Source organism: Crinia signifera, chromosome 6, assembly GCF_055691185.1.
Source record: "Crinia signifera chromosome 6, ASM5569118v1, whole genome shotgun sequence".
Lineage (NCBI taxonomy): Eukaryota > Metazoa > Chordata > Amphibia > Anura > Myobatrachidae > Crinia > Crinia signifera.
Genome location: NC_139222.1, coordinates 170,199,198 through 170,271,286, shown reverse-complemented (window position 1 = coordinate 170,271,286; position 72,089 = coordinate 170,199,198). Strand labels below are relative to the sequence as shown.

Sequence of the window (72,089 nt, the reverse complement as noted above, 5' to 3'; positions counted from 1 at the left end):
ATGGTGTTTTAACGTGTACTGTATATCCTGCATCTCGCCAGTAGATGGTGCCACATACCTGTATAAAGCAACCAATACTACAGAGGCAAATTATTACTAGGTCTTACAAATCCTGTCAATCAGACTGCAACATAGTAAAGAATTTGTATCTCTACTGCCAATTGATATTAGATAAAAAACACGAATAAGTTGCAATATACTGCTCCGGCTACATGCAAAAATTCTGGATCCACATTAAGTGGGAATTGAATAAATATTGTCTAGAAAATTTATATCTACATGCAGTAATCTGAAGCAAGGGGTATATCCCTATAAAAACATAATTAAGTGACCCTGCATATATGTCTTAAAGATTGATCACCACTACTATAAATGGAAAATATACCACATCTTAACTGATTACCACAAATATAAGTGGGATTTCACACCCCAAAAAAATACACATTGGGCTATCCTAGAAACGACTTTCTGGGGACTCCCGTAACCTACCCCTAAAATTTCACTGGATTCCATCTGTGGGGAATACACCCCTAATTAAACAGACTCTTCATTCCTCATACGAGATTCTATATAGAGGCTCCTATAGAGAATATATCTCTTAAATCTCCACGAAATTACACTCGTGAGAAACCTGTGGAGAATATATCCCAGGACATAAATACCGTATATATAAATGAACCAATACTGATGCTACCTTGAAAATCCTATTGGGGAATCTACCCCTAATTCTCGTATACTACATCTGAGGGGTTCCATTAGGGGAATTCGCCCCACAATACCTATATAGCCTTTCAATGTGGAACACACATTAGATACCCTCACCAACGATATATGGGGAATCCACCCCTAATTTGTTATTAACGTGGCTCAGGGACCCGTATGGGGAATTTACCCCTAATTCCAATACACCCCTAATTAAACAGACTCTTCATCCCTCATACGAGATTTTATATAGAGGCTCCTATAGAGAATATATCTCTTAAATCTCCACGAAATTACACTCGTGAGAAACCTGTGGAGAATATATCCCAGGACATAAATACCGTATATATAAATGAACCAATACTGATGCTACCTTGAAAATCCTATTGGGGAATCTACCCCTAATTCTCGTATACTACATCTGAGGGGTTCCATTAGGGGAATTCGCCCCACAATACCTATATAGCCTTTCAATGTGTAACACACATTAGATACCCTCACCAACGAGATATGGGGAATCCACCCCTAATTTGTTATTAACGTGGCTCAGGGACCCGTATGGGGAATTTACCCCTAATTCCAATCAGTTGTACCTAAAATATACAGATATCCCTCAGATTTACTTTTGAGAGTAAACCTATCTACATGAGTAGAACAATATCAGATACCTCAACCACTTGAAAAAATTCAAGTGGAGAATCTATCTTGAACTCTGACAAATTGTATCTGGAGATCATTTGTGGGGAATTTACCCCTAATGAATAACCATATAAACACACACTAGGTATTTCGACCTTCATAGTGTGTGGGGAATTAAAACAACCATATTGAGGGAATTTTTACATATAAAATACCATCTATATGTATGAATGTACACTGTAGCATTGTGATACTTGGTGTCTAGGAAAGCTCAAACGAAGAAGCAAATAAAAAAGCACAAGTGGTAAATCAATCTTTATTAATACAGATCCATCGACATAGACTCAAAAATAGATACAAGGACCCAATGGGGAATTTACCCCAACTCAGAACAGAATACTAAACACCAGCAGTCGTATCTACCTACACTTTTAAATCCTTTCAATCACAATTTTCTATCTTATGTAACGCTGTATGTTAATTAATGTGAAAAAAAATATGTTGTTCTTAACCTCTTATTTCGCTACATGTGGTTGTCCCCTTATCCATCCAGGTCTTAATAAAGATAAAAGGAGCCACCACATTTTTAGAAGTAAAAATTTTTGAAAAGGAATTAACTCAAAAAACTTTTTTTGATTATCTATAAGGAGTGCATCCATACAAACACTTTTTCTCTTTCCTGTTCAAGTTTCTAACAAGCGCAGAATTTTGGGCTGTGTACGGTGTACCTGTGTAACGTGTAAATTTTTGATCCCTGGTGCGGTATTTAATCACCCCCATTCAGGGAAACCTATCAACATCAGACATACTTTAAGTTGTAATTCTAAATTTGTGATTTACCAAATCATTTGTCCGTGCGGGAAATCCTATATCGGTAAAACAGAACGCGCGTTCAAGGAACGCATGAGCGCACATCGCTCTGCCATAAAGGCAGCGTTAGTGACTGGGACCAGTCCTCAACCAGTAGCCCGTCATTTTACTATGATGGGACACAGTCTACTGAGTTTAAAATACCGTATGATAGACCACATTGAGGAATCCATCAGAGGTGGTAACAGGGGATTACGGTTGTTACAGAGAGAGAGCAAATGGATAATGTGGTTGGATACATTATCCCCGCGGGGTTTAAATGAATCATCCGGGCTGGGGTGTCTTTCATAATGTTTCAGTTTGAACTTACCGTACTATTCATTAAGATATCTATAATATTGTCAGGGAACATTACCAGCGTTTTTGATATTTTCTTGATATTTTGTTGCGTAATACAGATCCGTCTCTATCAATTAGTATGGTCTTTACTGTGAGTCTTTGTTGTAAGCTTTATATTTGTCTATGTATTGTGCATGTATATTGTCTGATTATATGTTTCATGTCGCACTGTCAGCACTTTAGATATTATTATATGATGTTTCTATAACGGAACTTTATAATCACCATGACTACCGTTGTACACAAATGTTGCCGCAGCGCGGCTGCAGTGAGTGACGTCACTGGTGAGCGTCAGTGAGTCCCGGCGTCCACGCCGTTGATGAGACGCGTTCTTTGGTATTTAAGGTCAGTAGTTTGTGTGATTCACTAGCCTGAGGAAAATACACTTTGTATTGAAACGTTGCTGTTTGTTGCTGTGACCGATTAAAGCACTATTTTATTCAAGGCTGAAGTGCTGCTTATACCCAAGAATTGTCTATATAGCTGGTGTACAGCTGCAAGCGGGCACCCGCCGAGGATTCTATAAAGTGGAGCTGCCGGACCCCCCACTCTACCTATATATATATATATACTCACGTCACTGGCATAATAGACGACACGTAGTCATAATTCTTAATCAACGTTTCGGTAATTTATTATACCGTCTTCAGGATATGACATACAGTAAATACACTCACCTTATATAACATGAACACCCCGTGCAAAACACCACGCTGGAAGCCGCGCGCCACACTCGCCGTCAGAACCAGAGGGCGGGGGGAGCGTGCGGAACGCCAGGACGCACAGCGGCGTCTCCTAGCAACCAGCCACCAAGACGTACGGAGCCGAGGGACGCCATCCGGTATCCACAGCAACCGTCAGTCAATACATACAAATACATAACATTATTATACACGGAGAGACATATAAGTACAAAAGATACAAAAAATTGAAAAAAGTACAATATCAAAAGTACAATAATAACATAGCAATGTAGTTAAAAAACAACAAATACTCGTACTTCCAGGAGAAAAAGAAGATTAGAATAATGTATAGTCATACAAAAATTCTATTAAATGCAGAGTCAAGGTGATCATTTATAAGAAACAGGATAGTGATAAATATTCATTCAGCCCTTTGGGGCTGATGGTATTAAGGTGGTGAATCCAGTAACTTTCACGTTTAAGCAGAGCTAAATTACGATCCCCCCCTCGTCTAAGCGGGGCTACCCAATCAATCATCCTGTACTTTAAGCTAGACAATGAATGTTTGAAAAGCGCAAAATGTCTAGCGACAGGTTGTTCGCTGACACCACTCACAGATGTAGAAATGATACCTCCTGTACACGATGTATCTGTGTCGTGTACAGGAGGTATCATTTCTACATCTGTGTTCACTAAATTGACTGACAGAAACACGTTCCTCCATAAGTCAAGTTGTCATCCTGATAAACTTAAATTGGGGTTACCCTATTCACAGATGGTGCGCATTTGTCGCATTAACAGTGACCCGTCTGTATCATGCGCCCAAATTGATCTATTGATTGACAAATTTTGCATAAGGGGCTACGACAGATCGTCCCTATTAAAAAACAAAACAAAAGCTTTGGCATTATCCAGAGTTGATCTGCTAAAACAACATCCCAAAAAATCTTTGGTTAATAAATTACCGTTTGTTTCTAAATTTAATTGTCAATCTGAACAAATTACTAGTATCATTAAAAAATCTTGTCCGATGATACAGACGGATAAAGCATTGGGGTTACAGAATCATGCCATTATGCCCTGTTTTAAGAGAAACAGTAATTTACGCGATTTGCTAGTTAAAGCTGATGTAACAGGGATGGGTAAAGAACCCGTCAAATCCTTTTTGAGAAAGAAGTTGGGGTGCATTAAATGCCAATGCGCCACCTGCAAATTTATGATCGGGGGTGATGTATTTGCCCACCCACATACTGGAAAAACTTACCACATCAAGTACTCCTTAGACTGTAATTCCACATACACTGTCTATCAGATCTTGTGCCCATGCGGCTTATCCTACATTGGCAAGACGCAATGTAGGTTTAAGGATCGTATGGCTGCACACAGATCTGCGATTAAAGCTGCGATACTGAGTGGTGTCAGCGAACAACCTGTCGCTAGACATTTTGCGCTTTTCAAACATTCATTGTCTAGCTTAAAGTACAGGATGATTGATTGGGTAGCCCCGCTTAGACGAGGGGGGGATCGTAATTTAGCTCTGCTTAAACGTAAAAGTTACTGGATTCACCACCTTAATACCATCAGCCCCAAAGGGCTGAATGAATATTTATCACTATCCTGTTTCTTATAAATGATCACCTTGACTCTGCATTTAATAGAATTTTTGTATGACTATACATTATTCTAATCTTCTTTTTCTCCTGGAAGTACGAGTATTTGTTGTTTTTTAACTACATTGCTATGTTATTATTGTACTTTTGATATTGTACTTTTTTCAATTTTTTGTATCTTTTGTACTTATACAGTATGTCTCTCCGTGTATAATAATGTTATGTATTTGTATGTATTGACTGACGGTTGCTGTGGATACCGGATGGCGTCCCTCGGCTCCGTACGTCTTGGTGGCTGGTTGCTAGGAGACGCCGCTGTGCGTCCTGGCGTTCCGCACGCTCCCCCCGCCCTCTGGTTCTGACGGCGAGTGTGGCGCGCGGCTTCCAGCGTGGTGTTTTGCACGGGGTGTTCATGTTATATAAGGTGAGTGTATTTACTGTATGTCATATCCTGAAGACGGTATAATAAATTACCGAAACGTTGATTAAGAATTATGACTACGTGTCGTCTATTATGCCAGTGACGTGAGTGCCACATCTACCCAAGTATGCTGTATTGAACCTTCCCTCGCCAGGTTGGTTTATTGGAGGCACCCGCCCAAGTATTTCTGGTTATTAGAGTGCCGGACTACTACCACTTATATATATATATATACCGGGGCTTTGTAGTAATGCAAATAGGATATTTTAATCCATCATAAATAAATACATACTGTAATACAAGTCAGGTCGACATTTCGGCCACAGAACGTGGCCTTAATCATGACCACAGCAGACAAACAGTCCAGCTTCAAGTCTCCAGAAGATTAGAGCTGACCACCGGAGGCCACCAAACAGTCAAATGCCAAACACAAACAGAACAGAACACAAAACAGACCTGGAGCATAATAATGGTTCCTAACAGTTGTAAGATGGAGCCCCTTGTGTTGATCTTTACACTAAGACCAATATAGCCTTAAATTGTTTTTTTCAAAGCATATCAAAATAAGTCCATAAATTTAAAAAGTTTATTAAAAAGTCTCTTATTTCAAACAATGGTAGCAGTTATTCCAGATTGTGATGAAATGGTACTTGTTTCCTAGCACGGCCACAATCGCGGCCATCGGGGGTAATTTTTAGTGGCCTGCGACGCGACCGACGCGATGCCCCCGATTTTTCCATTGAAATGCATTGAAAACAGTGAAAATCACGTCGGTCGGGTCGTATGCGGCCAAAAATGCTTAAATGGTCCACCCGCGATGGCCGCGATTTCCCCATAGGGAACAATGTTAAATGCCTCAATTTACCCGCGATGACCGCGATTTCCCATAGGAAACAATGTTAAATGGGTCAATTTACCCAAATCATCATAGGGAAGAATGGTAAATGGGCCAGAAACCCCCAAAAACCCCCCTGACCAGTGAAATGTCCCCCCAAAAGTAGTTTATGCCACCCCGCGATCAACGTGAACCCGAAGCGTGACGAGCGCAGCGAGCCCGCGAGGGGCGGCGGTACGCATCCTCCGACCTTTTCATACCCCCACTATGCACGTCGGCGTGGAGTTGAGAATAGAATAGAGTGGCGAGCGCAGCGAGCCACCGAGCCCGAAGCGTGGCGAGCGCAGCGAGCCCGCGAGGGGAAGCGGATACCTTCACAGGTAAACGCGTCCCTTCGCGGGCTTCACAGGTGTCCGCGTCGCCATGGACACCTGGGAAGCCCGCGAGGGGATGCGTATAACTGTGAAGGTATCCGCGTCCCCTCGCGGGGCTCGCTGCGCTCGCCACGCTTCGGGCTCGGTGGCTCGCTGCGCTCGCCACACTATTCTATTCTCAACTCCACGCCGACGTGGATAGTGGGGGTATGAAAAGGTCGGAGGACGCGTACCGCCGCCCCTCGCGGGCTCGCTACGCTCGCCACGCTTCGGGTTCACGTTGATCGCGGGGTGGCGTATAGTACTTTTGGGGGGACATTTTAATGTTATGGGGTGTTTTTGGGCCATTTAACATTGTTCCCTATGATAATTTGGGTAAATTGATCCATTTCACATTGTTTCCTATGGGAAATCGTGGTCATCGCGGGTAAATTGAGACATTTAACATTGTTCTCTATGGGGAAATCGCGTCTGGCCCATCGCACCCGATTTTTTAGTGCCTGCGATGCCCGCGATGGCCCCGATTTTACCCCCGATGACCGCGATCATGATCGTTGTGGCCGTGCTAGGAAACAAGTACCGATGAAATTAATTGGATAATTTCAGAAACTTGGAAACATAGCAAAATGAGAAAATTCAACACGTTTCGTCCCTTCCTGGGACTTCATCAGGGGTTTGCGAATAACAAGAATTACTTCAGACAACTTTTCATAAGCAGGTATTCGTAACAAGCTGGTTATTGGGTCCATGAATATTTGAAGTACCTGAGGCACGGAGTGGAGCTCAAATTGATTCTCCTCAGGGAAAGTGTGAGAAATATCTATATTCTTCTCCTATATATTGGTTGAATAGACCAACTTGATGTGAAAATAATCTCCTTATCGGCAGTATTGCTTGTAATGTTTCATTTGGATGGTAAATTAGTAAATGAGACCTCTCCATAAATTGCTATACCCTTGTTAGGTTAAAAATAGTAATGACCGCTTCATGTGGTCTATTGTAGACTAACTTTTTAGCTAAAAAAAATATATATTTTAAATACATGCCGACCACAGGGTGGCCCTAGATAGAAGGGGGCCCAGGTGCACTGACCCCCCCCCCCCCTCCCCCCGCTTAGTCCGGCCCTAATTTAGCTATTGGTTTAAATTTAATATACACAATCCATACAATCCAACATGACCAATTCCAGGAGGGACAAAATCTGTCTTCCTGTACTACTGTCTTAATACGATCACCTGTGTTTATACTCATTTTTTATAAATTAAATAGTTCAACACAGGTGATGCTAATTTATTCTGGTTCACTCGCAAATTCACTCTCTAACGGACAAAATCATGTGCACTGCAGGTGGGGCAGATGTAACATGTGCATATATAGAGTTAGAATTTGTTGGGGTTTGTACTGAAGGTACTTGTTTAGTTTCACGGCAGCAGCATGGCCGCGCTACTTCCGGGTTGTGCTCACCACACTCTCTAAAAGAAACTCCATGCCAATGTGGATAGTTCATACCCCCACTATCCACGTTGGCATGGAGTTGATTTTAGATAGTGTAGCGAGCCACCGAGCCTGCAGCGTGGGCGAGCACAGCGAGCCCCACAAGGGGACACAGATTTGGAAGTAGCGGGCGACCATGCTGCCACCGTGAAACTAAACAAGAACCGTACTGATATTGCAGTGTACAAATAAAGCAGCCAGTATTTACACTACACAGAAACAATATAACACCCATATATATCTCTCTCCGCACATTTTACATCAGCCCCACCTGCAGTGCATATTGTTATGTCCATTAGAGAGTGAATTTGCCTTTGCGGGTGAACCAGAATAACCCCCAAAGAGCATTTTGTCCCTCCTGAAACTCTTTGTGTTTGGAGGAATGATGGGGGTGATTACAGCAACTACTGTTAATGAATTTTACTCAAAACTGGATACATTTTTGGCCACGACGGGAGTCCTGTAGATATGACTTAATCCAGTCAGTAGTTACAAGTTAGGTAGGTTGAACTCGATGGACTAACATCTTTTTTCAGCCTTAATTACTATGTTACTATGTTATTACGAATGCACAATCCCCCAGGCCCCCTGGGACCCTGCGTATGCATCCTGAAAGGGGGCAGAGTCTAGCAGGAAGTGGCAAAGTCTCTCAGCATCCCCGGTCATATCACTATTGGGACGCACCCAGGACGTTCTGCGGTGCTCTACTGCCCCCAGGCTCCCCCTTCACTACTGTGAATATATGATGCCATGTACACAGCATGCTCTGCTATGCTGGGAAGTGGTTTGTGCTTAGCGCACCACCACCCACCTACCGCAAAACACTGTGGCAAGTGGGTGGGAGAGTTCCAAACAGAACTGTCCTGCTAAATGTGGTACAGTTGGGAAGTATGGGTACAGGTGTGACTGATTAAACATTCTTAAATATTCTCCTCAAAGTACCCAGTAATGCTACACAACACATAGCTTAGCAACTACATGTTGGGTTTAGCAAATAATTTGATTAATATTTTGACTATATTAATGCATATAGGGGCATACATAAGGGGCAATTTCAGCCCCATTCCTAAGTAATCTGACTAGATCACTTAGAAATGTAGAGCGGATCACTCAATGTGTATGGCCCCCAGCGACGGCAATGCGTGATTCTGATGAGCGATGTGTGTTGAACCATCTGTGCTGAGCAATCTGTGCTGTGCGATCTGAGCAATGCTAGGTCGCTCAGCACAAAGCTCCCATTGCCCCGTGTTTACAGGACTTATGAAGGGAATAATGTGTCTGCATTGTAATTATTTGCCATATTTTGTTTATTAAATATATTCATTTTTTCACTCTAATAATATCATTTCCCACATGCTAAGTTTTCACCTACACTGGGCACCACAATAAGTGTTATAATTACATTAGTTACATTATTACTTTAATAAGATGCTAAGATAAAATGGATTTGTCTATAATGCATTTGCACGTTCATTAAGCAATGTTCCGGAACTACATATATCACATTTGGTCCCACAGCATGTTCATTTAACAGCATGTTTTGTGTTAATTTGATACATTTATTTAATGGCAAACAATAATAGATTGTAAGATCCACTGGGGCAGGGACTGATGTGAATGGTCAATTATTCCCTGTAAAGCGCTGCGGAATCTGTGTGCGCTATATAAGAAACTTCTAATAAATAATAAATAAATAAACAATCATTTTGGAGGTATACTATGTGCTCTGTCCTGATTCAGGCCCGCAAGCAGTCCCTATTCAGTCACAAATGACTGATTGTTTTGGGATTGTGCAGGGGCTACAGTGCACATATTCTGTAGTTACTGTGACCCCAGTCACAGTGCCCTCGACACTGTAGCATGATTGACATTACTTAAAATGGAGACCCCTCTGGTGGCATTTGCATACGCACACCGATCTGCTGCACCAAAGAGGCAGCACCAATCCCTCTTGCATGCACCCCTGAATCAGGACTTCTATACTCAGAGCTGGCCCTAGGCATAAGCAACATAGGCAATTACCTAGGGGCATCCCAAGACTAGGGCAGGCAGAGTAATGAGGCACCTGGACACTAGCTTTGGGCTATTTCACTGTGCCGCACACAGTAGTTTACAGTGGTGGGGATGGCCAGTGGTGGGGAAGCCATCCCTTCCAGTGGTGGAATACGGCTGCAACCGGGCCGTGGCCGTCCCATGTGAATGGACACAATTGTGTCCATTATTAACTACGTTTTCGCCGTGCAGGATTTTGCTGTACGGCAGGAGCTGGAGCGTGTGAAATAGCCCTTTAGCTGCCACAATTCCTAGCTGAGCAGAGCACCGATCGGGTATCATCCTCAGCTCAGCACACAGCTATGGGGGAGCTGACTTTGGGCTTCATGTGAGAGCTAGCGGGAGGAAGTCAAAAGTGGTCAGGGCTATAAACGGCCGATAAAGGGGTGGGGCTATAGATGCCCTAGAGATGTGGGCGGAGCTCTTGTCCAGCAGCAGCCACTGAGTGGGAGACATGGTGAGCACTATTGCTGCACAGTGACTGACAGGAGGAGCATTGGAGGCAGTGACAATTGTAAGACAAGTTTTTGCACATTGAGAGATGTTTGTGAGAGTGAATAACAATGGGAAGGGGGGGGGGGGGCAGCAGTGTACAGGGCAGAAACCCTTTATCCCTCTATCCCTGACTGTGACTTCCTCTGACAACTTAATTTTCCCTTTTCATCTCATTACTGACCATAGCTCCCTCCGACTTTCTTATCTTCCTTATCCACCTAATCCCTGACTATCACTCCCTCTGACATGATCTTGCCTTCACTCCCTCTGACAACGCTATCCTCCCTGTTCACCACCTGACTGTGCTGACCACTCTGATAACTGCATCTTACCTAAACCCCCCCTTCCTAATTATGACTTCCTCTGACAACCTTATATTGCCAATAAGCCCACCCATCCCTGATTATGCCTCCCTCCAACAACCTTCATCTTTCCTATATACCCCATCCAGTTCCCTGACCATGGCTCCCTCTGACAATCTTATTTCGGTACTTCCTCATTTTTGCAGCCACCGCTTACGCCAGCTACGTTAGCCGCTACATGAATAGCGATTGTCCCCGTGCGGGCTCGCTTTGCTCGCCATGCTTCGGGCTCGGTGGCTTGCTCCGCTTCGCTTGTCAAACCTTTAGTAAAGGAAGTAGATGGTGGCGTGGACACAGTAGGGTGGCGTGGACCCCGTAAATAACCCTTGCAGCTCGCCTTACGTTACGTAAGTTTGGTAGCGTTATCGGTGACTGCAAAGATGAGGAAGTAGTCTAATTTCCTATAAACCAGGGCCTAAACTAGGTTTTTGTCACCCGGAGCAAGGCAGCAATTTGGTTCCATATGTTGCACTACATCATAACACTACATCCCCACTAGACACCACTACACTACATCTGCACTACACTAAATGCCGCCATACACCCCTACACTACACTAAATACCCTATATGCTATATTATATTACTACACTACATACCCTATACGATGTATTGCAGCAGTGGATGGGCTGCTGATTCCTCGCTTGTGATGTATCACATTCGACCTCCGATTCAGGTCAGATGCGCACAGGACCATGCACATTCCACGCTCCTCTTTGTAATGTTTCCTTCTGTTCCTCCCTCACTCTCTTACCCCTCTCTTCCTCATCTAATACCGCTTTTGTCAATCCCAGGCCCACAATTTATGATGGCAGCCCTGGTTCTTTATGAGGGGTGTTGTAGAATTTCTATTGGTGTGGGGTGATAGGTGTTGCTGGCTGCTGAGAGAGGGGTGCTGGATCATAGGTACAATTAGCAGCAGTGCTAGGGTGCACCAGGCAAAATGTTGCCTAGGGCATCAAATTGGCTAGGGCCCACTCTGTCTATACTAAATTAATCCCATAGTGCCACAGTGTTGTATGTTTGCAGATAGACTGTAATCTTAATATTTCTTCTGATATATACATATATTAAATGTTTATATACCTATTGTGCATGTTATATGTGTGTGTAGTGGGATATTATAAGTGATGGCAGAGGCTAGTGTGAATGACAGGGTCTCCTTCAAGTCTCCAAAACAGCTGTGACCAGTCAAGGCATGAACTCTGAAGGTGTCCTGTGGTACAATATGTGGCTTTAATACATTATCAGATCCTTTCAGCCCTGTGAGGTGGGGCTTCCATGTATGGTCTCATTGAGATCTACAGAAATTAAAGGGCAGGCATATACGGTGAAACCTGTCATGCTCCTCATATCATTCCTTTACAATACTTGCGGTGTGCCAGAGTGCATTCTGCTGAAAGAGGCCGCTGTCATTATGGATTAATATTGCTATAAGGCGGTGACTAGTCTGCATAAATATTTAGGTAGGTGGTACATATCAAAGTAAAAACCATATGAGTGCTAGGACCCAAGATTTCCAAACATCACACTGCCCCCATTGGCTTGCCATCGTCCCATTGTATATTATGGTGTCATCTCCCTAGGTAAATTATTAACATGCAACTGGCCATCCATAAGATGTAGAATAAATTCTTCAGACCAGGCCATCTTCGTCCATTACTACCTGGTCCAGGACAGCAGTCAGCAAGGACACTCTCACCATGCTGTGACTATGCAACCTGCAGTGCTCTGTGTGTTCTGACACATTTCTATTATAGGAAACAGAGATTAAGCTTGGCACTGGATCCTTTCCCTAGCAGTCATCAGTCAAGAGTGAAAGATATGGAAAAAGATATTAGTTGCCACCTGCGCTCACTTGGAAATACAGCTAGAAAATACACCAAATAGGGCTACCAACCCCTAGTACAGATACACGTAACAATTTACAGAGGTGGATCTTCACAGCGCTTTTCACAGGGTAGAAGGTTCTAATCCAGGTGTTCACCAACACGTGGGACAGAAGAAAAAAAGATTTTTCAGTTAGCACATAAACTAAAAAATTCTGATTCAGTAGGGTGAAAACAACCACCGCCACTCACCTAGATTAACTAGGAGATGTTCACATCAAGGTATCTTTAAATGCCTATACACCAAGCCAATGGAAAGACACTCACCGAGGGAACAGTCCCTATGTTCATCAAAAGGTTTCTTTATTTAAAAATTCGGCAAACAAAGGGCCCCACACTTCCACGGCTGTATATCTGTCCTCTCACCCGGAATAAGAGGTGGCAGCGACACAGATCAACCCAAAGATGGCACAGGGGTTAGATGGAAATGTAAAGGTCCAGATAAAAAGTCCTTTAAACACCAACGCGTTTCGAACATTAATGTTCTTCTTAATGTACTGCACCCTGAGGAAGAACATTAATGTTCGAAATGCGTTGTTGTTTAAAGGACTTTTTATCTGGACCTTTACATTTCCATCTAACCCCTGTGCCATCTTTGGGTTGATCTGTGTTGCTGCCACCTCTTATTCCGGGTGAGAGGACAGATATACAGCCGTGGAAGTGTGGGGCCCTTTGTTTGCCGAATTTTTAAATAAATGTGATTTTAACCTGTGGACCAGTCGTGTGAAGTCTGATGAATAAAGAAACCTTTTGATGAACATAGGGACTGTTCCCTCGGTGAGTGTCTTTCCATTGGCTTGGTGTATAGGCATTTAAAGATACCTTGATGTGAACATCTCCTAGTTAATCTAGGTGAGTGGCGGTGGTTGTTTTCACCCTACTGAATCAGAATTTTTCAGTTTATGTGCTAACTGAAAAATCTTTTTTTCTTCTGTCCCACGTGTTGGTGAACACCTGGATTAGAACCTTCTACCCTGTGAAAAGCGCTGTGAAGATCCACCTCTGTAAATTGTTAAGAGTGAAAGATAGGTAATGAGGGGAATTATATAATTCAATACCCAACTAAGGTAATAATATGCCTGAATTCAGGTATGATATTGAAGGGTTGCCGGTGCTCCCTAAAATCAAACAGAATACTGCAAACAAGGGGAGAAAAGAAGACTCTTTCCTTGGGGCACTCCAGTAATCAAAAATGGTAAACAAATCCTTTACTTCAGTAATTAAAAGTTCTTAATAAGAAAAAAACATTTAATTACTGAAGTATAGGTTAAGTTTTAAAACTTATGATTACTTGAGTGCCCCCAGCAAAGAGTCTTCTTTTCTCCCCTTGTTCTTTCTATTTTAGCCAGTATTGCCCTTTTCAGCAGTTTGAGTCCCCATACTGTACCCCTATATCAAGGGTTCCCACATGCCTGTGCTCCCCGTGTGCAAAAATGAGCCTGACCCAGATTAATTGTAATTCCCGGACCATTTTGAAAGATACTAGCCACATATTTTTTTTTATATATGTTATGGCTGACATGAGTATGAACATAAATATGATGTTTGGTCACTGGGATGCTGTCTGCATTGCGGTTGCTGAGTTGCTGTCTGTACTGTATATGTGGATCCAGGATGCCGTCTATATAGTATGGTGGATACGTGGATGCTCCATGTACTGTCTAGCAGCAGTGGTGTAACTAGAGGCTAGGAGGCCCTTGGTAAATGCTCAATATGAGCCCCCGATTTCTATAAGCCCTCATGGCTACATGTTTTATCATATCTGAATAATTTCTGAACCATGTATAGTATAGTAGTAATATGTGAGGTGGCACTGCAAGATAATGTCAAATCATTGTAAGTGTAGTGGCTTGCTTACCCAGCTAATAGTTATTATCAGTGTTTTCTGCAGTGGAGACCACAATAGCATGAAGGAAGGGGGGGAGTTAAAAATATAAACATACCTGTAGTGTACATGTGTAACCCCATCTAAGGGTTACACTTGGATACTAATATATCATTGTGTAAATACTTTTATGAAATTGTGTGTAAATTGTATATGTAAATGTTGGATTATATATTATTATTATAATGTATTTATAGTATGTACATCGGCAGCAGTGACTATAAGGTGAATTTCATGTATATATGCACATTGGTGGCCAGGGATGACAGAAGGCTCTAGAAGACTCACATCCCCAGCAGCTGTCAATCTAAACAGCTGTGGCTCAAGACAGAGGCAGGAAAGCTGGCCCCTCACTTACTGGGCAGTGTAGGTCAAATGCTGACTTCAGAAGAGCTGTAAGCAGCAGCTGGCAGCCAGTCTGGCGATCCCTCCCTTGAGTGCTTGCTCCTCTCCCCCTGTGTCCCCAGCGGCAGCCTAGCTGTAAACATGAGCTGTAAACTGTACAATAAACAGTGATAAAAGTCCCAAGGTGCAACTAGTCCTTGCAGCCGCAAATCCGATGGAGGACCACAACACACTCCTCAATAGAAAAAGTTGCTTGTGGGCAACGAAACGCGTCAGTCAAGGTGCTACAGCTCTGACTTATTGGGACTCCAGACAGAGACCACTCTCACTTGGACCAACTCTCCATCACCCCCCCCCCCCCCTCCCAAGTTTTCCATCTGGGACATCCAAACTGGACATTACAAGGGACACCACCACCTGAAAATCACCGGAGCCTTTCAACAAAGACTGAGACCAGTATCCCCATAAAATCAGGATCAGGCTCTACTTTTCCGGTCAGGTTTATGGACACCCGCCAATCCAGTTCTCACCAAACCACCTGGGAGCTCATACATATTTCCATCTGGGAGAGTAACGTCAGGAACAAGTGAGAAACTGTCTAATGTTCATAATTGTACCCCAATTTTTATGAAGTATATCAGGCTGTACACCAGTGTTTACTATTAATGATATTAATTTCATGCAATTGCTTTTAAATGTGAGACATCTCAAAAAATCTTTTTATATTAGTAATAATAAATAACTTGTAGTACCCAATTGGTCATATTTTTCTGTACTAGCGCTCCACCACCCCTTGTATATCTGTACTATGGTGGCTTTACCCTTCTCTCTTATATGACACATACTGAGAGATTTGGAAGAGAGAATCGATGCACAATCGGCTGGATTGAGATAAGCCAAATTTATTTCTTACTGCACATGTGAAAGGTTTGGTGCGCACAAGTGTTGGAGATATTATACCTATCTGTCCAGTTTCTTTTGGAGGGGTTGTGGAAATACCTCCTTTATATCTCTAATATATGTGTCACCCGCCTGGGAGTGCACTTATTGTGAATCCAAAACACTTCTTTATAATCGGCCAGATTTGTTTGGCCAATCTGGTCACTTTTTTACTTGCTGTGGTGTAGTTAATAACCCAAACGATCAGATTTTCATCTGGTTTTTTTTTGGTAGCTTCTGGTATTAATGAACTTTGATTTAATGCTTTATTCATTGCCTCTTGAACAAGTTTGTTACTGTACCCTCTCTGGAGGAATTTATCCTTCATTTTATCCATCTCTGCCATTTTTTGCTACTGGTCACTGCAAATTCTTGGTAACACACTGAGCCGGAATCAATTCCCCCCCCCCCCCCCCCCCCCCCCCCCCCCAACGGAAGGTCAGCAAGGAGGAGGGAGGAGACACGGCGCACACAGGGAGAGCACGAGAAAGGGGTGAGACACATGTATATATTTGGTGAGTTGCTTAATGTTTGTTATATGTCTGATGAAGGTTAATTAAACGAAAACGTTTAGGAAAGTAACTGAGTGAACTCAGTCTTTTGTTGTGAGCGAGTGCCGCCGTTCTGCATGCATATATTTGAACGACTTGTTGCTGGATGGCACCGCAGCGTTGATACATTGGAAATATAAGAGTGCCGAGACCAAACAATTGGTAAATATTGACTGGGACAGTACAAGTTTCAGTTCGTATCTAAGGCACCTGAACACAATTGGAAAAGGATATTTTTAACGGGAATTTTGGATTTGCACTTGAATTCACTGTAATCCATGAAACCTGTACTAGAGGAGGTGGCGAGATACCGCAACACCATATTGCCGCCCGGAGAAATACTTTCATTGTGGATGTGGATGTGGATGATAATCGCATTTTGATTAAGGATGAACTCTCCAACACTGAACCACAGGAAACTAGTGAAATGCAATATCTACAACTACTCAGATTAAAGAACAAAGAGACAGATTTCTATCTTCACGGGGTCTGTCTATCAGACTACTTCAGAGACAGAAAAATCCTGAGAGGATTCCAGATTGGTCAAAAAAAACAACCATTGGGCGTAATAACCCTGATTTTTGTAGAAAATGGGCAGCAGTTTTAAATAAAGCATCATTCGATTTAATCCTCTTAGTTATAGAGGAAGCTATAAGAGAAATGAATGTCACGAAAGAGAAAATAGCATCTTTTGAAAGCATCACTCTGCCCATACTAATTGAGGAAAGTCATGTGACTGGATGGACAAACTTAACAAAGAAGTGGAAAAATCTAAAAATTACTTGATAGCATTCAAAAAGAAAAAAATTTGCTGCTGTAAATAAAGATTATTAGGACATTCGGGTGTACAATTGGACCAGTTTTCAAACTGGCTGAGGAAGAGCTAATAGAAGATACAACAGACGCCCTAACAAAAATCAATTTGACATGGAAAGATAGTGCCAACAGTGAATCTGATAGTACATCCAGAGAGCAAGCTACAACATCACGTACTCACCCTTTAGGTGTATGCACCAGGGGACAAAGAGGAGGTACAGCACGGTAAGAACAAGGAGAGGGAGGCAATATGAGAGAAATCAAAGGAAGGAAGGCAAAAAAAGCCAAATAGTCCACAATCTCTCAAATAGACAGCTGTCTCCCACAGAGCTAGCAGTGCTCAATAAAGGATTGAGCTTCGTACCTACAAACAAACCAAATGAATTAAGAAATAAAATTAACCTGACCAGATTAAATCGCCAGTTGCGATTGAAATAATCTTTTGACAAAAAAGAACCAATGGAACAAAGGGAACGTCCTTGTTCCATAAAAACCAAATTATCATTTGATCCAATATCGGTTAACCCAGCGATAAAGTCTTTCACCAGAACTATGAATGCAGAAATTTCCAAAAAGAACAAGTATATAGGGGAACACAATATGACGAAAGAAGAAAATAAAGCCCTAAAAGATTTATCCTCCTACACGGACATTATAATCCGCCCTACGATAAAGGAGGAGCAATAGTAGTGCAAGACTTGGAACAGTACAAACAAGAGATTTATCGTCAGTTAAATGACACTCAAGTATATCAGAGACTAGAGGAGGATCCAACCCAGAGATACTCGAAGGAACTGGAGGAAGTACTACAAAAAGCGCTCTTGGATTTAATTATTAAAGAAGAGACCAAAAAAGCTTTGTTAATAACCAACAGTTATTACACAATGATCATATACAGTAAACCCTCCAGGACGTCCTACTGTGTCCGCAAGGGAGTCCCTCTATTATAACGTAGCCAGGTATCTGGATCACTATTTACAACCTGTAATACAGAAACAATCAGTCTATTTAAAGGATACAAACACCTTCTTAAGTAAAATCAAAGAATTGGATCATTTATCAACTGGAGATTGGCTGTGTACAGCAAATGTCATCAGCTTGTACACAAGCATCCCCCATGCGAGAGGGATACAAGCAGTTAGAGACCTTATAACAGACAATGCAAACTATGAGGGACCGCAAATTGATTTCTTTTTAGAGCTTCTACGCCTTGTACTAGAAAAAACATTTCTTTCTGTTTAATGAAGAATTCTTCCTCTAAACACAGGGATGCGCGATGGGGGCATGTGTCTCGCCGTCGGATGCAAATGCATTCATGTTCAAAGTGGAACAAGACCTCTTTTTTTAGTAACCCGTAATATGTGTCAAAAATCAAGATGTACACGAGATTTATTGATGACGTCTTCCTAGAATGGTCTGGATGTAAAACTGCTAGTTAAGAATAACCAACTCACAACCACCATCTACTCAAAGCCGACAGACAGTAACAATTTACTACTGGTCTCCAGTCCTCATCCTGAGCCCTTACGGAAGGGATTGCCGTACTCCCAATTCTTGAGGGTACAAAGAATTTGCAGTGACCAGCAGCAAAAAATGGCAGCGATAAAATGAAGGATACATTCCTCCAGAGAGGGTACAGTAACAAACTTGTTCAAGAGGCAATGAATAAAGCATTAAATCAAAGTTCATTAATACCAGAAGCTACCAAAAAAAAACAGATGAAAATCTGATCGTTTGGGTTAATAACTACACCACAGCAACTAAAAAAGTGACCAGATTGGCCAAACAAATCTGGCCGATTATCCAAAAAGATCCGGACCTCAAAGGATTCCAAAATAGAAAGTTACTACCGTGTTATACATGAGGAAAGAATATAAGGGATCACATAGTAAAAACAGATACAGTATCTCAGATTTTGACAAAACTGAAGAATCGCATTTCCTACGGAGAAGACTTGGGAACTTTAAATGTATGGGCTGTACCACATGCACGTACCTGATAGTAGCGGACTACATAAAACACCCGCATGATGGCTACAAAATTCCAGTAGCACACAGATTAGGTTGTCATAGCAACTATGTCATTTACTGTATCATATGTCCACGTAGTAAATATTACATAGGTAAAAAAATCTGCAGCTTTAAAACCCGGATGGCGCAGCACAGGAGTGCTATAAAAGCTGCCTTGGAAGGAAAGGTAGCTGAACAGCCTGTCGCAAAGCATTTCCAAAAGTAAAAACATACATTTATCAAGCCTCAAGTATATCATGATTGATTATATTCCAGTGGATCGCAGAGGGGGAGAAAGAAACTTAAAATTGTTACAACGTGAATCCTATTGGATACAAGGATTAAACACTGAAGCGCCAGCGTGACTGAACGAACAATTACCGCTTAATTACTTTTTATAACATGCTTTCTTTCTTGTTCTACAGTGCTTAAGTTGTAAGTCTCATACACCCTGAAACAGTTTATCTGCCGGTGCACATTAATGTTTAAATTATAGATGAATAAGCTCCTTGTTCTTAACAACGCTAATTGTTTACAAGTTACCATGGTAACACACTGAGCCGGTATCAATTCCCCCCCCCCTCCTCCCCCTCCTGGACCTTGCAACGGAAGGTCAGCAAGGAGGAGGGAGGAGACACGGCACACACAGGAAGAGCACGAGAAAGGGGTGAGACACATGTATATATTTGGTGAGTTGCATAATGTTTGTTATATGTCTGATGAAGGTTAAGTAAACTGAAAACATTTCCGTAAAGTAACTGAGTGGACTCAGTCTTTTGTTGTGAGCGAGTGCTTGCGTTCTGCATGTATATATATATATATATATATATATATATATATATATGGACAACAGTTGTAAGTTGGCGCACTTGTTGAACCTTCAGTGATTGGTTCTGTAATAGCCTTTAGTTATTTCCAAAGTAAATCAAAGTAAAGTCCAAAATTTATAAACATTTATTAAAAAGTCTCTTATTTCACTTGGTATTGGTGGTTTTCCAGACCATAAAAAGACTTCAATAGTATATTTCAAATTAGCAAACAAACATTCCAAACGCGTTTCGTCCTATCAAGGACTTCATCAGGGGTTTGCAAATGATTTTGAAACTATTCCCACGACACTTTCAAACGGGGTGAGTCTCCAACTAGACGTTTTATACCAATGGGTCCTTTATAAGTACTGCTGTGCAATCTTATTCTGGAAGTTTCTATTAAAATCTGTGCTGGTGCTAGGGTCTTCACTTCTCTGCCACAGACTTTATCTGCATGTAATCGAGTGGACAGCTTTGTGTGATTGCGAGTTCTAATACAAATCTCCAGGAGGATATATAGCTTTTCAATATTGGGAAGGTGGAGGTATTCCAGTAGTTGGACACCATTAAATGGTAAAATGTGGATATGCTCTATGCATCATCATGGACTATTCGTGGTGTGCCTCTCTCTGTCTGATGTACAGTCTCGATCTGCACTCAAGAACAAGTATAACTGGTATAAAGTTGAATTTAGTCCCCAAGACCGGTTTTCACTGTCCCTCTTGAGGTGTGCACTGGTATAAGGTTTCCACTGAAGGTTCAACAAGGGCGCCAACTTACAACTGTTGTCCACATTCTCCTTTCCCCCATCCAACAGGGGTCCTTGTAAGTCCGGCAGCCTAGAGTTAGTAATAAATAATAAGGTGGCGCGTAACTAGAGTCTGCTCCCCATATATATATATATATATATATATTTATATATATATATATATATACATTGCAGCCAAGAGGTATGCTGGGCCCTGGTAAAATTTTGGGGGCGTGGCCTAAGTGTGGGTGGTGTGGCTACCTCCCGCATTTAGGCCACACTTCAAAATGTTTAGAGGAGGGTGGATAAAACCTATAATAACCTATAAAAACTGTCTGTGAGACACTCATGCTGAGGTTGCTCTCAGCACAGCACATGCTGCTGTCCGTGGGAGACATAGGAGGAAGTGGGGGGTCAGACCAGGGCCCCTCCAGCAAGCCCGGGCCCAGGTAATTAGTACCCGCATCCCCCCCTCTTGGCTGCCCTGTGTATATATATATATATATATACCGTAAGTGGTATCCGCACTCACGACCATCATCTGTCATCTCTATGGGGTGCACCTTTAGAGTGACATAATATATAATGTATATGTATTGTATTATTATATTATATATTAATATATAATATATATGTATTATATATCCAGATGATCCTTATTAATCGAATAAGGGCACTCATCAAGATAAAGATCAGTATTTAATGGTATCTCTTCGAATAATTTTATCTTACTTTGTAGTCAGTCGACGTTTCGGCCACTAGAGGGCCTTTATCAAGACACAGCACAGCATACTTCCTCATACCTCCTGAGATCAGGATACACTGATCATGTCTAAAGTGCCCCTTGATATAGCACAATCCAAATGACAGCATAAAGTGCAGCTGTATACAGCAGGAACGGAAGCTATATAGGCTCAAACTACCTGTACCTCATGACCATTATAATCAAAGCCATTGGTGGATTCGGCAAGAGAATTCAAAATCCAATATGGCCATGTGTTCCACGGCGGGCGCCGGTGCATTCCAGAACCTCTGTGCACTCCCCAGGACTGCATAGATCGCAGCTCGACTATATGTGGCCACCCTGTGTCCTCCGTTATACCCCCATGTGAACTGGGGTAGCGGTACTGTGAGGCGGGCATGCATATCTGCATTGCCTCCATCCGTTAGACCCAAATAATTCACACAGGTGGAACACACGGCCATTATTTGGGCCTAGCGGATGGAGGCAATGCAGATATGCACACCCGCCTCACAGTACTGCTACCCCAGTTCACACGGGGGGATGAGTTGCAGAACTGCAACCCCCAAGGTAAAATCCGCCACTGTGCTCTGCCTAAGTGAAGCTAGATGAAGTTTGTAAGACTGTACTGGCTTCACTGGGACTGTCAGTGACTTCCTATTGGAAGGTCGACCTGCCAGTCACCCAAGGCAGTCCCACTGGGAGGTGATCCCTCCCTCTGGGATGCCTTTTAGGCTTCTATGGGCCGCAGGTCGGTACTGCGCATGTGCCAGTAAAGGTGCCTGGCTGTCATCATGGTACAGGAGCTGGGACCGTAGACTGGCCGAGAGGAGCAGCAGCAGTGGGGAGCTGGGGACTGGCTTGGAGCAGCAGCAGTGGTGGTGGTGGTGGTGCTGGCATTGCAATAAGGTAGGAGCCACTGCTGATGTATGTCAGTCACGTGGATGCTATCTGTATTGAATAGATATCATGTAGATACTTTCTGTAGTGTATTGTGGCTATAGCTAACAGTTTGCTCACCTTGCCTACGTATGTGTAGGGCTCAGCCTATCTTTGATCCTGCCTACAGTAGCTACTTTCATAGTTTTCCCATGGCCACTTTAAACTTCTAATTTGCCTCTAGTGAAGGGCCTCCATTTGAAGGTTTATATTTTGGTCCATGCATTATCACATACCTATATTTATGTTCCAATGACAGTACACAACAATTATAATTAAAGTCAGGATAATGCAAATTAGATTTAACGTGCCTCTGTCCCTTATCAAATTTGCATAAACCAGAGATTGATTTTAACATGAGTTCAGTTCCCAATATATATGGAATAACATTTTGTTGCATGCGCTCGGTTAAACATCTAGCATCCCCTAGCTTTGTGAGCTCCTAGCCTGTAAATGTAGCATTGTTTTAGTTCTGGTTATTTTAGCCATTAAGTACAGTGGCTCATTTAAAAATTTCAATTTCCAGATATAAGTAGCTTAGAGCAGGATTAGCAAAGGCCTTATTAGCCAAGACAGTCTGTCAAATATGCGTACCTTTAGGTAGCATTTTCGTAAAAAATCAATGTGAAAGCCTAAACTGCAATCTGGGTCATGTGAAGAGAGCGGGAAAGAAGCTCTGGCTCGCTAACATAATTTGCCTTTTTATGATATCCTTTCACTTTCTCTCCCCACCTCATTCTCTCTTTAAGGTCTGTGCATTGTCTCCACAAAGCAGATGGGAATGAAAAGCAAACAGCAAGATGTGATCGCTGTCTCTATAGAAACACAGCCCCAGGAGTGTGCTTGGTTTTATTTGTCCCAGCAGACGTCAGAGCATAGAAGCCAATATCGCATGTGAAAATGGATTAGTATACAGAGGAACTCCCCTCTTCTACCTCCTCTCAGGAGCTTTTCTTGCCCAAGCCCTCAACCTTTCATTCAGCAAAACTCTGTCACTGCATCTCATCCTGACTCCACATGATATGGCAGAATGCTTTGTCTGCACAACCTAAAGAGCTGACAGCGGGAAATTCTCAGGTTTAGACAGAATATCTGCAGTGCTGAGGATGGCATGATCACCCCTTTATTGTGCTCAGCTGTCTATCTATATTGAATAAACTGTATCTGGGACAGAGCAGCAGTGAAGCACAATCATATGATGAGCACTAGGACCAAAAGTAAATAATTTAGATGAATTCCAAGAGGGAATAATAACGTATGTGTGCTCCGTACAATAAATCAGGCAGAAAGCCTGCATGCTAACTAGACAGAAGCTGTACCAAAGCAGTCTTTTCATGGATAGAAGTACAGATGTCAATAGAAAAATATACATTTTTTTGACAGCTGAACTCACAAATAAACATTTCTTACAGTAATAGGAATAAAAAAATAATTATACAAATACCTTAAGTGCTGTAAAAACTATTGTAACTTTTAACAGATGCAAAATATGTGATCGTGTGTCTCCATTGTTTCCGTATAATTTTTTCATCATCTTTTTTCCTTAACAGAAACTTGTCCATATTTATTTATTTATTGATTTTTATAGAGTCTTTGGGCGTTCCTTGCGTATCCACGACCTCCACCCTTTTATTGTCCACCTAACAGAAGTCCTTTTCACCCTTCAATGTCCACCTTTTGCAGCCGTCCCCTCTTCAATGTCTACCTTAAAGCAGCCCCCTTTTAATATTCATCTCTCACAACCCTCCAATCTTCAATGTCCACCTCAAAGAAGCCCCCACGCCTTTTCATTGTCCACTTTATAGCACTCCGCTTTTAAAAACCCATTTCAAGCAGTGATGTGCTTTTGTCAGTGAAACATAGTTACATAGTAGGTAAGGTTGAAAAAAGTTCAACCTAGGTTTTTTGGGGTTGGGATCATTTGGTCTATTGCATTATGGTCGAAAGTCATTAGGTCGAATCCATTAGGTCGTCATGCTAAAAGGTCGACATGACTCTAGGTCGACATGGGAAAAGGTCGACATGATTCTAGGTTGAAAGGTCATTAGTTCGACAGGTCATTAGTTCGACAAGGTCATTAGTTCGACATTGTCTATGTCGACATTCACAAGGTCGACATGGGGTTTTTCACTGTTTTTTTACCTGAATGTCAACACAGTCGACATGGACACAGTTTAAAGTGCACTGCATCCCCTCGCATCGCTCGCTGCGCTCGCAATGCGTCGGGCACGGTGCCTCGCTACGCTCGGCACACTATTTTATTCTCCCACCACGCCCTAGTGGATGGTAGGGCATGAAATACCGCCTGTCGGCACATGTTGGCTCAAAAAACAGTGAAAAACTCCATGTCGACCTTGTGAATGTCGACATAGACAATGTCGAACTAATGACCTTGTCGAACTAATGACCTGTCGAACTAATGACCTTTCGAACTAGAATCATGTCGACCTTTTCCCATGTCGACCTAGAGTCATGTCGACCTTTTAGCATGTCGACCTAATGGATTCGACCTAATGACTGTCGACCATAATGCAGTAGACCAAATGACCGCATCCCGTTTTTTTAATAGCTTATCCCTTGCTGTATAGTATGTTGTTACAGACAGTTTCTAAATAATAATTGTACCCATGGATGTTATTATCCAATAAAAGTTTATCCAACCTTAATTTGAACGTATTTATTGTCTCTGCTGACACCCCACCTCCCCAGGAAGATCGTTCCAAAGTTTGACTGCTCTGACCGAAAATAAGTTTTTTTCTACTAAGGGAACAAAATTTTTGTTCTTCTAATCTAAACTCATGCCCTCATGTCCTAGATTCTTTTTCTAGCAGTAAAAAGGGTGTTTCGCAGATCCTTATATTAACCCCTGATATATTTGTACATGTTGAGCATGTCCCTTATTAAACGTCTCTTCTCTAGTGTAAATAGTCCCAAATTTCTCAATCTCTCCTCGTAGCTTAAATTCTCTATTCCCCTAATTAGTTTTGTCGCTCTTCTTTGTATTTTTTCTAATTCTATGATGTCCTTTTTATAGTGCGGGGCCCAGAATTGCACTCCATATTCAAGGTGAGGTCTAACCAATGCCTTGTACAGTGGAATAATTACTTTTGAGCATCTAGTTTCCATGCCCCTTTTAATACATGCTAGAATTCTGTTGGCCTTCTTTGTTGCTATGTGACATTGAGCACTACACTTCAGTTTGTCATCAATTTGGACTCCCAGGTCTTTTTCCAGTACCGATTTACCCAACGTCTGGCTGCTTAGGTTATAACTAGCACACCGGTTATGTCTCCCAAGGTGCATAACCTTGCATTTATCTACATTGAACCTCATCTTCCACTCATCTAGGGTGTCAAGATCATTTTGAAGCGCAGCGACATCCTCGGGTGATTTAATAACTCTGCTCAATTTTGTGTCGTCTGCAAAGATGGATACATTGCTGAGTAACCCCATCCCAATATCGTTAATAAAAATGTTTAACAAGATGGGCCCAAGGACCGAACCCTGTGGCACCCCACTTAATACTGGGATCATATTTGATTCAGCGCTGTCAACAGCCACTCTTTATTACACAGCCAGTTTCCTACCCATCTACAGATATTTGCCCCCAATCCTAAGTCCTCCATTTTATTTATCAACCTCCTGTGTGGTACAGTACCAAAGGCTTTAGCAAAATCTAGGAAGATCACATCGACGGCATTTCCGTTATCAAGGTTTTTTTCGAATGTCCTCGTAGAAGCCTAGTAAATTTGTCTGCAATGAGTGGATTTTCACGAACCCATGCTGGTTAGTGCTGAGCAAACTATGAAGGTCTAAATATTCCTGGATACAATCCCTTAAGAATCCTTCAAAGAATTTACCCACTATTGATTTTAAGCTCACCGGCTTTTAATTTGCTGGGTCGTTCCTTTTTTGAATATTAGCACTACCTCAGCTATTGGTACAGTCCTTTGATACCTTTCCTGGTGATAGTGAGTTATCAACAATGTAATATAGAGGGGTCACTAGTTCCATCCTTAATTCCATTAGTACCCTAGCACACATGTTCTCAAAGTCGGTCCTCAGGACCCCACACAGTGCATGTTTTGCAGGTCTCCTCACAGAATCACAAATGAAATAATTAGCTCCACCTGTGGATCTTTTAAAAGGTGTCAATGAGTAATGAATGCACCTGTGCACCTGCTGGGTGACCTGAAAAACATGAACTGTGGGGGGTCCTGAGGACCGAGTTTGAGAACCCCTGCCCTAGCATGTATGTGCTGTTGTCAGTGAGGCATTTATGTACTGTTGTCAGTGAGGAATGTATGTACTGTGTCAGTGAGGAATGTATGTATTGTTGTCAGTGAGTAATGTTGTATTGTTGTCAGTGAGGCATGTATACAATGCTGTCAGTGAGGGAGGGATGTGCTGCTGTCAGTGAGGCAGGGATGTGCAGCTGTCAGTGAGGCAGGGATGCACTGTTGTCAGTGAGGCATGGATGCGCAGCTGTCAGTGAGGCAAGGATGCGCAGCTGTCAGTGAGGCAAGGATGTGCAGCTGTCTGTGAGGCACGGATGCGTAGCTGTCTCTGAGACAGGGATGTGCGGCTGTCTGTGAAGCAGGGATGTGCTGCTGTCTGTGAAGCAGGGATGTGCTGCTGTCTATGAAGCAGGGATGTGCTGCTGTCAGTGACGCAGGGATGCGCAGCTGCCAGTGATGAAGGACGTGCTGCTGTCGGTGAGACAGGGATGTGCTTCATTTGTACTGCTGCTGAGGCCAGCAGCAGCTGGGGGGGGGGGGGGGCGGAATTGCAGCAGTCCCCCTTCTCCACAGAGGTAAGAGCCCCCACTGATGCAAAGTAGGCCAAATTCCAACCCTACCATCTGAATGTCAAGAAAGAAATTGAGATAAGCCAAACCAAGAGTCTATTCCAATCTTGAACTGCCCATGTTTGGTGAGCCTGTGCCCACTGTAGGCTCAGGTTTGTTTTCTCAAATGAAAGGCATGGGACCAGGGCCGGCACCAAGTCTGTCTATCAAAAATTAAGAATGTCTATGAGGATCCTTGTTGTACTTAATACAGGTAGTGGCTGTGGAACCTCTAAGACCTCACCCCCATACCTTCCCTTTGAGGCATACATTCCTAATTTGCTGCTTTGTACTCTGTTGTGGGTGGCAAAGGGGAGGGTGTGGGGGCCTCCAGGGAAAGCAGGGGAATTTCCCACCTCCCTGGGGGGCTGGGAGGACCCCACAATTTTTTAGCCTCCCTCCCATTCTGGAATTTTAGGCAGGTATGCCTTAAGGGGTTGGAAGGTTGGAAAGTGGGTATTGGTGGCAGTATTTGGGGGGGGGGGGCAGTTGGTTGAGTTTTGCCTACAGTGCCAAGAAGCCTTCCACCAGACCCGTTGTGGTCTTCTGCTGTGGCAGATCATCCCTTCAAAGTACTGTGCATTCAGAAAAGCTCTTTCTGCATCCCACTGGCTGTTTCATTTACCGTTGATTCACACCTGCTTTAACCAGTCTGGCCAATCTCTTTTGACCTCTGTCATTATCAGAACACTGTGCCCAAAGAACTGATGCTAACTGGATGTTTTCGTTTTATACACCGTATTCTGTAAACTCTAGAGACTGTTGTTTATAAAAACGCAGTTAATCAGCAGTTTCTGAAAACACTCCCCCAACTGGCATCAACAATTGCTATTCAGCTAGAGTAACTTGGATCAATTTTATTTATATTCAGTACCAGCTTGTTCTGTTAGTCTGTTAGATTCTTTGGTACTCATCTTAATTTATGACCCAGTACACAAGCACACCAACACCATACAAATCTGACAATAAGCGTAGTCTAAGGTGCAGTAAATCTTTAGTCTTTGCGTTTTGATACAAATCTTTTTTCCATTTCTTATTCCTATTAATCAGAATTTTATATTCATAAAATAAATTAGGCAATTAACCAACAACAAAACATAAAAGGCAGAATAAAAACAGAAACCAAATGCTTGGGTTTTTTAGGTTTGTGTATTTTGGCTTCTTTTATGCTTTTTCCTTTATTTTCTATATTTTTCTACCTTTGTTTCATAGATTTAGATTAACTGGAATAACAAAACAAATGACTAATATGGCAGAATATGAAACACAAATAGAAGGCTACATTAACAAAGCAAATGAAGCACATGTAAATAGATGAGAAAATAACATTAAATTGTATAAAATTAGACTGCATAGATTTGCATTTTGTCTACGTGCTTAGATAGCTGTGGTGCATTATTTAAAATGTTTTTTTTTTTTTATCTATTTCTGTGAGTTTGTCACATGTAAACAGTTACCACTTGTTTTCTAGTTCCCCAATGGGTAGGTGGCAGTTAAATGACTCAGATCCAGATGTACTCAGCTTGCTAATACTCCTTTTACATTGCAGCTTTAACACGGTATATTGCCATTTTTTTACCGTTTTAAAACGGGAACAGCTGCAGTGTGAAAGCTCCATTGTCAATTTACCGGTTACAGAATGCCGTTATTTTGAAACGTGTTAAAAGCAGGATCCTACACGTTTCTGAGCCGTTTTCCCTGCAGTCTGAACAGCTCAGAAACGGTATTCGCTACAAATGATAACCACACAAGGGTGATAGGTTATCTCCCTGCATGATCCCCGCCCACAAGCAGGACATAAACATTTAAAATGACATTGTATGGCTTTCTATGGGTAAAACGAGTTGTATCTGAAAGGTACAAAAACAGTATTGAAACTGCAATATACCGTTTACAACATGCAATATGAAAGGGGTTTAACTGGCTTTTGACCTGTTTTAAGACAAGTTTACAAAAAACGGGTTGAAAGCAGGTTTGCAATGTGAAACCAGTATAAGAGATAAAATGGAGAGTGACAAAGTACCAGCCAATCAGCTCCTAACTTCCATGCTACAGACTGTGTTTTAAAAATAACAGGAGCTAATTTGTTGTTGGTTTATCCCGTTTGAAGGCCTAGTACATCTCACCCTCAATGAGTGGAATTCTGTTATATGCGTTAATGAATAGTTCTGGGAATTAGTTCCCAGAGCTATTCAATTAGCCTTTGTAAACTCCAGATTAGTAGTGGAAATGCAACAAAAAGTTGGGGAATACTCCATACCGTGACTAAACGGCATTCTTTCAGTTTAAGTGTCAGGTGCAAATGCGGCTAGGGAGGTAATTTCTGGATTTGAGATTGGCGGGGTCCTGTAAATTTGGCCTAAAATTGGTGGGATTTAAATCCCGAGATCGGAGATTCCAATCCCAGGATTTTGGGATTAGTCAGCACAAGCTAAATTATTTGCTTTTCAATGCTGAGCAGCGCTGTGCACCTGCAATACATACTCAGACGCTGCCCAGCGGCCACTGCCCCCCAGCTGTGTGGGTGTACAGCATGACCTCTGATGTGTGTGTGTGTGTGTTTTAATGTGTGTGTATGTGTGTGAGAGAGAGTGTGTCGGGGAGGCAAACTCATTCCTGAAATTCTGGGATTGAGCATTTATCCCAAATCCTGGAATTGGCATCCCTAAATGCAGCTACTGTAATTGAATAGCTCCCGCTTTTATAGACTTTATGACTCCCTGACATCATTGGCCAATCATGGTGCATAACCATCAGCCCTGCCTCATGACTAGACTGGCTCACAATGGTACATGGGAAACCCATGGTGGGACTCACTGCCTGGGTGCCCCACACCCACCTCTAGGTATCATCTTCAAGACTGTATACTTGAAATATGAATTATACATACAGATAGAACCATCCTCATCTAGCCCTTTAATAGGATTAAGTGAGCCAGAGATGTCGCAATTAATCATCTGCTAATCCCGTACTGTATTGTTCTATGTATTATATTGCAGCTGAGAACAGATGAATAGATGATAATAAAGTTGTTGAGCCATGGCTTACCATGGCTCTCCAGAGAAGGCTAGTTGAGGAAGGCTCCATCTGTATATTACATTATGCTACATGTGGCGATCGTGTATTTTCTACAATACATTGCTGTAATTAATCTTGTACATTACCATACATGCACCAGCATCATTCATTTTATATATTTATTTAGAGGCCTATAGCATGCACTCACTAATGGTTAGCCAAACCTCTAAGCTGCTTTCCTCTGATTGGCCTTTCATTCCTCAAACAGAATGCGTCTTCAAGCACAGAGAAGTTAAACATTTATAAATATATCCAAGTATGTTACATTCTGTAGGTCTATTACTGTTTCTACCAACCTTCCTGCTATGTGATTTTCCATCATAACATTGTAGGAGTATATGTGTTTACGGTATACGGTTGCTAGGTCGACTTTCAAAAGGTCGACCACTGAAGGTTGACAGGCCTTATGGCAACACGTGAAAAGGTCAACATGGCCTTAGAGGTCAACAGGGTCAATAGGTCGACACAAGCATTAGGTCGACATTGGAAAGGTTGACAGTCAAAAGGTCAAAATCATAATCACAATGTAATCTCAGTGACAGCAAGCCGGATTTCGGGGCAGGAAACCGGCTTTTGGGGGCTGTAACCTGCTGTTTTCTGGGTGTGGTTGGAAAAACACAGGCAGTTTTAGGGTGGATCTCTGGCATCAGCACTGACCACTTTCCAGAGCCCGATTAAGGGTTCCAGCCACCATAGGCTAAAACAGAAGTGGCTGTCCCCTACCAGCCACCCCCCCCCCCCCCCCCCATGACACCCAGTAAATACATACACAAGGCTCTTTTATGTATACATTGTGTTCTCGCCAGTTTAAAAACATCTGCACATATACATATACAGTTGTACAGTAATTTGTGTGCATGATACTAGAGGGAACACAAAGTGGGGAGAGAATAGTACATTTAAGCAGCAAGTTTACAAAGGGTGCTAATTGTTGCCTTGTCCATATTATTTCAAACAGCAATGTTAGTTAATATGATTTAAGGCACATTTTCCATTCATGACATATACTGTATACTAATACTTTGCTTTCTGCTGGATCAATTTACAATTTCATTTATTTGTTACACTTAAATACTGTATAAAATTACCTTGTTCCCGGTGGAGGCTGGGGATGGCCGCACACATGTGCAGCTCCGACCTTCCATCCACGGTGCTCCACCATCCCCCAGCCTCCGGAGTGGCGCGGCAGTGGTGAAGGAGAGCGGAGCGGAGGAGGCAAGGCTGGAGGAAAGCTGAGGCGTCAAGGCTGGTGAAGTGAGTGCCGAGAGCCCCTGGAGCAGGACGCAGCGTAACCAGGCCGGAGGTGGGCAGCGCTGCGCCCCCCGGCAGCACAGCAGCGGGCACTGAGATCCCCTGGTGTTGGACAGCTGGAGGCGGGCATCATGGCATCGGCCCCCGGCAGCACCATCGGCACAGGGGACCCCCGGAGGGTGAGGAAGGATCCAGCCCTGAGATCCCCAGAGGCAGCGCGGCAGCACCACCGGCCCAGGGACACCCCCGGAGGAGGAAGGATCCTAGCGCTGAGAGCCCCTGAGGTAGCGCGGCAGCACCATTGGCCCGGGTGGACCCCCAGAGGAGGATGAAATAAACAGGCACAGGACACGGGGATTCCGGCCTGCAGTCCCCCCGACAGTCTGCACCAGCTCCCGGTGAAATTCCAAAGGGAGGAGGAATGGCTACACCACCTCAACCCGGCCTCATGGACCACCACCCCTGACTCTCTTCTGGCCCCCCCAGACTCACTCTCCCCCCACCACCCATGCTTGCTCTCCCTCCAGGGAAGATGGCCTGTTGAGCCCTTCTGCTGTAAGCAGCATGAGCAAGATGGCGCCGCAAATGGCTGCCTAGGAACTGTGCACTCAGCCATGTAACCCCGTGTCTCCTCTGTCTTGTGCACTGCACAGCAATGTATATCTGCACTGTCTCTGCTTATTGTTTACCTACCTGGCTGTTGCAGCGACCTGTGGCGCCGCTGATGGCTGCCTAAGCGCTGTGCTGCTCGGCAGGTACGTGTTCCCTGTGTGATAACTGTACTGTCCCTGCTGTATTGTTACCTGGCTGGCTGTTGCGGTGACCAGTGGCGCCGCTGATGGCTGTCTAGGTGCTGTGCAGCTCGGCGGGTATGTGTTCCCTATGTGATAACTGTACCGTCTTTGCCTATATTGTTATCCACCTGGCTGCTGCAACGACCAGTGGCGCCGCTGATGGCTGCCTAGGTGCTGTGCAGCTCAGCGGGTATGTATTTCCTGTGTGATAACTGTACAGTCTTTGCCTATATTGTTACCCACCTTGGCTGTTGCGGTGACCTGTGGTGGCGTTGATGGCTGCCTAGGCGCTGTACAGCTTGGCGGGTATGTGTTCCCTGTGTGATAACTGTACCGTCTTTGCCTATATTGTTACCCACCTGGCTGCTGCAACGACCAGTGGCGCCGCTAATGGCCGACTAGGCTCTGTGCAGCTCGGCTGGTATGTGTTTCCTGTGTGAGAACTGTACCGTCGTTGATGGCTGCCTAGTTACTTTACTGCCCAGCGAATTTATGTTCCCTGCATCTAACACCCCCATGGGACATCTAGCCCACACTTGTATGTTATGTATATCTGTACTGTCACTGCTTAACTGTACCTAACTGGCTGTTGCACATCAATCCAAACCAAATTCCTAGTATACGCAAGTATACATGGCCAAAAAAGTTTATTCTGATTCTGATTCAAGCTATGTGTATAATGTTGATGCTGTTAGCATCCCATTGGTCAGGATGCCAGTGATCAATACACCGACATCCGCAGCCCAAGTGATGTCAGAACACCGGCACCAGAACTTCGAAAAGGATTGGGATGTGGACACCAGAATAACGACAGCTGGCATCACGATCAGTGAGTATGCGGGGCGTGGTAGCATGCAGCAGGGGATGGGGGAGGTTAAATTTAGACAATTGTGTGGTGGCTTAGGGATAGGCTGCAGGGAGGGGGGAGGGAGACTAGGTTTAGGCTGCAAGGAGGGGATGTTAGGATTAGGCACAGTGGTTTTATGGTTAGGCTTCAAGGTGGGGGGTTAGGTTTAGGTGGCGGAGTATGGTAGTTAGGTTAAGGCACTAGTGCAAAAGGAGGGTAAGTGTGTCTGGACAGAGCCCCTGTCTTAGTATGGCATTGCCGCGGTTGGTCTTATGACCGCCCCACTGAGATATATGTATCCTGTATAAGATGTATATGAAACATAAATGCATTTTGTGTTTATATTTGGGTCCTATTCCATAGATCTCCTTATGGTATGTAAATAGTCTACATATATGAAGTCCAAAACACTGGACTTCATATATAATTTCAGATGTGGTTATGTCTTTCTGACATAACCACCAACAACCAACAGCTTTGAAAACGAGATGTTTATATAAACTCCTACGGGTCATTGATAAGGAGCCCCTTCTCAGTGCTTCTATTAGCTGGTGTAAACTTGTAACAGGTATAATACGGTTGCTGCTTATGTTGGTTGCTGTAATTCAAAAGCCTTTTCTCAAGGTCAATATATTGTATATTTCCTATGCAGAACTTTTATGAGTACATTTAAATCTTAATACAGGATGGAGATACTCAGAAAGGATATAGCTCCTAGACAAACTACATCTGCAAAACCTTCCGGAATCCAGTAGAATGATTGTTGCTGTGATTCAGCAATTATGTTAATAAACTCGGTAATAATAGTAATTTGACAACTAAGTATTGTTACCCTAAATCTCATTTCTCTAAAATGTTCTCTTCTACTTAGCAATGACCCAGATTCATAAATATTGCTCATTAAAAAATAATATCACATAACGACCTCATAATTTTAGAAATAATTAAAGTCACATATTGAACATGAAAAATAATTTGTTTCTATTGAAACATATATTTTATGATTTGTAAGCTGTAATTACACAGATTTATTGCATTTACTTTCAGTCTGTAATAAGAAATGATATTTGCATTACAATACGAGATGCTCTCAGAAAAAGATAATAGAACCTACCCCACCCAATCAGAGGAAAGGATTATTAGCAGCATGAGCAGAGTTGGAGCTAGGCAGCATTGGTTGAGGTAAGGGGGCAGGAAGTTGGTTCAAGGATGTCATTGGAGCATATGGTAAATTCAAAGAGGGATAGAGGCTGACAGTAGGGGGGAAGTTTGGAAACTGCATCTGGAGCGGAGTTGCGGTGGGCACTGAGAATCCGGGTATTGGTGAAATGGTCCTCAGAGTATTAACTCCAGCTTCTCCTGAGTTAGTCGGCAAAAGACAGGCATTCTGCATTGGCAGTGGTGCTCCTGTAGATGGAGGCACAGGAGAGACAGCCCTCATCTGGTTCATCGAGGGTTTCTGATCTCCATATTGGAATGGGTTGGTAGGTGATGGAGCCCTCAGGCCTAGGAGGAAAATAAGAAAATAAAAATATTTAAAAGATTTGAAAGGGCTTACTATAAAGGTCATGGCCTTAACTACCCCTAGTGCAATAGTTTCTAAACATACTCAATATTATAAAGTATCTTTTTTCACATCTTTAACTTAACTCACCAAGAGAACCTTAAATAGAATATCAAAATAAATGGAATAACATAAGTATGAATCAATAGCGGGATGCTGTGAGTACAGCTACTCCCTACAGCTACGGTACTCCCTCTGGAAGGGCTCGGGCAGATTATTTTGCCCGGGCAGTTTACTTTGCCCACCGCAATGCCCCCCCCCCCATTCCCTCCACTGTGCTGCGCTTAGTGCGCTGCACAAAGCAGGTCCCGGAGCGCAGACTTATTCAACCCAGGACACCGGCGGACAATTAAAAAGCTGGAAGAGGAGATGGGGAAGCAGGAGCCGGGTTACGGTAAATCAAGTGAGGAGGGGGGGGGGGGACTGAGAATGAGTCCCGGGCCCCAAAATTCCTGATGGCAGCCCTGCTTCCAGACTGAAGTTACAGCACACTCATAACTTGGGGGCTGATTCAGACCCAATCGTTACGGACCAAATTCATCCTCGATGATCGGGGTTTGCACATGCGCAAACTCTGGGAGTGAACAGCTCAGGCTGAAGCAGGGGAATGCCCAGCATTTTATGGGCGTCCGTGCGATGCCTGTTCGGGATGGGTAGCTGACGTCAGCTCCCTCCCCGAATTCGGAGGACATTGTTGAACTGAAAAGTCAGTCCAGGCTGAGTATTCATATGAACCGAGGAAAAATAATTTGATGACCAGCGACCAAATGATTTTTCGCCCATATGCTTGGGGATGTGTTCCCGTACACATCCCCTCGCATGCTAGTGAGGGGGTTTGTGAGATGAGGGGAAGCGGGTGTTCGGCTGGGCCGCATTTACCTGTTCACTAGGCTGCAAACATATGCAGCCTGGCAAACAGGTTTGAATCAGGTCCTTAGTTTATAACAGTTTAATTTCATTGTTTCTTGTTTATTGTTTTTTTTTGTTGTTGTTGCAACTACCCTCAGCTCCTTATGTTTGTCTTGTGTCTAAAATTATCATGCTGAGGGTGCAGGAGCTGTCAGTCATTAGGAAGAACAGTACTGACTGGACAATCCTCTGGGGTACTGTAACGGCTGCAGTATGCATGCCTGGAGCATCCATGGGAAACTCAGAGTGGCACTGCAACAGAGATAATGGCTATGGCACCCTGCTAGCCAAATGCAGGGGCGGCAACAGCCCTGCGCTCTGTGTGATTGCACCACTTGCACATTGCTAGTTACAGCCCAGGGTGTAAATGGCATATATTTAGGGGAGTTACCTGCAGTAACTCATACTGCCCAATTTTTCTTGCAGCCAGGGAGGCTGATTTTCGGGGAGCCTCACAGCCATTCCAGGAGGGTAGGCACCCCTGGCTTTGACCAATGTAAAACAGCTGCAAACACACACAAGTGCATCCTGTACGGAAGCAGTCCCAATGTAATAAAGGAGCATAAACCGAACACTCTTCGAGCTGATACACTGAAAATTGCAATTTAATTATAAACTCATTATTGTTTAATATAGCACTTACCAGAAAAGAAGGGGTTTTTGTTCTTGATGTTAGCGCCATGACCGACAAGGCTGTCTAGATTTATCAGTGACAGAGCAGCTGGTTCCAGAAAGGACTCTGGAGTGTTGCAGCGAGGTTTGACATTGGCATCAAGGAGGGGATCTTCAGCCTTTATGTCAAGACTATTACTAGCTGGCTTTGTAGGGTGTACAAGGTCTCCAAAGAGGTCCAACTCTGTAAGAGAAGATGCACTGGTCTAAGTCCAAAACATAATGTGTGTCATACACTGTGCAACAGGCACAAAATGCTTACCGAAAGAGTTTTCTGCTGTGATGGCTGAAGGCGATCTCAAATCTGTGCCAGCTGTTGAAAGAAAATCACAATGTAAAGTACCAACAGCTCCAAATAGCTATTTTTTTGAAGCTAGGGGTCAATCCCATTGGCCGCAATGATCTTGTGGCTGCGAGAAATCGCGGCAGTGGCTATACTTTACAGCGGCCTGAATTCGCACTAAAGTGCTCACTGCCCCATGTGGCAGTGAACACATTTGTGTCTATTTGGGATGAAAAAGGCCACAAAGGGTGCAAGATTGGGTTCCCTTGCTAAAATGTTGTGGCAACAGCACATCGCAGCTAATTGGATTGACCCCCTAGCTTGAAATAGGGCATTTAGGAACTGTAGGGCAGCAAAAAGAAGAAAAATAAATATAGAAAGAAATGTCAATTTTAAAAGTTACCTATTTCACATGTACATAAAAGCAAACCTACTGTGAAAATGAGCTAAAACTTATTGATGTAATGTGTTGCTCCGTCCTATCCATCCATCCATCCATCCATCCCTCCCTGCTCTGTCCCTGTTGTGGAGTCCCATCCACCTAAGCAGAGCAGAAGGAATGCCAGGCAGGATAGCTGTGCTACCAGGCTGAATCTGTGTTGGAAGTCACAGTGTATATTTAATAAAAAAAAAACAAATAAAGTAGGAAGCGCTCAATCTAAATTTAGAAAATTATTAACATTAATTATATAAAAAAAGAGATAATAGTAAATGCACAATGTAATAAACTAACATTATCAATTCAACAATATTAATAAAAAGTTTTTATTGCCAGCATAATGTATTTTTTTAAAATACACACATAAACATACTGTACATCAGTTATTAGTGTTGGCTTTTACCTATGGGCTGCATGTTATGATAAATGTAATATACAGTATGTGCGGGCTGGGAACTCATACATTCAGGGACGGATTGGTCATAGGTCTCACAGGGAAGATTACCGGTAAGTCATTTCACCTGTGAGACCGCTTTTCGGGCAGCAAATTTCTTTTTAGATGTGGTCCTGTGCAGAATAGTGGCCCCATCCCCCTCCTGTCTACATACATAAACAACCTTTGCCGATTCAGAGAGCAGGGTACCCAACGCTGCAAATTCTCATCTAAGGCAGGCACTCCTCTGTATCCATCTGTTAAAGGGACTATTGAGCACTATCTGGGTGTAGCAATTTCTGGGGGCTTTCTAGGCTTCACTGTAAGGGGTAAGAATATGCGTGATATTCAGGGAATTATGCTAATTATTTGATTGTCTGCTTCATGGAGATTTCAGGGTCTGTATTCAGTCTCAGTGGGGGGAGGTGGGGTATTAATTATTTGGAATATAGAGGTCTGTGGTTTGTCCCAGCAGTTTATAGGTCTCGCCGCCACTAGACTGCCAAGCATATTAAAACCAACAGATTCCACACAGGTGTACTGATGAAATCCTACCTATGGTGTTGATTCCGCCATACTTGCCGACCTTTAACGTTTCCTCTCCAGGAGAAGCCCAGAGAGTATACCTAAATCTGCACGTCTGGGGACAAGGCTGACGTCTTAAAGCCAGACGTCTTAGGGCTAAAAGGACGCACAATTATACGATTCCCGTCATTTTAATCCCACCCCCTTGCAAATTCCGGAATATATTTGAGAGGGTCGGTGAGGAGAGGGGTGGGAGAGGGGGCACAATTTTTGGACGCCACCTGGCCATTCCTGAAGGGTAGGCAAGTATGGATTCTGCTTACATTCATTTGGTGCCACCATGTGTATAAATGATATGTGCAAAACCTCCCCCTCCCTACACTATGGGCTCAGTGCTGCAGCAGAGGCTGCAGCCACCATTGACTATATTTTTAAAAGTTTATAAGCAACCTACAAACAGATGCAACAATTTCTAAATATAACCAAAATCCCCATTTATTTCATGCAAGCATAAAGGCTGCTTCTGAGGCTTACTTGCACATACACACTCTGAATCAGTCCTTAAGTATCCAACATTTACCTCGACACCTACTTCAGAACTGATGCTGATTTTAGTTCTACCAGCTATACCCCTATTTATGTTGTATTTTATCTACACACCCTGTACGTTACCTTGTCATTTGTTTTTTGTTTACTATGTACGGCGCTGCGGACACTTTGTGGCGCCTTATAAATACACTACTACTACTAGCTACAATGTAACCAAAGTAGTGCAGTGTTCTAGGAACTAAAATGAATAACTTTGCAATTCATGATTTTTCTTATACTATATGCTGCTACGATTATTAATCCCAACAGGATTAGTGCAAGCTTCATGCTCCAAATATTTTGTAGAAAAATACAAACAGGAAAGAGCACATCTTCACAATTTATAAGAAGAATATAAAACAAGCTCTTTGTCTCAGGATGAATGTATTTCTTGTCATGGGTACACAATTACACATGCACCATTTATTTATAACTTGGAAGTTGCATTATAACAGAAGTGTGAGCATAGTATATCCTGCTAGGCACAATTCAGACCATTTATGATTACACTGACTGCTCATGCGACAGATGGACATATCTAGAAGAGCTGTGTCCTTGGAGTGTTAGGGTGCCATAAAGTCCTTATAACTCACTATAGAAAGGCACAAAAATACACACCTAGTTGTTCAAAATAAATGTAGGCCCTTTGACAGGGCCGGACTGGCCATCTGGCACTTCTGGCAAATCATTTTAGAGAACTCAATTATTTTCAAAACCTTCAATACTTATCTTAAGCAGAAAATATCTTGGAAAATATAGTAAAATTTAATATATTGTAGTCATAATAATAATCGTATCATAGAATCAGAGGCGTAACTCTGGGAGACATTGGAGTAATTTGCCACCGGGCTCCTGCTCCCAAGGGGGCACCTCTCCTCCCCTGCAAATTTAAATTAGTTAATTGAAAGCCTTCAATATCGCTTCTGTGGCTGACTTCCCCTCCTAGTAGGACCATAGACATCATACTCTCTCTATTTTAAACATAACATACATACATACATACTTACACATATATATATTTATATAAGGTGCTGTGTGTGTGTGTGTGTGTGGGGGGGGGGGGGGGCAATATTTATCTTGCCTCCGGGCAACTGGGACAAACTTACGCCACTGCATAGAATACCTCCATTTATAGTGCTGTACATTTTTTAAATGTGTTATTAGACTCACCATTGCTGTTGTCTCCCCAAGGGTCAGATGTAGGCTTCATTACAACTGGGTGCTCCTGCCAGCTAGTTGGTTCTTCACAGCTGAAAATGATACTTTGGCTTGTGTGGTCCGCTCTTAGCTGAGTGACATTAGGAACTGGCTGCCAGGGCAAGGTTGAGCTGCTTACACTTGTATAGTGATCTGAATTGAGAGTAGAATTATATTTCAAACTTGTGTTATGCATCGTAGAACATAGCAACCAATAAGATTCTATCAATTCTCGATTGAATCCTAGAAAATGACAGACAGAATCTGATTGGTTGCTATGGGCAACTCAACTATTTTCATTTTTAGAAGCTTTATTAAAATTTACCCCTAAGATTTTATCAATTTACACACTTAGCAAATGGTAATAAATGACCTTTACATTTGCAATGACCCAAATTTTGGGCAAACAAGTTCCAAGCTTGTATAATAAGTACACCCTTGCAATTGTAAGCCTGAAGTAACTAGAATATATCCAAGCATTTGTATTTTTAGGGGAGTATTCAATCCCAGCCGCTATTTCCGATGGGGGAAATAGCCGCGGATGCCTATTCAATGCTGTCTTGCCCGACATCATTGAAGACGCAGATCAACAGTACAGGCCCAACTTTGGCCCAACTTTGAAAGCTGTCTGGCCCATTTTGTCAATTACGGCCGTAAAATTGTCGCGATTACTGTCGAATCTCGACAAGCCACGCCCGTGTACGTGGACAGGCCCCATTTTCTCCAATCGGTAGGTGGGACATTGAATCCCGCCTGGCGATATGCTGTCGAGCAAAATGAAAATGGGCCAGGGTCACGGCTGTCAGGACAGATCGACAGTCGTGACCCAGGATTGAATACCTCCCTTAATATCTAAAATGTCTATGAAAATGCCCATTTGACAGTAACCAAAACAGAACTGAGGATTTAAGCTAAAACCACATAAATACGAGCAATAAGGACAAAACTAGATCTCAAGCACACATGGGAAATGAGGTTATACTCCACTTCCTATATACTTCAGTTTAGACATACAGGTATACAAGGTCAATGATCACCATAAGCCATTGCATGCAGCAGTAGAACCAGACTGCTGAGCTGAAAGGTTTTCTTTGACTAATATTTTTTGGTTTTAACATATTTAACTCGTATAAATAAAATATGTCAAATACATAGCAAACTATGGATTTAGTCACCAAGATCTAGTTGTACTATTTATTTGGTAAAGTTACATATTTTTCTAAATATTTAGTAATGACCTGGCCTTTTAAGTTCGTATAGGGCCTTATTCAGGTTCACGTGCCCCCCTGCGTGTTCGTGCAGGGGAGCAATGTTTTGCGACTGTGTATGCGCATAGTCAGTTATATGCATGTATAGCTGCTGTGTGGGAGCGGCCACGGCAAATAGATTATTCGTCAGACGCTCACATACAACATTGTGGGCAGGTGGCATGGGGTTGCGGCCTGGGGAACGATGGGCGTTCTCATGGTAATTCTACGATGACACGGGTGGGGGGGTGGGCAGCTGACGCTTCCCGTAGAGGGCTGCGAATGGATGATTATGCAAATCATCCAGTCGCATGCCTGCAGGTAGTTGCACCAAGTGAGGGGGGGTCGTCTGTGCGGGTGATGACTGGTGGTCTCACAAGGCTGTATTCGCAGCATTGCCGGTCAACCAGAATATGGGCCATAATATGGATCTAGCATCTACCTTTCCCTAATAAGCAGCAAAATGTCAGGGTAATACTGAATGTATTTTACCTTTTCTGCTCAATATCTGTAAATTCTCATTTTGGTGTTTAATGGTCTGGAGTTGTTTGTAGTGTGTAACTATTTTACAGTATGTGAATAGTGATATTTGGCTTAAATTATCTCATCTGCATGTGATCTGAAAATTCAGAATTTAAATATAGCAATATTTTTAGGAGATCTGTCCTGCAACCCAAATAATTTTATTAATGCTTAACTTGCTCTACTAGTAGTAATGACAGTTACAGTCGACTTAATATCTTACACGTAATCTTATATAACACGTTTCATACTACAGAACCAGACCAACGGCGGAACAACTGCTAGTACAGCATTTAAACGATTTAGGTCAGTTTAAAATACAACTCTAACACTTCACATGTCGTAAGCAATATCTCTTTTCATAGGGTCTTTAAATGTGTTTACTTCCAGTGCAATGTTATAACAAGATATTTAATACAAGTTATGCATTTTATTTTCTAAGCAAGTCAGTTGCAAAATGTATATGTTTCAAACCCTATCCAAATGTTTTTTGTGGATTTCCTTTTAAGAAACATCACCCGCAAGAAATGCATACCAGTAGCGTTTTTTACATATATTAAAATATATTTTTCTTACTTAAAAAAAGTGCTTATTTATGTAATTGTGAGGCCTATTTACTAAAATTTGACAGCAATATACAGCAATTTGAAAGGCTTTTTGGGAGCTATTTACCATTGGAAAGCAGCTTTGACATGGGCTCTGAGTCAGACAGATGGGGGGGGGGGGTCGCCTCTTAGTGCCATTGATCCCAATCTGGCATTAAAAAATCAACTGGGACTGGGTACCAAGGGAGGTGTGGTCAAACTGGGGAATTGTGGTCCCACCCCCTGCAATGGGAGCAAACGCATGGCAACATGGAGAATGATTGGCTTCCCTGCTGGACAATACGTCCAACCCACTTCAGGACATTTTGTCGGAATTAGGAAGATCCCTTAGTGATAGGTTGCTTCACCCTCAATGTCTCGCGGAGAAATACCGCAGGTCTTTCCTTCCTGCTGCGGTTAGACTGTGTAACCATCATGGTCGCCAGTAGATTCCGACATGCATCTTACTTTTATGTTATGCCAAATCATGGGCAATATATACTTTGCATACCTCTTACTTATTTACCATGGTTCTGTACTTTTTCTTGATTATTTTTTATTATGTGTGTTGTTATGTAATTGTATTGCTTATCTCCACTATGAACTTTGCTGTAACATGTGCATTTCTCTATTGTGAGACGAATAAAGGAATTCTATTCTATTCTATTTATATTTCCTGTGTAGGGTAAATACTGGCTGCTTTTGCATAAAGCCCACAAATGATAGGCTGCTTTAGTTTGCTTCTTCATTTTTACACTGCATGTAGATTACAGTTCGAACACTCCCCATCCACCCGAAATCTCTGGACATTTCACAATTGTCCCACGTGCACTTTAGCATGGTTTTGCCCAATTGCTTGATTTGTTTTCTGTACTTTGAGTACAAACATGAACCTGGCATGGTGTGCAGTTCCGTACAGCCACGCCACCTGCTGCAAAGGGATCCCACCTTGTCCCTCAGCAGCAGGTCCAGGCCCTGATCAGGGTAATTTCACCCACCTCCACTGATTTCCACTGGCCTTTATGCACGGTTATCGTCATCTTATTTCATTTTTCTCTACATGTTCTTCTCATCTTCGTGCCTTCATCCCCACTTCTCATATGTATCTCTGTCCATATGTGTCTGCCCACATCCTGTTCATGTGTGTGAGTAAGATTTCTATTGCCCATATGTGTGCCCAACTCACCCACATGTGTCTCTGTGACTACATGCTCATGTGAGACTCAGATGTTCCCTGCCTATATCTGTTTCTTACAGCCCCCACTCCCTCCACTAATTCGTGGTTCTTACCAATACCTCCCAACAGTCCCGATTTTATCGGGACAGTCCCGATTGTCAGGGCCTGTCCCGCTGTCCCACCCGCGGGCGGCAGTGTCCCGCGGTGTGGGGGGGCTGTTGGGAGTCCCCCTGTCAGCTGCTGAGCGTCTATTCCCGCAGCCAGGGGGCTGGGGGCATGACTAGAGGCTCACAGAGCCCACCCACCCCCCCCCCCCGAAAATTTCGACGCGCCTCCAGCGCGCAGCAGCAGCGCCCCGCCTGCAGGTATGGCAGAGTTGGGAGGTATGTTCTTACCCCCTTCCTCTGTCACTCCCTAAACCAGGAATGGGGAATCTTTGGCTCTCTGCTGTTGTTGAACTACACATGCCATGCTACAGTTTTGCTATTTGGCTATGGTAAAACTGTTGCAGGGCATGCTGCAATGTATAGTTCAAAAACAGCTGGGAGCCAAAGGTTCCTTGATTCGGTGTGGCCGTGCTAGGAAACAAGTACCGCATTTTTATACAAAATTCAGTACCCCTTCTTATATTGCCAGGGGTCCAGTAGTGGCTCTTACATCTTTGGAGGAGGGGGCTGCCGAGATGTGCCCCCCCCCCCCCCCCCAGAGCCGGCCTTAGGCATAGGCAAACTAGGCAATTGCCTAGGGCATTTGGAATGCCTAGGGGCATCAGCAGCTTCTGCTGATTAAAATGATATGCAGCATGCCTATATTATGTGTGTGAGTGAGGCTGTATCTGCATATGAAATAGTGTATTCATGGAAATCACTGTAACATAGCATTCCGTATGCAGGTAAAGCCACAGTCGCACACAGAATATAGGCATGCCGCATATAATTTTAATCATTGGAAGCTCCTTGTGTGTGCTGGTCATAACAATGCAAAGAAGATGAATTTTCAGCAAAAAAGGCACCCAATGGGCAGAACTGGCCAGGAGCTGCATGGCCTATTGAGTCAAGATGTATGAGGAAACATCTGTATCCAAGCAGAGGCAGAGGTCACAGTGTTAGCGGCTGTGCGAGTGCTGTCTCCGGGTGGGTTGTGCAATAGTGTTTGGCATTTGTGTAAGGGGCATTATGTGTGTCATGTATAAACGCATTATTAATGTGCGACATATGTGTAACAGGCATTATGTGTGTCATGTGTATAAGGGCATTAATAATGTGCAACATATGTGTAAGGGGCATTATGTGTGTCATTATGTGTATGAAGGGCATTAATAAAGGTTGGCATAATGTGTAAGGGGCATTATGGTTATAAGGACATTAATAATGTGTAAGGGGCATTACTGTGTGGTTTTATCAGGGGTGCCGAGAGAAAGGGGTAGGGGGTACAAATTACCCAGGCCAAAGTCTGATGGAAGGGCCCAGTGGGGGCCCCGGGCCCCCTCCCCTTAAGTGACAGCTGCAGCTCTTCTCCTCTGCCCAGCACACACTGCTTTGTGCTGGATTGCAGTGTGGCCATGGAGGTGCTTAAAATACAATATTTTCTCAGGATTTTTTTCTAAGGGTATAATGTGAATAATGTGAGGAGTAATGTACATAAGGTAAAGTGGTACTACTGTGTGATGTAACGTGAATAAGGGACACCATCGCATGATATAATGTGAATAAAGTTGCACTACTGTGTGGCATAATTTGAATTGGGGGTACTATTGTGTGGCCATGCCCCTTCCCAGCAAGAACACACCCCTGTTTGGGCTGCGCACCGAATGTGTGCGCTGTTTCTATTTAAAATATTGCGGGTAGGAGCACCAAAACGATGACTGCTATGATGAGGGTTAATGGTACTGGGAAAGGGGACCAGGGTTAGATTTAGAACTAGTGGCGGTGCTAGGGGGCACCAGCCAAAATCTTGCCTAGGGCGTCATTTAGGCTAGGGCCGGCTCTGCCCCCCCCCCCCCCTCCTCTGCCGCCGCTGTGCTCATCGCCGCCGCTACCAATCATGGCCCCAGGATCTCTGTCCCAGCCATCGATCCTGGTCCCGCATACGCAGTAGGTTCTTCGGTACTGCACATGCGCCGGCCCCCAGCCTCTATGGGCTACTTTTGCAGCAGCCCCCAAAGGCATATTCTGGGTCCTGGGTCAGGCACATGCACAGTATCGTCCTCGTACTGAGCATGTGCGGAACCCGTTTTTTATGGGCAGCCGGTCAGCAGCCCACGTAGAGGCGTCCCGGATGGAGGGAACTGCTCCCAATGGGACTGCCTTGGGTGACTGTCAGGTCGGACTTCCAATACAAAGTCAACGCCAGTCACAGTGAAGCCAGTGCAGTCTCACAGACTGCATCTGGGTTCACTTAAGCAGGGAACAGTGGCGGATTTTGCCTGGGGGGGCGGCAGCCCATAGGTAAAAACCGCCACTGCAGGGGTCTATATACTGTAGTAAATTGCCAAAATTCTCTGTAAAACAGTCTTTTGATAGAAAAGTGGCTTGAAAAAGCCATATACAAAGCAATGTACCATTTTCAAAATTCAAATATGTATCAGATTGTGACCAACTTGTTTGCTTCTTGGATTGAAACATTAAGCAGGCATCAGGTATGTTTCTAAGAGCGAGATGTACTAAGACTTGAAAAGTGATAAAATGGAGAGTGATAAATCACCATCCAATCAGCTCCTACCTGTCATTTTCAAACAGAGCCTGTGACAAAATAATTAGCAGATGATTGGCTGGTGGTTTCTCACTCTTTATTTTATTACTTTTCAAGGTTAGTACATCTGGCAAAGAGTGTTAGTACCATGATTTTTTTAAGTAATGTAAAGACTTCAAAATTAAGCATAAAATCTGTTGACACTTACTTGTTAGTCCAGAAGTTGGAAACAAAGAGGTTGTTGTACTTGGCAGTGGAAGAGACCGGACATCATGGCTAGCCCAGATGTTTGAAGGATTAGACTGAGAAGGGCCAAATATATCAATGAGTTCCGATATGTGTGTCTAAAGAATGAACAGTAGTAATCAAATGTTGTCACCATTTATGAATATACATCTTTATCTAGATCATCATGATTTTGTCCTGAGCTCAAGAAATCACAAGAGTCTCACTGTTCATAAAATATCTTTCTCATACTAATTCCCCTTCATAGGGGGAAATTTACTAAGAGGGACGAATGTCGACACAGTTGACATGGACACTAAAAAAGTTCACCGCTCGCCATGCTTCAGGCTTGGTGCCTCGCTGCGTTCGGCACATTATTTTATTCTGCCGCCATTCCTTAGTGGATGGTAGGGCATGAAATACCACCTGTCGGCACATGTCGGCTAAAAGAAAAGCTAAAAACTTGTGTCCACCTTTTGGACTGTCAACCTTCCCATAGTCGACCTAAAGCTTGTGTCGTCCTTTAGACCCTGTCGACCATTCATAGGTGTCGACCTACTCACTGTTGACCATATGGTGTTGACCTAATGTATGTCGACCTAGGGACCGGATACCAAGCTGGTGCTGGTTGCAGAAATACAGGGGAAAAATGGGGGTTCCACTGTATTTCTATATCCAGCACCAGGCTCTTGACCCGGCCCTGGTTCCCAAAATACAGGTGACACAAGGAGTAGGGGTCTCCTGTATTTTGGATCCCACAGCCATGATACATTGTATGCCAAGGATCGCTTATGATGTATTGTATGCGGTCCAGCCGCCCGGGAGAGTTGGAGGGGTATTGTATGCAATATATTGCTCTAATGTATGGGAGCCTTAAGTGATATAATAATATATCACATCCAGGGCCGGTGCAAGGCACCGGAGCGCCCCAGGCGAGTCGGGATGGGGGCGCCCCGGTGCCTGTCCTGCGGCGCTGTGTATTTAAATCTGGCGGCGGAGGCAGCGGGGGTCCCTGCAGTCCATTAGAAATCACGAGCGCTATCCGCCGGGCTATGCGGAAGCGCTTCTAGTGTGAAAACACTGGCAGCACGCTGATTGGCTGAGATCAGCGTGCGCCGTGCTGCCAGAGTTTTCACACTAGAAGCGCTTCCGCATAGCCCGGCGGATAGCGCTCGTGATTTCTAATGGACTGCAGGGACCCCCGCTGCCTCCGCCGCCAGATTTAAATACACAGCGCCGTAGGACAGGTAACCGGGCGGCACAAAATGCCGCCCTCCAGTGGCCGGCGCCCTAGGCAAATGCCTAGATTTGCCTAGTGGTGGCGCCGGCCCTGATCACATCGACATATAAAATACATGATCTGCCATGCAATTACATAATATATAATTACATGCTTATTGTAACAGATCTGCATTGTCCATGGCATCTTCCCAACTAATGTGCAGCACATCAGATGGATGATGTGACCACCCAATTCATCAAACAATCAATCGGGTGGACTTGCAAGTACACACTGTATAAAGGGCCTGGGTACTTATGTATTATCTGGGCTCCCATGTTAAATGAACCCCATTATTTCATACTCCTACTATCCAACTACGCATGGAGTTGATTTTATATAGTGTGGCGAGCGCAGCGAGCCACCGTGCCCGAAGCGTGGCGAGGGAACAGGTCGATCAGCACACAGCTCTGCACCAGCGAAGTGTGTCAAGCAATCTGTCGCGGCCTGTGTTCTTAACCCCTTACCGCCGCAGCCTGTTTTTGCCTTGCTGACAGAGCCCTTTTTTTCAAATCTGACATGTATCACTTTATGTTGGGATAACTTTTTATTGCTTTTACTTATCCCAGTGATTTTGAGATTGTTTTCTCGTGACACATTGTACTTTAAGTTAGTGGTAAATTTTGGTCGATACAGTCTGTTTTTTTGTGTGAAAAATACCAAAATGTCGTAAAAAAATTGAACATTTTGCAATTTGCAAAATGTTAAATTTTCTGCTTGTGAGACAAATAATCATACCACTCAAAATAGTTAATAACTAACAAAGACCATATGTGTACTTTATTTTACCATCATTATTTCAACCTCCTTTTAATTTTTTTGGCCACTAGGGGGCAGCAGAGACAAAATTATACACAGAACACAGAAAACGCTGCAATTGGCTGTTCACATTTGAACAGCCAATCGCAGCGATCGCCGATGGGGGGGGGCATCGCTGCCCCCCCTGGGCTACGAGGGAAGATGTCTGCTGTCAGGGACAGCAGCCATCGTCCCTCTGTCACCGCGTCTATAGAAGTACATCCCGGCCATGACGTAAATGTACGTCAAATGTTGGGAAGGGGTTAATAGGGAGAACACTGGCGGGCTATGACTAGATTTATACTGCATGCAGTATAAATCTAGTCAGGTGATAGCGACGCATGGGACCGCGCATAGCCGTCGCTGCAGGGCCATACAGACGGAGCGATACGCGCTTTATTTCTAAGTGATCTATTCAGATAGTTTACAAATGGGGCTGAGATTGCCCCATGTGTAGGCCCCATGAAGACTTTCACAAGTTGCAACAAGATTCTAAAAGTTGGGATTATGGACTGTATAACAGTAACAGAGATACAGGAATAAAATGCACCACAAAGGACCACATTTAGGACATTGTTATTTTATATGTTTTTAAAATACAAAGAAACAAGTTTCAATCTATCAACTCTAATGCTATGTCAGCCTAATAATAATAATTATTATTACAGACAGCGCATTGCATAAGCATGTGTAAGCTTGAAACCCTTGCTATACAGTATAGTCAAAACTGGAATTTCAATTAGTCACCTGCCAGTACCATGTGTCACATGTGAACAAAGCAGGAGAGAAATGATCTAGGCTGCCACTATTCAGTATATTAAACCTATTCTAATCCACACCCATTGGGGACATGAAACATAATGCTACCTTGTCCAGTATTATATTCCTGCAATCACAACTGATGATATGACTAATCTAAGGAGCCTCCAGCAGGTATATATTTACCTCCTTCTCTTCTCTCTGCTCATCATAGTCCTCCGACAAATTTGTATCCATTAGAGCCTTTGCAATTAGTGATATCTCACCTTGATGCATCTGTTTCTCCTAAATGGAAAAAAATCAGTTTTACAACCAATGAGTTTACATCCATTCATGGAAGCAGAGGGACAGGGTGGCATGCCCTGCAGCACTCAGATCACTGGCCATGCCCCCATAAAGATGCCACACCCCCTTTCAACTAAGACACACACCCCTTACCAGGGATGTGACGCTTTGCCGCAGATAGAGTCCTGCTGCTCATCTTTTTAAAGGTGGGAGGTATGATTAAAGGGCTTTTGGAGCAATTTTTGATGAAGTGATCACTGTGTAAAAAAATGTAAATGTAATTCGCAGGGTCCTGTAATCGCTGCTCAGGTGAGGGCTACCGGTCATTGGGGCTCTCTGTTGCTCTTGTTCTGTTCTGCTCTTGTTCTGTGACCCACTTGTGCAGTAAAGTGACACAACAACTGCAGTAGTTGATTATCAGGTTGTGAGTATAATCAGCGTTGGTAGGGTTGTCACAGAGCGTGGGGGAGCATTGCAACATGGTGGGGGTGGAGGTTCTAGCAATGGTATCGACAATGGCAGTAAATGCACAGCACAGGATTGGGGTATGGTTTACTGTACAATACCCTGATAGTGCTGCAGAGACCCATCGCCAGGACAGAGCTTTTTGCATGCTCTGTCCCTGTATGTGATAATCCTCATGTGTATGGTGATAAATAGACCCCTAAATAATGGTGTCATACAGAACACTAAATAATGGTGTGTTATTAAAACATCCAGTTAAAAACCACTCATTTGTTATGTAAGGGAAATACAGTACCTTTTCATATTCCTCTTTACTCTGATTCAATGCTGCTTGCAATTGTAAGTCTTCTTTTTCATCAGGTGCAGAAGGGACTATTTTCTGTAATGAAATATATATACAAATGAGTCCTACTTTATTTGTTTTGCTAAAGAAAAACTTAGTAATAGTATACGGGGCCAAATGCAAAAAGCTTCAAAAGGTTATAAAGTGGCAAGTAATAAACAGCCAGCCAATCAGCTCCTGTTATTTTTCAAAAGCAGCCTGTAGCAAGATAGTTAGGAGCTGATTGGCTGTCATGCCGCAGGCTAATTAGGAGCTTAATTGGTAGTTTATCACTATCCACTTTATCACTTGTAGTATAAAAATGCCCAAATAAGTTTAGAACAAAGGGACAGATGTAGTATCCTTGTTGTTTAAGATCCAGCAGCCCTACTTGTCCTACTATCGAGGCAAAGGTGGTCCAATTACTTACGTTCTTTAAATGCAAATGGGATTTAAATAAAAAGACTGAAAATCTATGTTTAGGTGAAGGGATTAAATAATAATAATAATCTAAAAATCAGTTATAATGTTTAATGGAAATGATGACATTTTAATTTGTCTTATGTGTACACGTCAGACTCTTGTGTATGCAGAAGCTAAGCATTTTGACGTTTGCTTAGTGACTTGCAACACTGCAAGAAATGCTACCTAGGTAGTGTTCGCCGGCACTGCCAGAGGCGTGTAGCCAAAAGCAGCCACTTAGACGTGGGGGAGTCAAGTCCCACAAAAAGGATAAATGTAGACAAAGATGTAGTGGCGCTTGGAAAATATTTTATTAACACACTAGACAATTAATATAAAAATAATGATAATCATAAAAATAATGATAATAATAGTATTAATAAAAACAGGTGTGGGATGGTAGCAATGGTAATCAATAGGATATGCAGTGGACTGGACCAATGGTCATGAATGGTGGTAATTCCAGCTCCTTATTTGCCACCTTTGGGAACCAATAGTACCAAATATTTGTGGTACTGTATGGTAGAGAAAGTTAGCTTTAAAAGGATAATAGTTACCACACAACTGCTGGAGGCTTGTAATCTGCATAGGATGGCATTGAGCAGCTGGTATCCTCACTAGGTGCGATGTGAGTGCCAAAGCAAGGGCACGATTGTAATCCAGAATTGAAGTTGGTAGGCTGGCTGGTTTGGGTGAGGCAAAAGTCAGGGTTGGAAGTGCTAAGGTCCTGTCCCATGTCTCCTGGCTCCTTCCCCCCTGCATTCTGCTGTGAAGGGGGATGTTACTCTGCACTTGCAGGAGGAGGCCTGCAACCGACGGTCCTTGTATACCCCAGACAGCGAAACATGTCAGCAAGGAGCCAGGAGACAGTGAACAGGACCTCAGCACTTCCAACCTTGCCTATTGCCTCACCCGAACCAGCCAGCCTACCCACTTCAATTCTGGATTACAATCGTGCCCTTGCTTTGGCACTCACACCATACCTAGTGAGAATACCAGCTGCACATGCCATTCTATGCGGATTACAAGCCTCCAGCAGTTGTGTGGTAACTACTACCCTTTTGAAGTTAACTTTCTCTACCATACCACAAATATTTGGTACTTTTGGTTACCAAAGGTGGCTTATATCCTACTGATTGCCATTGCTCCCAACTCACTCCTGTTTTTATTAAAACTATTATTATCATTATTTTCTTGGTTATCATTATTTTCATATAAATTTTTTAGTGTTAATAAAATATTTTTATTGTGAACTTTCCAAGCGCCACTTCATCTTTGTCTACATTTTACTTGCAGTTTAGCAGGAGATCAAAGCTAGCCTGCCTGGCTGCTTCATTATGCAGCAAGGAAATGGTCGCGTGTCACTGGTGTTGGTCGGCAGTTTAACTCTGTTGGCGGCAGGGCCCCCTCAGCACTCGGGGCCTGGGACTGAAGTACCCACTGTCCCCCCCCTGTTGGCGGCCCTGCTTGCAACAATGATTTACCTGTTTATATGGAATTGTACATCTGCGAGGAAGCAGCTGTGTAATTATGTGCATCTGTAGGAGTTAGATGCTTTCTGTTAGCATTAATAAGGATCTGAGGGGTAGATTTATTAAGCTCAGTGAAGTGATAAACTGTCTGTTTTTTATCACCGGCCAATCAGCTCCTACTTGTAATTTTTCAAACCAAGCCTGTAACTTCACAGGTAGGAGCTGATTGGCTGGTGATAAAAACCAGACAGTTTATCACTTCACAGAGTTTAATAAATCTACCCCTGAGTGCTGTGTCTTAGGACACAGCTTCAGATCACCATTGCAACCATTGGTCATGATTCGCGATAATTACAGGCTCCACCCAGCCTGCATAAGCTGAAGTGTACTCTGACTGGCTGCAGGTTCTGGACACCCGGGTCCAAAAATACTACATCAGATAACACAGACTTTGGAACCATTAGGTCTTCAAAACAAGGGTGACAAATATGTATCAGGCCCATAGTCACCCCCACTAGCAGAAGCATGTTTTACCAATTGTATAATTGCACACTTTCTATGGTGCGCACAAGGCATTTTAATTACAATACTGTCTGCTTTTCATTTTTCATAATAAAATCCCTTTTCCAGGAGATAAAAAAGGAGCTTTTCCCAGAACTGTAACATATAGGCGAACTTGGCACATGCCTTGGCCAACACTGAGCAAAAAGTGTATATGTTTTTAAATACTCTTTCTATACTTTCTCCTAAATACCAAGTAATAATAGTAGTTGAGCAATTCTTAGATACAGGGTCATGAATGTGTAAACACGTACTGCTTTAGGGCATACAGTACTCACAGTGCTCAGGCTGCGCTAACTTGTAAGTATGAACTTAGATATGCTAAATATGTGAGCACTTGTTCTGTTAGTGAGTAAGAGTACATATAGCGAGTCATGGCATATCTGTTAGGTATAGTGATCTGATGCCTATGTCTGTGCCACACTGCATGCAAAGATGCTGATAACAGTATCCCATGAGCGCCATGGGGCACAATATGTCACACAGTTTTTCTTATCAACTAAGAAAAATTCGAAAACATGAATTTACCACATAACATAAATCACACCATGAAATCCAGAGTTACTATACTTGTGCAATGATAGGAAGACATCACCGGGTGTTGTCTGTATTAGGCAATTGTACTTAAATTAGAATTTGATTACAGTATTTCATAATTGTCAAGGTTTTTCTTTTTAAACGTCACATTTTCAATGACAACATTCAAAATAAACAAATTTTAAAAAAGTATGTATATAGCTAACTATGGGTAGTCTTTGTGTTTGTGCATGTGCGAGAAAGAGATGTAGTTTCACCCGCTGCCAACACATGGCAGTGTTTCAGAGACAAACAGACACTAGACATATATATAAATGATATATATATAAATTCTGGTCCTTAATACCTTGAGTAGCCACTTGCTCATATATGGTCCTTCCTTTCCTGGGCATTAATCAATTAATGTGCTGTCTTATAAAGGGGACCTGAGAGGCGAAGTCAGCCCCTACTGCCTGCATGTTGTGCTGATGCCTCTTTGGGGCAGTCTTGATAATGACCCGATGGGGTCGCAATGTAGACAATTGCTAATGGTACTGATGTCTCAAATTATTTACTTTCTTATATTTATTGGCGAGTGCCCACATTTGGTCGGAATAGACCATATTTGTGGATATTTGTGGGACAGCTGATTGCCGTTACTGTAAGGGAGCACCACCCTGACAACTTGAGGTGGACGTGAGTGCGGCTTACACTGATTTTCCGAAGATTAGTCAAATATTGGAACTTCTACAACAAATTTAAAAAAAAACAAGCATGGTAATGCATTGAATGTCTCGATCCCACACTTTATAAAACCTGCCAGTCAGGCTGGTACTAATACGGAGTCAGCCACAGTTAGATTAGTCTCTATTCATATCTGTTAATGTATTTACTACTTCTCAGACATCATCAATCGGAGATGTCAGAATAGGTATGCCATAATAGAGGTAGGCAATTCAGTTTGTTGTGAAGTACAGCTTTAACACATGACACATCACAACAACCACCTATAGAGGGTATCGTATTCTACCACAATGTACAGCAGAACTCTTTATTGCTTTTTTTGTTATTTGATATTTTAATATTCATTTTTTTACATTACCTGCCTTTTTTAATTCTTCATTCTTTACACAATAGCTTTGATTTTTGCATTGTAATTTATCTATATGAATGAATACCTATTGTTTTTACATAGACTTGTATTTGATTAATGATCATCTGACTAATTGCATGCAACATAAGCAAGCTGAAATCACACCAGAATTCAGATTCAAATATGTTCCATAGCACGTGTATGGATATAATATTTATGTACTAACTTTTTTACAGTGTCAGTGTATTAGTTATATAAGAAGGAAGCCAGCCATAGTTCCAGATGCACTAAGCTATAAAAGTGATGAAATGGAGAGTGATAAACCAGCCAATCAGCTCCTACCTGACATGTCACAGACTGTGTTTGAAAAATGTCAGACAGGAGCTGATTGGCTGGTGGTTTATCACTCTCCATTTTATTACTTTTGAAGCTTAGTGCATCTAGCCCATAGGCTGTTAAATACATGTTTTTAAACAACAGAGGAGCAAATTACTCTTACTCAATTTTATGGGACTTCGCTTAGAACAACATTTTTAAATTTGGAAAAAACGTAGGTGTCATTTACTAAGATGGCAGTTCTATTGAAGATGGCATCCAATCAGACTCTACTTCTTATTCATTTAGCACCTTTTAGAACATAATAGATCTGATTGGTTGCTACGGGCATCATCCCAACTTTAATAGAACTATCATCTTAGAAAATTTACCTCATAGTTTTAACTCATTGCAAGTTATAGAGACAACTCTTATGTACTGAGCTGATGCCCTAGGCCCAATGTAGCATATCTACATGTGAAGGTATCGAATCGGTAGAAAATGAGGTACTCTTTACCTAGCACGGCACCCATCGCGGTCATCGCGGGCATTGAATGCACTTAAAAATCGGGTGCGACGCGACCGACGCGATGCCTGCGATTTCCCATAGGGAACAATGTTAAATTTCTCAATTGACCCGATTTTACTGTTCAATGCCTCATTTGACACGATTTTTCCATAGGAAACAATGTTAAATGGCCCACAGAGGCCAAATAGGCACCCTGAAGTGTGAAATGGCCCCCACAATTGTTAACGCCACCCCACGATCAACGTGAACCCGAAGCGTGGCGAGCGCAGCGAGCCCGCGAGGGGCGGCGGTACGCGTCCTACGACCTTTTCATACCCCCACTATCCACGTCGGCGTGGAGTTGAGAATAGAATAGTGTGGCGAGCGCAGCGAGCCACCGAGCCCGAAGCGTGGCAAACGCAGCGAGCCCCGCCAGGGGACGCGGATACCTGTGAAGCCCGCGAAGGGACGCGTTTACCTGTGAAGGTATCCGCGTCTCCTCGCCATGCTTCGAGCTCGGTGGCTCACTGCGCTTGACACACTATTCTATTCTCAACTCCACGCCGACGTGGATAGTGGGGGTATGAAAAGGTCGTAGGACGCGTACCGCCGCCCCTCGCGGGCTCGCTGCGCTCGCCGCGCTTCGGGTTGACGCTGATCGTGGGGTGGCGTAAACAATTGTGGGGGCCATTTCAGACTTCAGGGTGGCTATTTGGCCTCTGTGGGCCATTTAACATTGTTTCCTATGGAAAAATCGTGTCAATTGAGGCATTGAACAGTCAAATCGGGTCAATTGAGAAATTTAACATTGTTCCCTATGGGAAATCGCGGGCATCGCGTCGGTCGCGTCGCACCCGATTTTTAGTGCATTCAATGCCCGCGATTTTTTTACCTGCGATGCCCACGATCAAAATCGTGGGCGCCGTGCTAGATAAAGAGTACCGAAAATAATAAAGGTATCAGCAAAGGACATGGGGTCAGATGTATCAAGCTTCAAAAAGTGATAAAATGGAGAGTGATAAACAGCCAGCCAATCAGCTCCTACATGCCATGTTACAGGCTGGGTTTGAAAAATGACAGGTAGTAGCTGATTGGCTGGCTGTTTATCACTCTCGACTTTATCACTTTTTGAAGCTTGATACATCTGGCCCCATGTGACCTACATGGTCTACAGTACACAAATGCACAGTATAGAACTAAGGACTAGAGGTATACAACAACGCTTAAATATGAGAAAATAAATTCCTCTATACCATCAATAAGAGCTAAGAGAAGAATCTGGATTACCTTGGAGCAGGTGGTGGAAGGTATAGAGTAGACAGGAGTAGTGTTACCCTAGGGTAGCAACTCAGTCTGGAGTAGCTGGCTGCCTAGCATGCCTGAGTAGTAGCAGCACAAAACTTCAACCTACTGCCCCTAACCCCCATCCACACACTGCCACCAATGCCCACTTTAAAACCCCTCAAATTAAAGTGTATAAGTTTCACAGCCACCACCTGTATTACATACAACAAGAATGTCTTCCTCAGATATCATTATGACAGGCAGACCCAGTGGCGCCCTCCTCAGATTGCAGCACCATAGGCAGCTCTGAGCTGTCTAAAGTTGACTGGTAGAGCTGGCCCTGTGTAGGAGAGACGGAGCCTTTGGCTGGCAGCCTAAATCAGGTAGTGTGCCAAAGTGTGGCAGAGGAGAGGAAAAAAAACATCCCTCTGGTTATTAGTGCACTGGCAGCCATAACAGGATCCTTGTGGAGTGGTTGGTGGAATGCTGCCATGAGCTGTACTGCTGGCTGATCAAACTGCAGTAAAAATAAAAATGGAATGCAGCTAGCTTCTTGGGAACTACAATAAAAACTGCCTGCTGGGACAGAGGCAGGGCTGTGTAGGGTAGGAAGAGCATGTGCTGCAGCTTTAACCAATGTCCTCTGTGGTGCCGAGAGTCCTTGGCTCACCCTATACACCCTATAGTTATATATTTTTTTATTGATATTTTTAGAACCCTATGCATTTAGTTTATTACAGGTGACCTGTTCATGTGAAATATGTTTAATGTGAAATATATTTAACCTATAATATTACATATCACAGGAAAAAACAGTGGGTAATGTACTTCAAAAGCCAATGCACAAGGTTTCATTTATTTGTAAAAGTATGGGGTCTATGTACTAAGCTTTGAATTGAGATAAAGTGGAAGGAGATAAAGCGCCAGCTAATCGGCTCCTAACTATCATGTTACATACTGTGTTTGAAAAATAATAGTTAGGATTTGGATGGTTGGTACTTTATCTTCGTCTACTTTATCTCTCTCCAAGGCTTACTACATAGACCCATATTTCTGCAGATGTGCTTCTCTACCAAAGGATCCCATTAAAAGTATGAGCAGTTCCAATCTCTGCAGCAGGGGCAAACAAATGTATTTCTAGGTGCACTGTGTGGGGTCCCGAGGAGCGAGTTTGAAAACCTGTGCCCTACAATGTCAAAAGGTTTTGATGGTACCTTCTCAGCTTCTTCTCTGCTCATAGCCAAAGCAAGTTGCAGCTGTAGCTCTTCCTCTCCTGTACTTTGAGGTCTTACTTGTTCTAAATCTGGGGAAAGAGTTGAGTCGACAGAAGCTGTGGGGACACAACAAAAATAAATGAAATCACTTTCACAGCATTGTTGTCATTGTACTGAAATTCATGTCAGCATGATTAACCCCACCCACTACTAATCACCTTCATTGTAGCGCAGTCTGTGGCTGCTGTCGATAGCTGAGGTTACTTGGGACATCCTTCTTCGTGTGGCCTGAGCTTGGACTCTCTCCTCCTTTAACCGTTCCTCATCTTTCAGCAGGGAAACTATCTGTTTTGCTTTCTCCCGCACATTAATTCCATAGTCTTTTCCATCGCGGTCCAAAAACTGAAAATCTTTCAGAGTCTGCACAGCAATGACATTCTCATTACAATCCTGTACCACTTTATTGGATCCATTTTTGATTAAATAATCCAAAAGAGTAAGACCTTTGTAGACATGACGCCAGTTCTTGCCACTGTCATTTAGTCTTCTCCAGACCATCACCATTACCTCAGGCTGGGTTTCTGCATTGTATGTCATTTGTGAAATTTCAGCCATTAGGGTAGTGGATGGGCCCCATGGGTCATTTGAGGTAGCCTCTCGTACCTTGACTTCAGCATCGGAGTAGTTATGGACAATATTCTTTACTTGACGACGTATGGAAGATGTAGCCATTGTGGAGCCTTGAGGTGCTTACAGAAATTCTGTAGACTTTGATCAGCCAGGTAATGTGTGTATGCTTTCTTCTTTAACTTTCAGATACCTGTAAATTAATTGTGACAGTTCGATTTATTTTGTTATAACATATGAAAAACCTTTAAAAATTTGAGTATGTAAAACCCTTTTATAATTAATTATATGATTGCTAAAAGTAAGAAAATTCAGACCGAGGTAGAGTTTCTCAAGAATCCAAATCTATAACACAGTCCATATTAAGGTGATGGGACAACAGTGGTGTAACAATGGCACTGCAGCCCAAGCGATGGCTTGGGGTTGCTAGCTCTGTGGGGTGCATGGCCACTGCGAATTCCAATGGGTCTGGTTTTATGGAATCTGCTGAAAATGTCATTCCAAAAATGTCTGCTTGGCAGAGACAGATGCTACAGATTCTACTGGAGAGATGGATAGATGCAAGACGTCCTACTGAGTAGCGTATATTGGTACCTGGAAGTTACATATTCTGAATAGACATATATATATATATATATATATATATATATATATATATATATATATATACACACATACACATACATACATACATACATACATACATACATACATATACATATATATATACACATATACACAGTATGTTGGGGCCCTGGCAATGGGCACGTAACTCCCTGACTCTGAGCATGTAACCCGCTGGTAACAAGCAAAAAACCACTGGCAATAAGTGTGTAACCCCTGGCAATGAACATGAAACCTCTAGAAATGAGCATGAAACACCTGCCAATGTGTATTTAGGTTAAAAAAAATGTTTATAATAAATATATGGGGGAGGCACCTGAATTTTTTCAGGAAGGGGCACAAAATCTCTAGATAAGCCAGGGAGTGTTTTTGCCCAAATCAGAAAGAAGAACCATTTTTCTTATTGAGTAGAACTGCAGGATCATGGAGAGCTTAATTGTGGCAGTCAGATGATGATACACTTTCAATCATTGCTTGACCAGATTTACAAGCTATCCAGGCTGACATCTGATTTCTAAATATTTTTGGGCGCGCACATGTTACAATTAGGCCTATTATGTCTAATTAACTTAATATGTTTGCAAAATGTAAATTCATAAGTACATTTTAATGTCCATCGCCCCATGCTGCTGCTGTGGCCTTTTTTGACCCTGTAATTAGTGGGTCATTGAGAAGCAACCAGAGAGTATTGAGGTGGTTATCCAGGGTGGTACACATCAGAACGACGGCATTCGGGAAGATAATAAATTTGAATTCCCTTAATTTTAGTCCAAGGGGTTGTGTGTGGTGTCCTGACATTTTAGTCTTGAAAAAACAATTTTCCCTACCATCTCCCAACCTCAATGAAGTATAAACGAAAAAATGTGAGTTTACTCTAACTGGTTCAATGCGAGATTCTAATTGGATTGCAAAATTAATTTGCAATGCAAATTTTCAGCAACACGCATCTAATTGTATTGAATGCTGGGTACACACTGGGCAATCCCTGGCCCCACCGTCATTGTTAATTGTATCAGCGGTCAGTATGTATGTACAGGTGCCGGACGGGCTCCCGACAGTCTTTTACCCAACGTCAGGATCCCAACAGTCAAAACCCGACACACGGGGGCCCTCTGGCCACTGGCTATTATCCCTCGTGGGGGTACACGACCCCCATAGAGGGAGAATAGAATAGGTGGCGAGCATAGCGAGCCACCGTGCCCGCAGCGTGGCGAGCGCAACAAGCTCGCAAGGGGCTTTGTTGCACTCACCATGCTGTCTGGGTCCGGCCAGTCAGGATCCTGACGTCGGGATCCCGACTGTTGGAACCCTATACCACACCCGTATGTACAATACAGTACATACATACTGACCGATATTGGTAATGATACCGTACAGTGACATCAAGTACCCCCCACTCCGTACATGCAGTCATTGAGTAGATAATCAAGATTGAAATGCATTTATGCACGTACAAGCTACAGGGTGAGTCATTAACAATGCATGGTAAATCCTCTAACACATGTAAACTAGTGAGTAACTTCCCTAATATAATTACTTTTTTTTATTATTATTATTAAAACCATTGGGCTGCGTGCACCTTATTCAGCATGTTGTCCAGGGATGGCCTTTATGTGTCATTTATAGTGCAAGAAGCAGGAAACCTATGTTTGCTTAGCGGACAAGTTAAGTCTAATTTATCTCTTTTTTCCAGTGGGAAACTGAACCCTGAATGATGTGCCTAGAAGCTTTCACAGCTCAACCGAGCGCTCAGTAAAGTAATGTAATTAAAAGCTTAAAAGACCCGGCATATGAATGACACATCACCTTTTTCCTCATACTCTGATGAGTCGCCTAATCACAGTATGAGTCAAGTAATTAATCACAGTACTGAAAACTTTTTTAAAATATAGGTGGGGTTGGCCACACGAGTGAATGGGCCGTGAATAGGAAACTGCATTACCTCAGCAGCTAACATCACAGAACGTCCCAGGTTAATATATGCATGTTGTTGGTGTGAACCTTTATGTAAATAAGGTCAAAATGGGTGATCAGCGCCGCAAACTTTTTTCTCTCATTGTGAATGACCCATCTTGTGCTAACTTGTATTGTCTAGACTGTGTGTGTAATAGGTCAAAAGGTCAACATGAGTTTTTCACTTCTTTTGGTGTTAATGTTGACACCCGAGCACGTGAACCCCAATTAGTGTACCACGTCACACTCCATGCTTCTGGATGGTAAAGTATGAAAAAGTACAAAATAGGAATAAAACACCCCATGATGACGTCTGCCACAAGGAAGCAATATACTTATATGTCAGGACAGTTGTTCTAAATCTACCAAGGTTTTAAAAACACCTTCCTGTCACTGGGTGATGAGTGGTGTTGGGCAGAGGGGAACATAGATGCTGCTGGTAGGAGCCGGGTGGAGGGGGTACGGAGCTGCCGCTATCCGGAGCCAGCAGCCAACCTCAGTCAGTCGCCAACCTCATTAAGCCCAGTGCGCCCCCACACACACACACACACACACACACACACCATCTCTCCGCCCCTTCCTACCAGAGTGCCCTTTATATATCACCCACTGCCTATCCCCATCACACTCTCGTCACCCTGTGCCTTTCCATCCTCAACTGCATCCACATTTCGCGTGTGTCACCCTCTACTTTGCATCTCCCACTGCCTCTCCTTGCTCTCCTCTACGTCACCAACTGCCTTCCCGTCACCCATTCCCTAGCATCACCTACTGCTTCTCCTTTGCCCATTTATTGTGAGGCTACTCCTACTTTTCTGATGCAAGAAAAATAGCTCCTCTCCCCTTTTTCCCTGCCATGGAGCCCACCCTTTCATTTTTGTCATGGATCCACCACTGCTAAACTCCGATTTCAGTATGGTGCACGTCCCATGCACATCGGAGCAGGAGATTGCAAGAGCTGCAGGTAGGATTTGTCAGATCCCGCAGCCCTTGCTGGGATTGCATATGATATATTGTATGCATAAGGACCACATATAATATATTGCATATGACCCTGCCATCACAGTGGCCATTTGGTGGGGTATCACATGCTCCCTCACAGTAATGTATGAGCACCTTTAGTCAGCCTTTTATAGCAGCTCCTGAGTTAAGCCCTAGGCTAAACAGCCCACTGCTGACTGACCTAAGCCCCACACAGGGCTGGATTGAGGCTAAAGGGGGGCCACCAGGGTCACTTAAGGCAGGGAGCCCAAAATAAGGGGGTATATATTAAATTTGCATGCCTACCAACATGACCCATTCCAGAAAGGACAAAATGATCTCTGGACTTTCCTTTCAGTAGTGCATGCAGGTGGGGGTTCGGAGTACCCAGAACCGCCCGGCCCGCCCCCGATGGATCCCTGCTTGCGATCTTAACTCCATTTTACCGTGATTAGCAAGGCTGTAGGGACTGGGGAGGGTGCAACTGGTGGGAATCTGAGGAGAGACACAGGCAATAAGAAGCAGCAGGAGTGGGAGGCACCTGGCTGCACAGATCTAGAAACAGAAGCAGCAGCAGAAGCAAAAACATCAGGCTACTTGCTCCTAATTTGTATTTGTGATTTGAATGTATTTGTAAGCCTCTGTACTACTTACACACTGGGCAGGATCAGGAGAGCTATTGCTGTCACTGTGCACTGGCCAGGTAGCCCCTTGACAGAGGTACAGTATCCCCATAATCTAGCCATGGCCCCCTGTCCCAGTAGCATCCGCCAACAGTCAAAGGGAGAGCAAGGAGGAGAATGCTGCTGCAGACCACCCAGCAAGACAGGTAATGAGCCACTACTGGGTGCAACACTGGCTACAAATATGTCCATTTCACAGAAAAACAGCCAAGCTGTATCTGAAGAGGAAAGCTGTTTATTAGCACTCACTAGATCAGGGGTGGGCAATTATTTCAGCTGGGGACCACTTAATACTTCCAGCAGGTATTTGAGGGCAGCACTCCAGAAATAGGGGGTGTGGTCACTAAAAAGGGTGTGTGTCTTTGAATGTATTGTAGCACATCATATACCCTTTTTACACATCATGCAACACAATAGTAGGGTCCTTTATACTTGCCCCTTACATTAATAATTCCAAACACCTGCCCCCATTAGCAATGCCTCACATTTCCACACACCAGCCCACCCTTAGTTATTCCACACACCTGCCCCCATTAGTAATGCCACACACCTGCTCCTCTTTAGATATTCCAAACACCTGCGTGCCAGCCTTGAAAAATGGTGCCTATTGCAGCCCCATGCAATCATGGCGACTCACCAATCCTCGGTGGTGGCATTGCGGATGTAGTGACATGCGGGGGCGGGCGGCTCGGCGCTGCTGTATGTGTGTCCGATGGTGGCTGTGTGTGCGCATGTGGCATAGTCCTGCGGCCTTTCGTGCATGCACCGGGCCATTCCTGGTGCCTGCTACGCACAGGCTGAGCGTCGGCTGCACAGGACTGTGCTGTGCGCACACCTAGCCACCATTGGACACACATACAGCAGCGCCGAGCGGAGGGCCAGGCAGGAGCTGTTCGCAGGCCACCTGTTGCCCACCACTGCGCTAGATGCAGCTGCATGTACCAGTCAGAATTGCAGAATATGAATACAGCAATTAATCGGGTTTCATTACCTGTAATTACAGAACTGGTATTTGTTCCTGGTGTAACCTACAACTCCCCGATGCTAAGAAAACACACTTAGATCATGCAAATACAGACCATACAAGACAAAGAAAAAAAAAGTATACAGTACAATACTTGGCTCGATTGCCGTGTGACAGGGACTTTGTCACTGTATCAGACCAACACAAGTATTCTACCATTCTTTATTGGCTCTGACCTTCCTATCACCTATGTCACACCCCTAAGGGGAGCCCTTGTGAGACAGTTTTTACCCAGAGGCTAGCTGCCGGCAGTACTTCTGAGCATGATGCAGGCGGCTTTTACTGCAGGTAGAATAGCAAATGCCACATACTGTAGACATAAGAACTCATTCAAATATTATGTCATGCCATACATCATAACCTTTCTAATTGTTCCCTTTTTGACAATCCTAACAAATGTGCGTGCAGCATAATACACAGCAGAGTTCCAATGCACTTAAAAGTAATTATCGACTGAAACTTGTATAAACGTGAGGAATAATTTAACCCAAATACCTGCACATTTCTAAGATCAATATCATTGCATTTCTCGCCTATGTAATATCAGAATATATAAATCTCAGAGAGCTTTATTGGTGCCAAGATTATTGTACTTCACTCTTCCTTCAGGATATTTCTGTTATTGTGTAACTACATATCTCCTACATCTATATACAGCAGTAGATGATGAGATTTCTTCTTTCATCAAGAATGTACGGAGTACAATAGTACCCTTAGTGGCCCGGGGTCCTTCCACATAATTATGCTTTATTTAAGTGCAAGGCGGAAAATTAAGAATGAAGAATATGGGGGAATTCAATTAACCACAAAATGTCATTGTTGCAATTAAAAAGCCCTGCAAAACGCCACTACTCAATTGTCTGCAAAAAAATTATGTTGATAATTCTCCAGAGATTTACCGCAAATTTCTTATCACACCATCATGAACAGGTGAAAATTTGCAAAAAATAAATACAATTTATTTTAAAGTAAAAATGTTGGGATTGAGTTTTGAACCCCTGGGACACCCACCTTAATAGGCACTTAGATGTTTTATTATTTTAAAATGTTGCAAAATGATAGGAATTGGGATATAAGGTAAGGGACTGGTATATTGGATGCTTTATGAGTGGGACAATTGTTTTTAGCCTTATAGGGGAGAATTATTGTTTTTTGTTTATCAGTTTGCCTTACAATGATCCAAATATATACGTATACCTATTTTTATGTACCCCCAATTTAATTTGAGTACTAATTTTCCTGAAAGACACTTGCTTTATTTTTAAACTTGAAAAAAATGCAAACTTTCTTTATTCACTGTACTCTGGATGATCAGCAATTGTTTTCATGGACCACTAATACCCCGTTCTCACTGCAGCCAAATTCCCCGGTCTAGCATGTAGACCCGGGAATTTTCCTTTTAACACGGGATTTTTGGCAGTGTGAACGGGTCGCATATCCGGATTTCATACACGGGTAAAACCCTTCTTTTTACCCGCGTCTGAGATCCGGATATGCAGACACGGGTTGACCCGTTCACACTGCCGAAAAACCCGTGTTTAAAGGCAAATTCCCGGGTAGAACTTCTTCACCCGGGAATTTGCCTTGCAGTGAGAACGGGGGTCCAGCGCGTCAGTCCCCGGCATTTTAATGCCGGGTAAAAGCCGTGTCTTTCTCACTCGCAGTGAGAACACGGCATAAGATAAAAAATAATTGAATCTGGTTCTGGACCACCAAACTGCAGCACCACTGCAAGGGTCTCGCAGCATCTCAAAGTGCCTAGGCACACAGTTTGGGAACCAATTATATAATAGATATTTCACACAATTTAAGTACCCCCATTTTTTTTTTGGGGGGGGGGGGTATTTTGGAGAACAGATACATTTCTGCAAGAATTATCGCACAAATCCAGTCTCCGCATATTAGCAAATTAGTATATCAAATTATGAGAGTGCGCATGAAAAGTGACAGACGGTCGACACAAGCTTAAGGTCAACATATACATGGCAGACACTCAAAAGATTGACATGAGTCTCCATTTTTTTATGTGTATACGTGCTTCGGGCACAGTTATAATATAACTGTATCCTCACTTGGATAGTAAAGTGTCAGTCTAAACAAAATGAAAACTATGAAAAACTTGTGTTGACATTTTTAGTGGCGCGACCATGTACATTTCAACCTTAACCTTTTGTCATTGTTGACCTAGGGTATGTCGACCATTCTTAGGTGTTGACCAATAGTGGTTGACCTAGACATTGTTGACCCAGTGACCGGATAACTTTTTAAAATACATGACTCATACCTCCCAACTGTCCTATATTCATTTAGCGAGGACTGTCCTGATAGGAGTCCTCTGCAGTTCCCAATAAGGCAGGAATGTTCAGTGGTATGTTTCATTCATTACTGGATAGTGGATCCCCCAACAATAAATGTTAGGCAGTACCTGTATACATGATCTGCAACACCATAGACTACACCCGTACCTTATCCATGCTGTTTTTTTATGACCCCATTACAACAATGTTAAAGGAACCTGCTTGCAGCTGCAGGAATTCAGCTCACCCACAAGTGCTCTCGTTTGCCAAAGCAACAGGCTTTAGACTTTTCTTGCCAGACCGATTGCCCACCCAAGGCTGCAAGAAGAACAGACAGTCTGCCATTGGGCAACTGTAATGGGAAGCATTAGATCCTACATGCCCGCTGAATAACCTTCATTACATGCACATGGGCAGTATGAATGGCGAGTCCCTGAGCACCCATACACGTGTGTTTAGGAGCATTACAAGGGGAGCTACAGGTGTATTAGCCTAGGGCACCTGGAACCTGAATTCAGGCCCTGCAGCATACAGTGGGTGCTTGGAGATTTATGTCGTAGTCAAGCCCTACTGACCTCCATTAATAAGCTAATTTTAGGTATGACCCAGGTCATCAAGACCCATGTCTTACCTTTCAGACAAGAGCTGGAGTACTGACCTGGGTTGCTACATCCCTTTTATATGCCTGGTCGCTTGCAGGGTAACAGGACGTTGAATGTTTACTTTTTTTCTGATAGTAGAGTCTTGTACTGGAACAGTTACTAAGATAACAGACTTGTAGTTTAATTACTGGAAGTACTGTAGGTATTTAGTTCATCGAGATTGCTCAGGGCACCACCAGGTCTGATCTTTCTGAGTACTTCCACTGTGACGTCTGCTTCTGAAATTTTGCCAATTGCTTTACATCTGAATTTGTAATTAAACATTTTCACTGTAGAATTACAGGCTTAAATTTATTACGAATGTTTGCTTCTGGGTGATCATACAAATGTGGCTTGGTGTGAACACAAATCTAAATTTCTGAGACTGAAACCACCAAGTCTCTGCCTCTATACAGACATGGTCTTACTGCCAGATGGGGAATCCATAAGTACACTTAATTAGTACACTTGACTCAAATGACCTTGATTATTGCTACGGAAATAATAAGGATATACTTACATTTTTCAAATATGACTGTATTTTTTTGTCTCTTGAATATTTTATAAATGTTTAGGACTTCATGTTTACTAATTATGTCCTGATATGTAAAAATACAGTTTTGACACAAAAGGTACTGTACTTAAATTTTCACGTGGGTGTACATGACCATTGTTTAGCTGATTGGCCACATGGTGTTTGGTATAAACCACACTAAAATTATTTATAAAGTCACATATACATGCATCAGTTGGCTGGATCAATGTTCCACACAATAACATAAAAGCCTTATCTAGTTCTTATGAAGATCACTAATGATATCTTGGCTCTAATATAGATCACTAGAAAATATGTGTTTCGCCAGTCCAGAGCCGCAGTGGGTTAAGCAGACACATGCCAATAGATTAATACAGATAATTGTAAAATATTTCTTAAGATATGATTATTACATTGAATGTGGCAAACAAGAAGCAGGAGGTGCATAAAGATAAGGTGCCTGGCAGCAGCAGTCCACATTGGGACTATGGCATCGACCTTGAGAACGTAGTCTGCAGATAACACTAAAAAAGGCAAAGCACATATCAACAATTACAACAACAGTTATGAAAAACCAGTATACTCTAAACCTTACGCCATACCTCAGACACACATAAGTATGTATATATATTACTTCCCGGAAACATTGTCTGAACTACTGTAAGTGTTAGAAAGAGTAGCGTTTTATATATATATATATATATATATATATATATATATATATATATATATATGTGTGTGTGTGTCTCAACAGTGGATATGGATGCGGCGACTAATTGTTAATGAAATTATTTAATGACTGGGGGTACGCATACCCATTATTAAAAAGACAATAAATAATATTGATTCATTGATTCAATGTACCAATAAATAGATGTTTAACAAAGAGAGTTACATTTCTTAAGTACAATAATATTTTTTTTTAAATAAAAAACAGTTTTAACAAAGAAGATAATATTAGATAAAAACATGAATTAATGAGAGGACAAGTATAGCAATAGCTTGTCTTTTCAGTAGTAGGCAGGAGGCTGTAGGTTTTCCAATGCGTTTCGTCTGTCTGACTTCTTCAGAAGGGGTTGTAGGGCAGACCCAGGTTTACTGTAAATGGGGCTGATACAGGGACAACCCAAGTCCAAGTTGCAGTGTAAAAGGGGTCTGACCTGGGTCGGAACTGAGTTTTGGTGGAAAGGGATTTAAAAGCATGGTGTAATGGTTAGCATTACTGCCTCACAGCACTGAGGCCATGGGTTCAATTCTTACCATGGCTCTAAATGTGTGAAGCTTGTATATTCTCCCCATACTTGTGTGGGTTTACTCCGGTTTCCTCACAAATTCAAAAAATATACTGGTCGGTTAATTGGCTCCAAACACAATTAACACTAGAATGTCTGTGAGTGCGTGTACATGTGGTAGGGAACATAGATTGTAAGCTCCACTGGGGCAGGGACTGATGTGAATGCTCAACTATACTCTGTAAAGCGCTGGGGAATATGTATGTGCTATATAAGAAACGGTTAATAAATAAATAAATAAATAAATAATAAGGAAACAGCACTGTCCCTCCAATACCTGATAGAGTGTAAACTATTAATACAAATAAACTGAGCAATTACAGAAGTTGCTTCTAACCAGAAGTGAACGGTTATAATAAATACAACCTTTTACCAGCTCACAAAAGCACTTGTTAGACAATGAGAAACGAGAACTGGCAAAGAAAAAAAATTCAATGTAGTTTACTCATAATCAATAGTAATTTAAAACCCCAGCTCACACGCAGTGTTTATATATAACTAAAACAATATATTGCTAGCTCGCATTTATATATTTTCTCACACACATTCCTGAAAACAGAGCAAAAGCATGTTCTTATGTGTTGTTATGCTACCCACCTTCCACCTCTGACCCCCAACCTCACTTTACTGTAGACATTGCAGCATTCCAGAAATCCCTTTAGTAGACACTCTGCATTGTACTGTACATGTATTTTTCTGTAAAAGCCCCGATACATTATAAAGTCCTTCCATCTGATTTTTACATCTGATTTATCGCATTAAAAATAGCACGAGAAATTGTATGCGATATATCGCAGCTGCTAAAAAAAGCAGGCACGATGCGCACTGGCATCTGCAATTCCGATGTATCTTATGTGCAGCAGGTCCAATCTCAGAGTCCCCGTGCGCATCGGATCTGATGTCAAACACATGATTGGCCATTTTTTCACCCGATTTCTCGGCACGATCCACCGGATTGGGGTGAAAAGTGGCCAAATCGCACTAGTGTATGGTAAGCTTAAGAACAAGTGACCTTGTCCTACTAAGTTAGGGTGCATTTACTGTGTACAGCACAGCCCACAGAGCAGTATGAATGTTTTACTTACAAATCTGTACAAAACCAACTTGCATGAAACTACCATACAGAGCACTTAAAAAAAAAACACATATGAATATAAAATAATGAACCCTACCCACTGTATATATACATATACACACACACACGTACATACATATACATACATATATATATATATATATATATATATATATATATATATACACACACACACTGTATATATATATATATATATATATATATATATATATATATATATATATATATATATATATATAACACTCATTTGTAGTCATTTTAAATCCTGTACCAATTAAATTTTTTTTTTCTGCAATCTTACACCCACTCAGTAAGTACAAATATTAGTAAAGCATGTAAAGTAGTTCCTCTTACCTGCGTCTCTTGAGTCCTTCAGTATGTAGAGCAAATACTATAATCCATAACTTGTCCAATAAGCTTTACGGAGATCTTTTTGTTTATATAATACACTATACGTATGTGGTAGACAATATTTTGTGTAATAACATAAAATACACAAGATATCATGTAAAGAGCAGTAGATTAATTAATATAAGGTTTCCATCGAATACAGGACTAGGTTTCATTGTATATTTCTGTGGCTCGGTATGTTGGTGAAAGTTTTCAGACATCTGCTGAACTTGTGTCCATCTGTGTGCATGTACAATAAGCGTGTGTGCAATATTGCCTGTAATTCAGTGCATGCAGAATGTTCCTATGAAATAAGATTTACCTGAAAAGTCTGTATGGAGTTTAGTTTGTACTCCTGTGCGTTAATGTGTGTGTGACTGTGGGTGTCTTACCACTGCTGCTGTCACAATGTTTTTCTATAGTGTCACCCTGACATGAAGTTGTTAAGCAGGCTAGGCAGGTCAGACTCTGAAATTCAGCCCACATTTAACACTTTGAGAACCAACATAATGTCCCCAGGTAAATTCCACACACAAGCTGTCTCCAGATCAGCAGGGGATATGTATTAGTGGCAGTGGCAAGGTAGTATCTGATTGGTTACTATGGGAACACTCCCATCTTAGTGAATTTACACCATATATAATAAATGTAATTTATTATAAGATAATTCACATAGAACCTGTTAGTTATAACTCCACACCTGGTCGAACAATGTTGCAATAACAGGAATACACACGCAGAAACACTGGCTGCTCTTGTATGCAGGTCACCAATGCTGGGCAGCCATATTTTTATACTGCAATATAGATGCAAGCATGGACATACTCATCCACTCCCACCCCAGCTGCAGGGGGTATATTCACTAGAGGCCATTTTCATTTATTCCCATCAATTTTAAATCAATGCAAATCTACCTTTAATGAATATATTCCTCAATCTCTCTAGACATTTAAGAATAGCCCCACGTGCATTTTAGAATGGTTTCACTAAAGTGCAAAGTTATTTTTGGCAATTTTTTTTTTTAACATGAATTCGCCTTTATGAATGCCTATACAAATATACATTTATCCCCACCCTGGTTTCATCTAAAAATGTCACTGTATAATATATCTACAGCAGGGTTGCAGGAGAGTGTCAACATCACTTCTGGGGGAGGGGCCTGATGGAGACATCATCAGTCCCTGCCCCCCAGTAATGCAAATCCCGCAATATGCGGGTCTCCGGTGAGGGGGCGGGGCTAAATATGCGCTATTTGCATATTTAGCCCCACCTCCTTCCGCCGAATAGCCGCAAATCGCGGCAATTTAAAGCTTCGCCACCAGGTACATGAGGGGGTGGGGAGGGGACCGCCGGAATCCGGGAGGGTTGCCCATCTTTCCAGGGGGCCGGGAGGGGCACCCGATTTTCGGGATCCTCCCGGCCATTCCGGGAGGGTTGGCAACCCTGATCTTCAGATTGTGTTTTTGCAGCATGGAGACTATGGGCCTTATTCTGGTTCAGATTCCTTCTCAAATGGAAAAAAAACATGTGCACTGCAGGTGGGGCAAATGTAATTTGTGCAGAGAGAGTTAGATTTGGGTGGGGTTTTTCTTCAAAGTGAGATCTATATTGCAGTATAAAAATAAAACAGTCAGTATTGTCCCTGCACAGAAACAAAATAACTCACCCAAATCTAATTCCCTCTGCACATGTTATATCTGCTCCACCTGCAGTGCACATGGTTTTGTCCATTTGAGAAGGAATTTGCCCCTGAGAGTGAACCAGAATAAGGCCCTATGTATTGCTTAGGAGGATTCAGGGCCTATATTAATCACACCTTAATCACACCCATCGGTCTGGAAATACAACTGGTTTTCATGAGTAATACTCTGAAAGCTGTTACCATGGGAGCCTTACACAGGAAACGCTGGAGTAAATGATGTATGACTAACTTGTAATACTTAGTAATAGTTCATATACAGCAGTGGATTTATAGCCCTGATTTCAGGAGCAAATTATCTTGTTTTGCCCCAAATTTGCACCTCAGAGTTTGTAATCACTAGCAATGTACTAATATTCCCCTGCTTTGGAAATGAGCAGATGATAAACCTGTTTATCTGGCTAGGACAATTTTAGATTAAGGGCGAAAGGGAAGGGCATGAAACATGGCATTACACCTAGTGTCCTGCAGGTGTGGGTGGAAGGTTTCAGTAGC

General features: G+C 42.8%; 1 protein-coding gene across 1 annotated transcript; it reads right to left on the bottom strand.

Moving 5' to 3' along the window:
* Positions 1–34,421: 34,421 nt before the first annotated feature.
* EPN3 (epsin 3) lies at positions 34,422–58,561 on the bottom strand. Its single transcript, XM_083145522.1, has 9 exons — positions 57,971–58,561; positions 57,753–57,868; positions 50,301–50,384; positions 49,442–49,540; positions 46,403–46,538; positions 39,947–40,126; positions 36,771–36,821; positions 36,480–36,692; positions 34,422–34,869 (listed from the first exon to the last, which is right to left on the bottom strand). The coding sequence occupies exons 1-9, from the start codon at positions 58,482–58,484 to the stop codon at positions 34,487–34,489; spliced, it is 1,776 nt and encodes a 591-aa protein (XP_083001648.1). The 5' UTR covers positions 58,485–58,561; the 3' UTR covers positions 34,422–34,486.
* Between the last annotated feature and the right edge of the window lie 13,528 nt (positions 58,562–72,089).

Bases quoted from the DNA above. Each gene is read 5' to 3' on its own strand.
- EPN3 (XM_083145522.1), bottom strand. From the start codon at position 58,484: ATGGCTACATCTTCCATACGTCGTCAAGTAAAGAATATTGTCCATAAC. The intron at 36,822-39,946 runs GTGAGTCTAATA...TTCTTTCAACAG, and splicing joins TTGGGGAGACAACAGCAATG to CTGGCACAGATTTGAGATCG. The intron at 36,693-36,770 runs GTAAGCATTTTG...CTTCTCTTACAG, and splicing joins CACAGCAGAAAACTCTTTCG to AGTTGGACCTCTTTGGAGAC.